This window comes from Prionailurus viverrinus, chromosome D1, assembly GCF_022837055.1.
Source record: "Prionailurus viverrinus isolate Anna chromosome D1, UM_Priviv_1.0, whole genome shotgun sequence".
In the NCBI taxonomy this organism is placed as follows: Eukaryota; Metazoa; Chordata; class Mammalia; order Carnivora; family Felidae; genus Prionailurus; species Prionailurus viverrinus.
The window spans coordinates 42,545,921-42,618,009 of record NC_062570.1 but is presented as its reverse complement, the minus strand read 5'-3'; the positions used below and the strand labels follow the sequence as shown (position 1 = coordinate 42,618,009).

General features: G+C 35.0%; 1 long non-coding RNA gene across 1 annotated transcript; it reads left to right on the top strand.

The window, feature by feature from the left end:
• Positions 1-20,290: 20,290 nt before the first annotated feature.
• On the top strand, positions 20,291-36,492 carry LOC125176915 (uncharacterized). The gene is made up of 2 exons (XR_007156426.1): positions 20,291-20,508; positions 34,305-36,492. It is a non-coding gene; the product is annotated as an uncharacterized LOC125176915 (long non-coding RNA).
• Positions 36,493-72,089: the final 35,597 nt, after the last annotated feature.

Sequence of the window (72,089 nt, the reverse complement as noted above, 5' to 3'; positions counted from 1 at the left end):
CGAGGGATGGATATTCTCATTTGTTTCTTGAGATCCATGTGACATACTGAGCCAAGCTTGCTCCATGGCCAAGGAGTACATTCAATGAATTTGATCCCTGCTGACTTCCTATCCAGTCTTCAGATGGGTTAAACCAATGTAAGTTAGAAGCCGGAGGTTTGAGGCTGCAAGGATAGTAAACATGGAATATTCTCCCCTTGAGTACATTTGTTGGGCTTCAAGTTAACGGTGACTGCATTCTGCTATAAAATACCACACTATTTCCCAGGTAGTCCTCCCTACCTCAGTTAAAAGTACAAACCTAGCAACTATGCCCTCCCTTGTCACTTCCAGTCTAGGAGAGGGAAAGGCTCTCACTGTATCAGGGTCTAGGGCATTTCCACATTCCTGTTTTCATTTCCTTTAACCCTACCCCAAACTTATTAACTCACCTTTGAATCTACCTTATGTCAGACTGAGATTCTGTGACCTCACACAGATTTTCTCTAAGATGAAATATGATCATGTGACTATGTGTGTACAAATAAACAATTTTTTTCACCTAATTGTCTTGTGCTTATCAGCCCTCACATAACCCAGGTTCTGTGCTAAAAGCCGACTCTAGAATGAGTGGTCGTTTTAATTTTAACAAAGACAGCGTTGATTATAGTAGACTAAAATTAAACACATTTCTGTCTTCTTGTAACTTATATAAAGGAAAAATGTGAAATTTTGGTCTTGTATTCCTGTGATAAGAGTCATACTAAAAGTCATATGGAATTAAGTATTTTAGAGACATTTATGTGCTTTGTGTTGTGTGTGCCTGTGTTTATTTGTAGAAATAAAGAGATATATACAAAAAACTAGGCACATCCAGATTTCATTATATAAAGAAATCACCTTAAGAACCTTAAATACCCACCTGGGTGGCTCAGTCATAATCTTGCAGTTTTTGAGTTTGATCCCTGCATCAGACTCTACGCGGACAGCATGGAGCCTCCTTCAGATTCTCTCTCGCCCACCCCCCCCCCCCCGTCCATTCCCAACTTGTGCTCTCTCAAAATAAACTTTTTTTAAGAACCATAAATATCCTCTGAAATTTAATTTCCTACATAGGTCTACAGTATATCTGGAAAAATGTGAAAGAGAAAGAAAAAGTGAAGATTTCACTCTTTTCTCAAAATCATTCTTCTTTCTGGTATGTAATAAAAAAGACTGTATGAAAATCATTCCTTCAAAAGCTTTCATGAATTATCAAATAGCTTAAAATTTAAACTATAGCTTTTTTAACTTTTTATCATATGCATTATTTCCAATTTGAGATAATAATATACAACCTGTTCTAAGGCCATTCCTGATTGTCCCATGTCAATTAAATGTTACAAATCACTAGCCTGCAAGTGTGTACAAAAGTTCTAGTTGATTAGGCAAGACAGATTAGTATGGAAAATACACAAGCAATTGAGACTTTAGGGTCTACAAACCTCATTCCACTACTGGTGAGAGATATTTTGCTTAACCATAATTCAGATTTTCCCACCCCATTTCTCAATGCAAATAAAAAGACACAATTATCCTGACATGTTTATAGTGGAAATTCTACAATATTTCTAATTTTGTCAATATCACTCTTTGGTCATCAGAGTGCATAAGGAGCTAGTTAGAATGTTGCATAAAACTTTTTGACATTGGATGACTCAAAATTTGATCAGAAGAGTAGTGGATAAATAATTAGACTTCTCCATGGGACTTTGCCAAATTACAGATGCTTATGTGCATTTTTATTGACTATTTTCACACATGCTTACGTTCTTCAGGCTCTAAATTTTCATTCACACTCACGTCTTATTAGGCAGTGCCAACTTATGGAAGCATTTAAGACAATATAAATTAAATTTTAGTCCACCAAATTTTTGATTTATTGGACCTAGGTAATGTTAATTGTATTTCACAGAAAGTTGATAATTGCAACCATTCATTTATTTAGTAAATATTTAATTGTAAGGCAACACAGTGGGTAATACAGAGGGCTACTGTGAGTAGGAACAAATTGCACCTTGATCTTGTAGAAAAGCAAGTGACCAAATGACCTCACATTGCACTATCTCAGTAAACCCAGGGAATGTTGTTTTCTTAGCAAATGCACATGATACTTTATGTGTATTTGAAAATTGGCTCTTGGGTGCCTGGGTAGCTCAGTTGGTTAGGCATCTGATTTTGGCTCAGGTCATGATCTTGCTGTTAGTGGGTCTGAGTCACACATCGGGCTCTGTGCTGACAGATCAGAACCTTGAGCCTGCTTCTAATTCTCTCTCTCTCTCTCTCTCTCTCTCTCTCTCTCTCTCTCTCTCCCCCTCCCCTGCTTGCTCTCTTGCTCTCTCAAAAATAAACATTAAAACATTTTAAAAAGAAAAGAAAATGTGTCCTTATCTCTCTGAGCTACTGATTCAAATTGTGATCAGTGGATTTCAGCCTAAAAAAAAGCAAGTTTTTACCATACTTCTGGACAGACCCAGATACTCACAGATACATTTTAGAAATCAGTATTTATAGAAATGAGTCATTTGTCATTCAAGGAAGAGAGCACTTTTGATCCTTTGGAGTGACCTTATGTCACTCTATTTGTCTCCAATAAGGTCTGAGACTTCAGGAGCAACCAGAGCTTCCTTCATGTGTCCCTGGTCTCTTCAGTCTACAATATTCAACTCCACCCTATGCCTGCCCCCCTCCCTCCATCTCCCACACCATTTTATCTCCTACCTCAAACAGAAAATGCAACTAAATTCACTTCCCTTTACTAATGCTCTTATACCCAAGCTTCTGTGCAAACACCCTTTCTTGCTTTCTTCCTTCTAGTCCTATGACTAAGGGACCTCTATTCTTTTTTAAGACTCAGGTAGGGAATTGTTGAATTAATCTCAATATCCTCGGACATGTGACATTTAAATTTTTTTTTTATGTGTACTATTTTTGAGAGAGAGAAAGATAGAGCATGAGTGGGAGAAGGGCAGAGAAAGGGAAACACAGAACCCCAGAATCTGAAGCAGGCTCCAGGCTCTGAGCTATCAGCACCAGAGCCCTACAGGGGGCTGGAACTCACGAACTGTGAGATTATGACCTGAGCTGAAGTCAGATGCTTAACCAGCCACCCAGGTGCGCCAGGCATGTGACATTTTAAATCGTTTCCTTCCCTGCGGGATTCTCTTCTTGTTTCTCAACACTATTCCCACATAGTTTTACTCCCAGTCCTCTGATTGCTCTTTCTAATGAGGAAAGGGGGATCTTTACAGGCATGCCATTCTCCATTTAGATACTGTTTTAACTAAGCGTTCTCAGCTAGGTTCTTTTCAAGTCCCTGTCTGCTAAAATCAGATGCTGCCACACTTTTAATTCCTTTCAGTCCTTTTTGTTTTGAAACTCATATAATCAGCACCCTGTGCATTCAACAAGCAGGATACTAAAACCATCTATCTCTGTGTCTCGATTCCTTTACTAGCTTGCTAAATTAAGTTAAATCAAGTGTACCTCAATAAACGTAAGTATACAAATAAGAAACTTGGAAGTCAGTCCCCATAGCCAAAGGCTTAAGGCCTATCAAATCTGTATTTCTCATTTCTACATTTCTTTTTAATACTCCTCTATCTTCACCTTTCAACCATCCATTTGCAGGGCAGTATATATTCAAAAACTGTGCAAGACACAGTATTGCATTTTTCTGCTATCCTAGACCTGGTTGTCATTATGTCTCATTATTTCTGGCTTCCTATATCATAATCGCTATAAAAATGTCACTCCTGTAATTAATCCTTTGATAAATCTTTGCGCCTACAAGTTAAAGTTCTAGCTCAAGTGCAAGATCCTTCTTGATTCATCTCCTCTTTATCGCTGTTGAATCCTCACTAGATTTTCTCCACATGTGCTCTGTTCTCTCAGGCCTTTCTAGCTGCCCATTCTGCTTCCTCTCTTTACAATTATTCCATCCCTCATTTATACCTCATTAAATTCTGTAACAGTTTCAAGGTTAGTCACTTCTCCCTTAGTCTTGGAAAAACTTTCCACATGCATCTGCCAACAACACATTAAACACTTGACTTTTATTAGAGCACTTAGCATACAGTCTTGTATTACTTAGTCTATCCTTTTTCACTGGACTGTGAATTCCCTCAAAAAAGGGAATGTGTCTGTCATCTCTGTGTCTCCAGTATCTAATTTCTCCATGCATGCTCTCCCGTATGTTTTTCAGTGTAGAAATGAGAAAAGGTGATTGAAAATATTTCTTATAGGAAACTTAGCTTAAAGCCACTTTAATTTCCCTACTTAGAACTGATTTTTATGAGTTATTCATTTTGGGGGTCCTCTACCAAATTTATCTATCTATGACCACTCAGGCTTTTATAGAAAATACTATGGTAGGGGAAGATTTTTTCATTGGTAGAGCACTGAGTACTACCCAATTTAGCAAACGTATGCAACAAAGGAAACACTTAGTTGTAACACCAGCAATCAAAACAAACAAAACAAAAAAACATATCCCTGGTGGTTTGGCTCCAATATTACATAGGATATTCTTAATATATATATAATATATATAACACATATAATATATATATAACATATATATAATATATATAACATATATAATATATATATAACATATATAATATATATAACATATATATATATTATATGTATATGTTATACATATATACATATACATATATGTTATACATATATGTATATGTATATATATAATATATATAATATATATATATACACAATTATGTGTTGTGTTGATTTTTGTGTTGATCACAACAAAGTTTAGTAAATCCAAGTAATAAAAAAGAACTGTGGAAACTAGCAGAATTCTCTTTTTTCCATCTAAAGAGTATTTTTTTTTTGTTTTTTCTTCACAATTGGCTGCTGTTTGGTGGCGGAGAGGGGTTAATATTATGCTATTTTAACAAATTAAATAAAATATTAGAAAATAAGTAATTTTAAAGGGGCTTTCACGACCTGAAGAAATTGAAAGAAAAAACCTCTAATTCAATCTAATATTTCCAATTTTTGCTATCTTGTTTCTATGGGATCACTAGCTTTAAGATAGTGATTACCTGCACTCAGGTTTATTATTTATAACATTATTTGGCTATCATCCTCTGTCAATTCCCATAAAGTTAAAAATACTCTAAAATGTCACATTTGAATTACTTCAATATATATTTATTGAGGATGTATTATGCACCAGACTCTTCTAGTTTCTGAGAGCTAAAAAACATGTAATAAAAAAAGTCTATGCTCTTTTAAGACTTTTGGTCTTAAGGTGCTCTTGGATGCAAATCTGGGGGAAGGGAGCGGTTGGCCAAGAACCAGTAAGGAGAATACAGTGGAATTTCTATCATTATGGAACTAGCATAGGATTTTATCAGAGCCAAGATGGAGGAGCTAGTGAGATAAAGAAAGGAAATACAATTATCGAGGTAATTTAGGCTCTTAAACCACACTTTCAATTACAATGAACTGAAGCACTCCATAATTGGTTCATTCTCTATTGTGTGTTGCATACATAGCCCTAATTTTGAAGCATCCTTATCCTTTCTTTTGGAGGCCAACTATGCAGATGCTAGTGTAAGCCCCAGACCTGTGACACTCCTTAGACCCCCACCCCCACCCTAGGGCACTGCACAAAGCCCGGACGCACAGAAGGGTGGCAGCACTGCTTTTCTTTCCCTTAGCCCAGATATTACGGCACATCAGCAAAGTGTGTGCGAAATCGGCATCCAGGTGTTGAGAAAAAAAGAGAAACAAAATTACACTGAATGGGCAGGCTCAGCTGAAATTGTGCTGTCCAGAAACCATTCTTGTTCCACCTGCCCTTGAGACTGTCTGGAAGGATCACAACAGAGCAGGGGCAAAGTACAAAGGAAAGTTAAAATAATGCTTTTTAAAAAGAAAAGATTTTTAAAATGCTAGCTCAATTAGCTAACTTGGATATAAAGGGAATATGGAGGGTCTTTTAATTAGTATTATAAAAATACGATAACATTTTATAACACTGGAAAGATGGTGATATATATCATAACCATAGTATAATTTTTTTAAAAAATTACAATTTTTGTCCTCCTATTGTCTCCATACATTATATTCATCATGTAATTCCTGGATTGGTTATTTTTCCCTATAGTATTTGCCTGCTTCCCTTTCCTTCTTTTCTTCCTACCATAGTCTCTCCTCCCTCCCATCCTCACCCTCCTTCTTCCTCCCTCCATTCTTTTTTCTCTCTAGTCACCCCCTCTGTTTTCACTCTTAACTTCTTTTTTTTTAATTTTTTTTGTAATGTTTATTTATTTTTGAGAGAGAGACAGACAGAGTTCGAGTTGGGGAGGGGCAGAGAGAGAGGGAGACACAGAATCCGAAGCAGGCTCCAGGCTCTGAGCTGTCAGCACAGAACTCAACGTGGGGCTCAAACCCACAACTGTGAGATTATGACCTGAGCCCAAGTCGGATGTCAACTGACTGAGCCACCCAGGCTCCCCGACTCCTAGCTTGTTTTTAAGCCTACACAATCTGATATGCCTAGAAGTAACAGTTGCAATCAAAGTATAAGTACCATAGACTACTATCATTAAAGCTGCTTAACTTCTGGAGCCTCAATTTCCTCATCTGCAAAATGGGTACAGCTTGCTTCCTCAGCTAGCTCTTATGCTAATTACAGGAGATCATATCCTTAATATATTTGACATATAATAGATTCAGTCATTTAAACAACTGTCATTATATAGTTCTCAAGTTTTTCCTTTCTTTGAATGTTTTTCCTTGAGATAAATTATTATAACAAAGGTTTTAAAATGGGTTAGTGCATTTTTTTAAAGCTTGTTTATTTATTTTGAGACAGAAGCAGCGTGAAAGAGGGAGAGACAGAGAGAGGGAGAGAAAGAATCCCAAGCAGGCTCCATGCTGTCAGTGAAGAGCCTGACACAGGGTTCGAACTGACAAACCATGAAATCATGACCTGAGCCCAAACCTAGAGTTGAATGGTTAACAGACTGAGCTACCCAGGTGACCCTGTTTAGTGCATTTTTAAGTATTGTCAAACTGCATTATAAAAGATCCATGTAAATTTGGTTTAACATTTTGATAAAGAATAGAAAAAAAAAAACAGTCCTAGTTCATCCCTTACACTAAAATGCTAATTACACTATTTAAAGAGTAAATGAAATCAAAATGTCTTACAAGAAAACAAAGGCAGTAATTTGCATAGCTTTTAGTATAAAAGAAGCTTCTAAAACCACAGAAATACAGAAAGGAGAAAGCTTGTGATTTCACTGATTTTGCTACAATTAAAACAGCACCAACATCAAAAGAGAAGTCACTCTATATGGAAAACCCAAAAGATCCATCAAAAAACTGCTGGAATTGATCCATGAATTCAGCAAAGTCGCAGGATATAAAATCAATGCACAGAAATCAGTGGCATTCCTATACACCAACAATGAAGCAACAAAAAGAGAAATCAAGGAATCAATCCCATTTACAATAGCACCAAAACCCATAAAATACCTAGGAATAAATCTAACCAAAGAGGTGAAAATTCTATACACTGAAAACTATAGAAAGCTTATGAAAGAAGTCAAAGGAGATGCCAAAAAATGGAAAAATATTTCATGCTCACAGATACGAAGAAGAAATATTATTAAAACGGCAATACCGGGGCGCCTGGGTGGCGCAGTCGGTTGGGCGTCCGACTTCAGCCAGGTCACGATCTCGCGGTCCAGGAGTTCGAGCCCCGCGTCAGGCTCTGGGCTGATGGCTCAGAGCCTGGAGCCTGTTTCAGATTCTGTGTCTCCCTATCTCTCTGCCCCTCCCCCGTTCATGCTCTGTTTCTCTCTGTCCCAAAAATAAATAAACGTTGGAAAAAAAAATTTTTTTTTAAATGTCAATACTACCCAAGGCAATCTACATATTCAATGCAATCCCTATCAAAGTAACACAAGCATTTTTCACAGAGCTAGAGCAAACAATCCTAAAATGCGTATGGAACTAGAAAAGACCCTGAAGAGCCAAAGCAATGTTGAAAAAGAAAACCAAAGTAGGAGGCATCACAATCCCAGACTTCAAGCTACATTACAAAGCTGTAATTATCAAGACAGTATGGTACTAGCACAAAACCAGACACTTAGATCAATTGAACAGAATAGAGAACCCAGAAATGGACCCACAAACATATGACCAACTAACCTCTGACAAAGCAGGAAAGACTATCCAATAGAATAACGACAGTCTTTTCAGCAAGTGGTGCTGGAAAAACTGGACAGCGACATGCATAAAAATGAACCTGGACCAGTTTCTTACATCATACACAACAGTAAACTCAACATGGATGAAAGACCTAAATGTAAGACAGGAAGCCATCAAAATCCTTGAGGAGAAAGCAGACAAAAACCTCTTTGATCTTGGCTGCAACAACTTCTTACTCAACACATCTCAACAGAGGCAAGGGAAACAAAAAGCAAAAATGAACAATTGGGACCTCATCAACATAAAAAGCTTCTGCACAGTGAAGGAAACATTCAGCCAAGCTAAAAGGCCACCAATGGAATGGGAGAAGATATTTGCAAATGATATATAAGATAAAGGGTTAGTATCCAAAATCTATAAAGAACTTACCAAATTCAACACCCCCGCCCCCCCAAAAAAAACAAAAAGAAAAAAAAAACCCAAATAATCCAGCAGAGAAATGGGCAAAAGTCATGAATACACACTTCTTCAAAGACGGCATCCAGATGGCTAACAGACACATGAAAAAATGCTCAGCATCACTCATCGTCAGGGAAATACAAATCAAAACCACAATGAGCTATCACCTCACCCTGTCAGAATGGCTAACATTGACAACTCAGGGAACAACATGTTGGCGACGATGCAGAGACAGAGGATCTCTTTTGCACTGCTGGTGGGAATGCAAACTGGTGCAGCCCCTCTCGAAAACAGTATGGAGGTTCTTCAAAAAATTAAAAACAGTAATAACCTACGACCCAGCAATTGCACTCCTAGGTATTTATCCAAGGAATACAGGTATGCTGTTTTGAAGGGGCACATGCACCCCAATGTTTATAGCAGCACCATCAACAATAGCCAAAGTATGGAAAGAGCCCACATGTCCATCAATGGACGAATGGATAAAGATGATGTGGTATGTATATATGTATGTATGCGCACACACACACACAATGGAGTATTACTTGGCAATCAAAAAGAATGAAATCTTGCCATTTGTAACTACATGGGTGGAACTAGAGAGTATTATGCTAAGCAGAATTAGAGAAAGACAAAAATCATATGACTTCACTCATATGAGGACTTTAAGATATAAAACAGATGAACATAAGGGAAGGGAAGCAAAAATAATATAAAAACATGGAGGGGGGCAAAACGTAAGTGACTCTTAAATATGGAGAACAAACAGAGGGTTGCTGGAGGGGTTGTGGGAGGGGGGATGGGCTAAATGGATAAGGGACATTAAGGAATCTACTCCTGAAATCATTGTTGCACTATATGCTAATTTGGATATAAAATTAAAAAATAAATTAAATTAAAAACCAAAAGGAGAAGTCACAAATCAAAATTTAAAAAAACCTAACAAATCTGGGATAACACTGGCAAATATTTTATTGGAAAAGAAAATTCTTGCCCTAATATACAGACTTCTTACAAATCAACAATTATGGATAGAAAAACATAAAAGGGACATGAAAAAGACATCCACAAATGCAGCACCATTGCTAATAATCATTTTTAAGCATACTTAATCTTACTAGCTATAAAATAATTACAACTTAAATATTATATCATTTTCTACATCATATGGCAATTATGTGAATTCTATGTATCCTTATGATAGAATAGTATAAAATCATTCAATTGATTTGGCAGACTAATATTTAATCACAGAGACAAAATACATGAGAATATTGTTAAATACAAAAAAATGTTATACTATATCCAAAATTTAAATATATAATATGCATAACCATATGTATATATATGCCCACATCATTAATATTAGTCCTATATGTATATGTTGTTTATATACATACATAAATCTACATATAAATGTGTATGTATGTATATATACTGTATGTACATAGATGTATGTAACACACATATATTTCTTTATATATAAATCTATGTATTTACATATAAACATGCATATTTGTTTGGGGGGAAGTGTCAGAAATGGTATTTATCCCTGAAATTAATTGATGATATTTGGATATTTGTAATATGGCTTAAATTTTATGTTTTTGGTTTCTTCATATATTCTCGATTGCCATCAACAGACAAACTTTTATATTAAGAAAACTAATACAACTATCTTTAAAATAAATGTTTCATTGAAATTAACAATGAATGAATGTTTTATTGTGGTTGCACTAATATGATGTGCCTATTAAAGAAGTATTTTCTCATATTGGTAAAATTAGATAAAAGAAATAATTTATAATGCATTTATTTGATTATTAATGTGATAGAACTTTTTTACATGTGGTTAATTGCATTTCTTTTCTGTAACTTGAGTGTTAAACTCTTTTTTTCCTTACAGGTACTTCACATTAAAAAATATTGCAAATATGATAGTTACTAATCTTTATCCTATTGGTTACTTGCAGTTTTCTAGCTTTTTGTAATGTTTAACTCTATAATTTTTTTAAAATTTATATATTTTTTTAGCTGTGGTATTATCAAACGTGAAATCATTTTTAGCTCTATACTTTAAGACCTGAATTACTCATTAATATTATCTGGTAAAGCATATAGATTTCATAACACAATACCTTCAGTACATTTGTGGTGATTTTATGCAGCAACCTATCAATTTATCCAGGATCAACAACAAAGCAAAGAAAGCTGGAATCCCACTGAAATGTAGCCTTTTGTACACGTAGGCCATGGAATGAGCTATGCAGATCTCCTGTTCCTGTTCAGATGTCATTTCATCTTTTTTTTTCTTTATTTTATTCCAAAATCTCAGACAATCTCTAGAAAAATCATTATGATGTTAAAAAAAATGACTACAAGGTCTAAAACTCTATTTGGATCATATAACAATGTGCTGACAAGTTGAAAACTGAGGTAAGTAATTACAGATATACAAATGCCAACCACTGAGTTTGGTTTTCTTCTTTTCACTATTTTGACCTGTTATTGGAATCTCAAAAAAAAAAATCAAGTTGTGTTCTATAGAAACAAACGTTTATGCATCACAATTTGTAGAAGAGAGCAGTGAGAAGTTTTCTGTTGCTAGAGTGAAGAAAGGGGTGTCAAGAGGTCAAGGTAAGTGGTAAAATTAAGCTGGGTGCTGAGGATCCTTTCAGAACAGTTAAAAGAGTTGTAGCTTTATCCTAGAGGTAACATGTGCAAGAGTTTCAGGCAAAGGTGTTACAAAGTAAGTTCTTTTATTTAGAACCTTCTAAATGGCAGACATGGCAATGGGTACTGGAGATGCACAGACTAAATAAATTCAACCTGCCTTCACTAACAAGAAACACAAATAATGATGGGGAAAAATGGGTTTTGGATCACAAATGTGGCACTCTAACTAGCTTACACAAGGAGATGAACATCACTGGGCTAGTCACTAAGTATAAACGATAGGTAATTAATCAATGAAAGCCTTTTTTTTTTAACACACATAATTTTTGTTGTTGTTGTAAAGTAAATTCTACACCCAACATGGGCTTCGAACTCACAATCCTGAGATCAAGAGTCACATGCTCTACCAACTGAGCCAGAGAGGGGCCCCAAAAGCCTTTTTAAACAAGGATACTTCTTATAAAGACAGGTCCTTTTCTCATTGAATACAAGTATGTATTGTTCAAGTTAAATATGGTAACACATGTAAAATAGCCTAGAACACTAGCATAGGTCTCAAAAAATTGAAATCTTTGTACTTATAAGTATTGGACCCAAATGTCATTCCCAGTTTGTTCTTTCTTAAATATTAACCAGTCTTGATTAGAATCAGGCCTCATAATCTGAACAGTACACAGGAGAAACACTTTCCTCAGTGGACACTGAAAGCTAGTATTTTCCTTTATTTCCTTCTCAAATTTCACTATTTAAATGTATCTCTCACATTACTGAAAATCCCCACATCTGACACCAAAAGCACCCAGATGGAGGTGCATCCCCAATCAAAACTGAATATATTCTTGTTTTCTGCACACGGTCTTTCATTAACTTATTCAGTTAGAGGCATACATTGTATTTTATCGATGTGACCTAAAAGCAAAATGCACCTTAAATCAAAGAAGAGAGTCCTTTTCAAAAGACAAGTTCTTTTTCTTGTCTAAAATGTTAAGATTTTGTGGTCACAGTCAGACTTGAAGGGAAGTCTCTGAAACTACTCCGTATAGAAGTCAATAATAGAGAAGTTTATGGGACTCCTGGGTGGCTCACTTGGTTGAGTGCCCAACTTTGGCTCAGGTCATGATCCTACAGATCACGAGTTCAAGCCCTGCATCAGGCTCTGTGCTGACAGCTCGGAACCTGGAGCCTGCTTCGGATTCTGTGTCTCTGTCTCTCTCTGCTCTCCCCTGCTCGTGCTCTCTCTCAAAAATAAAGACATTTTTAAAAAGTAATTAAAAAAGAGAAGTTTGATTTATAGAAAAAAAGAGGGTCCGTTTCAAATGATTACATTGTAACAATCCTAATGACATGGACTGGAAACTGCTCTTCTAAAATATGTATTTTACATTTGATGTAGAAGGTCATAATTTACCAAGTTTACATATATTTACATCAATTTAACATTACAGTATCCTATGGGTTATGTTAGACAAGTATTAACATTGTTTTGTAAATCACTGAACTAACATCAGTAATCAGCACCATCAGGTACCAGAGAGGCTGTTCAGCAGTTATAACCTTGGGCACTGGAGTGCAACAGACCCAGGTTTAAATTCTGACAGCATTGCTGGATGTGTGAGTACTGACTAACTGTAAATGGAATACTGGATAGAGTTTCTTGGGCTATTCTGAGGAGCATTCTGGAGTGTAATACTCTGTGAGATTCTCTGAATACTCTTTCTCCTTGCTTGTTCATTGGATAGTTTAGACAGAGGACTTAGAGAAGGTCCTAGGGCATGACAAGGAACACTAGAGAGAGGCAGCCTGCACCCTTCAGTCACTGCTTGGAAGGAGACCTGCCTCACAGCTTCTTGGCCTGTGATAGAAGAGAGAAAGGAACTTCTTTTGTGCTAAACTCCTAATAGTTTAGGATTCTATTCTATAATTGCTCATGTTAATTATCCTCTTCACATACAGATACCTACTTATATGGTTTCTTTTGTCTAGTTTCCTCTTCCTTTATGGATCCCTGATATTGAGCCTCAGTTTCTAACAATGGCGAAGTAATCAAATTTTCCCCTCTTTCTTCATTGCACCCATTTGATCTCACTGACGTTTTCTCACTTACTTTATACTGCATCTGGTTGTCTGTAAATTTCATTCTTTATGTCAGTAATAATGGTTCCATTTTGGTGTTCAGCTTAATATACTTTTATTCTTCTAACCCATAGCCAGATATACTCCAACTGCTCTGAGTTTTATCAGATGGTGAAAATCATCATTGTGAGTGTTCAGAGCAATTAAAGCCATTAACATCCAGAGGAGGACAGATAAACTCCCCTGGTCTTAAAGCTCTTTCATTCCATAGCACTGTACTTTAGAAACAAAAAATGCCCCAAGCTCTCAGGAATTTGAATTATCTATGACTGTTGATATTCTCAAAACACATAAATTTCCCTATCTGGGATTGTTTATTGTCCTCAATAAGTTCATCACTTGTTTGGGGGGATTACCTTTGTGGCACTTTCTAGGTAGAAAACCTCATTACTGTAGTGCATTACACTATAGAATAGTACTAAATAAGGACATCAACTTTGGGGCCATTAACACCTGAATTCTAATCCTATCAGGTACTTAATACATCTGAGAAAACTCCTCAGTTATGATCTTGTTTTCTTCTTCTTTAGGGAGATCACTGTTGGGAAGATTTCTTAAATATACACAGCATGCCATTGATTCTGCCCAGCAAAGGCTTCTGAACCTTCACCCTGACCTCAGGTACTTCTGATTGCATTCTAAATATGAATTGAAGAAATGTGACAGCCTAGGAAATCTATACAGACTCAGATATAACTATCTCCACAGAAAACTATCCTAGAGTCCCACTGTGACCTAGGATTTACTTGAGACATTCAGATACAATTTGTATTATTCTTCAAATAGGTAAATCTGAGATGCCTGTAGTGCACTCTCTCTCTATATATATATTTTGCCTCAGTTACCATATTCTAGTTGGATAACAGCATCTTCTAAAGAGTTGACATATAACCCACAAGTCAGATCTGAAAGGACTTAGAATCTCTTGTCTCATGGCAAGCCTACCATGGACTAACTCTGATTTATTGTAGATATTTGGATATGATCTGGATGGCTGAATGAGAAAAGGATAGCTGTCAACAAATTACAGTTGGGTGCATATGAAATTCCTGCCTTCTATCCAGAAGAGGGTAATGTTGTGATAGATGTGATGATGAGACAATTTTGAATAAGATGGAGAAAATGATGCTTATACAGAGGGAGGAAATGGATGATTACTGTTAAATTGTATTGATGCCCTATAGGGGGAAAATGATAACCAAATGCTGATAATGGCTAAGTAATAACTAGAGAGTTATGTGGTAAATTATAAAGAAGCCCTCATCAACTATAGTGGAGGATGGATTCAGCTGAGTGGTAGACTGAAAACCTAACTGCCAGGAGTCACAAAGCAGCAAAACCATTTGAATGTTCAGTCAAGGCAGGTCTATTATGCAAAGATGAGGGCCCTGGTAGGAAAAGCTATGATCCTCAAAACTCAGAAAAGGACATATGGATGGATGCCTCTACAACCATATATAGATGTTACAACCATCTACCCTCATCTAGACCTGCTGTGCTTGTGGTAGTAGCCAACACTTCTCTTGGAAGGGTCAGACAATTTGTTGAACTGGAATATATTTCAGAATCATTTTTTTCATAAGGTAGTATGTGGCCTATTTAGGGCCATGTCCCTTCACCTTTTCTAGCTTCCAGACTAAAAATTAGGGTTAAATCCTAGTATAACTCAGTTCTGCCTGCACTGATTCCGATAATTGAGGAAAAAGGCTAGATATGTAAATAATTTTAAGAAATTATTGCATTGTACCTAAAAGAACTAGAGAAAGAAGAACAAAACCAAAAGTTAGAAGGAAGGAAGGAAATAATAGAGATCAAAAGGAAAAAAAGATGAAATACAGACTAAAAATAATCATAGAAAAGACCAATGAAACTAAGAGCTGGTACTTTGAAAATATAAAATTGATAAACCTTTAGCCAGACTTATCAAGAAAAAAAGAGAGCACTCAAAATCAGAAATGAAAGAAAAGTTACAACCAACACCACAAAAATATAAAGTATTTTGAGACTACTTAAAAAATTATATGCCAACAAATTAGACAATCTATAACAAATGGATAAATTTCTAGGATCATACAGTCTTCCAAAACTAAATCAGGGAGAAATAGAAAGTCTGAACAGACCAATTACTTGTAATGAAATTGATAATCAAAACTCCCAATAAACAAAAGCCCAGGACTAGATGTTATCACAGAAGAATTCTACTAAACATTTAAAGAAGGGTTAATACCAGTCTTTCTTAAACTATTACTGAAAACAGAATAGAAATAAATGCTTCCAAATTCATTCTATGAGCCAGCATTATCTTGATACCTACACCAGACAAAAACACTGAAAAAAAATACAGACCAATATCCCTGATGCATATGCAAAAATCCTCAAAAAAATATTAGTAAACCACATTCAACAATACATTAAAAATATCATTCACCATGATTAGGTGGGATTTAGTTTAAGAATGCAAGGATGGTTCAACATCCACAAATCAGTCAATATGATAGACTACACTAAAAAAATGAAGGATAAAAACCCTTTGATCATATCAATAGATGCAGAAAAAGCATTTGACAAAGTTCAACCTCCAGTCATGATAAAACTTCTCAACAAAGCATGTATAGAGGGGAAAATACCTTAACATAAAAGGCCACATGTGAAAAACCATGGTGAAAACCTCAAAGTTTTTCCTCTAGGATCAGGAACAAGAGAAGAATGTTTACTCTCACCACTTTTATTCATCATCATACTGGAAGTTATAGCCACAGTAATCAGACAAGCAAAAGAAATAAAAAGCATCCAAACTAAGGAAGAAGTAAAATTTTCACTATTTGTGGACTACATGAGACTATATATAGAAAACTCCAAAGACTCCATCAAAAAACTATGGGAATTAATCATCTCAGTAAAGTTGCAAGATACAAAATATACACAAATATGTTGTATTTCTATATGCTAATAACAAAATAGAAAAGAAAACAATCCCATTTATAATTACATCAAAAAGAATAAAATACATAGGAACAAACTAAACCAAAGAAATGTAGGAGCTATACTCTCAAAGTCATTAAGGCATTGACGGAAGAAATTGAAGACAACACAAATCAATGGAAATACATACCATGCTTGTGGATTTGAAGAAATGAAAATGTTAAAATGTCCCAACTGTCCAAAGCAATCTAGAGATTCAACGTAATCCCTATCAAACTGCCAATAGTATTTTTTCATAGAACTAGAGTAATCGTAAAATTTGTATGGAACCACAAGAGACCCCACATAGCCAAAGCAATCTTGAGAAAGAAGAACAAAGCTGAAGGTATCAAATCCCAAATTGTAAACTATACCACAAAACTATAGCAATCAAAACAGTATGATACTGACACAAAAATAGACACATAGATCAATGGAACTCAACAGAGGGTCCAGAAATAAACCCACACTTGTGACCAATTAATATATGGCAACAGATGTTAAGAATATACAAAGGTAAAAGGACCATTTTTTCAATAAATGATGAGAAAGCTGGAGAGTTACACGCAAAAGAATAAAACTGGACTTTCTTACACACAAAAATTAACTGAAAATGAATTAAAGACTTGAATGTAAGACTTGAAACCATAAAACTCCTACAACACAAGCAGTATTATTGATACTGTCTTTGCAATATTTTCCCAGAACTGTCTCCCTGAGCAAGTGAAACAAACAAACAAACAAACAAACAAAAAACCAACTGGGATTACATTAAACTAAAAAGCTTTGGCACAGTGAAGGAAATCATCAACAAAAAGGCAGTCATCCAAATAGGAGAGGAGACATCTCCAAATGATATATCTATAAAGGAGTTAATATGGTTAATATCCAAAATATATAAAGAACTCATACAACTAAGCCTCAAAAATAATAATAATCCAATTGAAAATTGTTAGAGGATCTGAACAGACATTTATCCAAAGAAGACATACACATGAAAAGATGCTCAATATCACTAATCATCAGAGAAAAGCAAATCAAAACCACAATGAAATATCACCTCACACCAATCAAAATGGTATTTCTCTGTATTTATGAGAATAAACTGGAAGTTACCAGAGGGAGGTGAGTGTTGGGATAGCAAAATAAACTAAGGGAATTAAGAGGTACAAACTTTAATTGATACAATAAAGAAGTCATGGGGATGAGAAGGACAGTTAGGAAATACAATCAATATTGTAATATTTTTGCACGGTAAGAGATGGTAACTTGGTGAGCATTTTGTAACCTTTAAAAAAAAAGGCTAGTTTGCATGTACCAGTTGGAGCTAGGGGGAATATTTGTAGCATTGGATTTTTAGGATTCTGATCAACAGGACTAGAGTTTAAGACCGGATACTAAAAACTTTATTGTGCAAGTGATACTTTCCTGAGGTATGGGACTTAACACACTAGCAATGACCTGAAATGACAGGGAAAATTCACGGTGTGTATAGCTCTCATAAGCCTGGGGAAAAAAAACAAAAAACAAAACACAAAACAAACAAAAACACCCTATACTCAATATAGTAGAAATATCTAAGTTGTCCTGACACATGGTAGAGGAAGAAATAAAGAGGCTAAGGGAAGTAAACATGTTGGGAGATATATATGCTGTAAAGCTAGAAGATCTGCTGGTGAGTTATCTTCCTTAAGAAGGCTCAGGATACCTATCACTGATCAAGGACATTAGGAATGCACTGGAGAAATAATGCCAATATTACTAAAAAATTCTGTGATGATTCTGCTCTGCAAATCAGAGCTGGCTGTGGAAGGCAGTCACATAGCCTTATCATAAACATACATGGAGATGATGAGGTCCTAAGATAATGGGCCAATTGGTCCCACTTTAACCACTAGATACCAGGAATCTTCATTGTCATAACAACTTACAAAAGATTGGGAAGGACATTTTATCTGTGGGCAGTTGAAATGGTTAATGTAGTATGTGTCCATAAAGGTAAAATAGAGAACAAGAATGCCATTCAATACCTGTTACTAAACAAAAAATCAAGAACAAAAGAAAGGATGCAGGAAGACATTTGTTTCCAGGGGGAAAGAAGGTTATTATCCCTTGCACAGTTGTAAGACCTGAACTGATTTGCAGATCCAGAATCCACTGATTAAAAAGAGTACTGAGTCCCTTGGAAGAAAACCCTGCAGTACCAAAGGGAAAATACACTGTGAAGATTTCCCAGTCTTTCCCCATGGATACCTATGGCCAATCACTCAAGTGACTGTATCTGAGAAAATGGGGAATGACAAGACATTCTGATAACTGTCGAATATAGGAACTGAATTGAAACCCACAGCTGGAGACCCAAAGGATCATGATGGCCCCATTATAACTGGAGTGTACCAGATTCTGATAATTTTCAAATGGAATCTTGTTAAAATTTAGTTAACAGTAAGTACACTTTGTCCACAAACCCATCCAGTATGCCAGAGTGTGTATGTGTGTGTGTTTTTTCTTCCCGGAGACTCTGAGTGCATTGTTGGAATTCATTCATTTGATGGTTGGAGTAACTCTAATTTCATGTTTTCAGATGTCGGGTTTATGGATTAAGAACTATCATTATAAGGAATGACAAATGAAAAACTCTATATGTCTTTACTCAACATGCACAGACATCCACATAGGCCAGAATGGCAGAGATTAATGCTACCATTAAAAGACCTAAAGAAATCATATTTGCTGGAGCCTGTAGTAAATCCATTTAACATGCCATCCTGGCTCTTGGAAACCAGATGGATCCTGGAGAAGGATCATAGACTATCACTGACTTAACCAAGTAGAAGCCCTGATCACAACTGTTTTGTTGTGTGTACTGTAATTTTTAGAGCAGACACCGCAGCCCAGGGTATGTGGCTATTAATTTAGTCAATATGCTATTTTCTGTTACAATCAAAAAGATGTTCAGAAATGGTTTGCATTCACACGGAATGGAAAATATTCATTTATAGTTTTGTCTCAGGGCTATGTTTGTACCTCTACCCTGTTATTATATAATCTGAAGAGATCTGGATCTTTTCAATCTACTGTGTATGGGATCAAAGAAACCACACTTGGGGCGCCTGGGTGGCGCAGTCGGTTAAGCATCCGACTTCAGCCAGGTCACGATCTCGCGGTCCGTGAGTTCGAGCCCCGCGTCGGGCTCTGGGCTGATGGCTCGGAGCCTGGAGCCTGTTTCCGATTCTGTGTCTCCCTCTCTCTCTGCCCCTCCCCCGTTCATGCTCTGTCTCTCTCTGTCCCAAAAATAAATAAACGTTGAAAAAAAAATTTTTTTTAAAAAAAAAGAAACCACACTTATCTATTACATTGACAACAGTGTGCAGATTTGAAAGAGAAATCAAGGTGGCTAGAACAATGGAAGACTTAGTAAGACTTATAGAGTGGGAGAGAAATCCTATCAAGATTCATGAACTGGCCCTCAATTTTTATGGGTGCAGTGGTCACAATACCCTCTTCAAAGTAAAGACCAATTACTATATCTTGCATTCCTCATTAGGGAGAAATAACATGTTGTATGGTAGCTTCCTTTGTATTCTGGAGGCAATGCAATCCTAGGAATATTGGCACAGAAGGCTTCCAGCTTTGAGTGGAGCTTGGAGAAAGGCACTATAGTAGGTATGGCCACAATGCAATCAGCCCTTCTGGAGATATTATTCACAGAACCTAGAATGTTAGAAAGGTCAGTGGTAGATAGGGATGAAATATGGAACTCACAGAAAGTTCTAGAGGGTGGTGTAGTCACAATGTAGAATCCTGGGACTTTAGATAAGTCTATGCCCTCTGTAGCAGGGTGTTTTACAGTCTTCCATAAACAGATCTTGTGTTACCAGATCATAGCAAAGAAAGAACACTTGGCCATGGGACACCAGGGTGAGTAGGCACCAAGTGAGCTATCTATGAATAGCTCAATTTTGTCATACTTGTCAAGTGATAAAATCAGATGTTCTCAGCAGTCCACAGTAAAATGGAGATGGTACACCTGAGACAGATTTCAAGCAGGACCAGTGAGTTCAGGTAAGTTCTGTGTGCAGTAGCCAAGACACCTCAATTAACAGTTAGATTTTGATGCTGAAAGTTGCTAAATTTGTCTTCATCTTTGCTTCCCAGTGTCATTGTAAACTCAAAATATTGGTAACACCAGTATATTAAAATATTTTTCATAGATCAACATTTATAAAGTATCGTCTTTATTTCAATAATTTCCCTTCCAACCTTTTTCCTTTTGACCATTTTTAGGACTGCTTCTGTTAGTAACTCATTCCTTTATGTGCAAATTATGTATGAACAAAAATTGATAACAATGAATATAAATTCCCATGAAATTCTGTGTAAAATCATCATGGATAATTTTTACAAAATAAAGATCAATTTTTAAATCAAGTTTTAAAGAATTCAAGTAATGTTTACATCAGGATAAAGAAAAATAAGAGAGAGAAATAGGTGAATAATGTATAATGTATTTGTATAATTGACATCCATGGTGAAAGCAAAATTTTAAATCAAAGCACATCTAAACCAAATTCCATTTTTATCTAATTTTCAAATATATGACTAGGAAATTCAGTTGGCTGAACCCTCACATCTGGGTTAAATCACTGGAATCTTTAGGTGTCTTATACAATATCACTAATGCAGCTCAATTAAATAATAAAATTCAGAAACACAGCAGCACAATCTATGCCACATGGATGGAAAACACATGAAGACACATGCATTTTTCTGAGCATTATCAATTCAACACCCCTCATCCCTCATAGTCTGCATCCTGTATTTGCTAAGAAATAAAAGTAAACCCTGAATTAAACAACTGCTTTCAATTGTGGACTTTTATAACTTCTATAAGCTACTGTCAAGTATCTCAGTATCTCTTCTGGTCCAGACACTGAGTGTGCTTCAAAGGTATTATTTGCTATCTTCTTAGGTTTACAGAGAAAATGCTAAAAGCAGACAATGACATGTTTTGAAGATAAAACTCTCATGCAAATGAAGGTTCTGACTTCTTAGCTAAATAGGTAAAGGGAACATTAAAGGCTGGATTCTGAAGATGCAGCCTGCCTCTACAGAGTCTAATTAGCAGGAAACCTTCAGGAAGGTTGGACAAAAGTATGGGAGATTTTGCCTAGTGTACATTAATGGGATACATTAGATATACTCAGGAGTCCAATCATATGCCAAGTGGTTGCCATAATGGATTATGTTATTGATAGTCAGCCTTGGTTCATCTTTCTTTCAACAACTGAAGAAAACTGAAATTACTGGGAGAAAAATGTGCCAAAGGATCACAATTGTAGTGTTTTTCATTGACACAGTAGTCCTCTATTGCCTGGTGGATAATTGATTCACATTCAAATTTGGTGAGCCTCTGTGAACACTCTTGGCCACTGATGTTACTCATGATCATAAATGCAGGCAATTCCTCTTAAAATTTTGCCACACATTCTTTCGCAGTTACCTTATATATCAGACCACTTGTACTGCTTTTTTGTTCATTAAAAATTTACACTTTCCTAGGGATCTCTAGTTAATCTTAGTTCTTTTATTTTAAGAGATCACAGAATCAGGAATTACTATGTTCTCAGTATCATAGGTAACATTTCAAAAGATAAAATATTTATGTTATGAAATGTGGATGTAGTGATTTCTGGAAGCACCCATAATTTGATGTGTGTGTTTAGAGGTATGGGTAACTATGAAAAAAGAGGAGGATTATTTTTCATTAAGTATAGGTGCAGTTAATCATTGGACTTTAACTCTGGTTTTTGGCAATAAACTAGTATTTAAATAGAAGTCTCAGTGGACTATTTACTTTTATATTAATTTATGCCTAAATCAAAATGGTAGATGTAGTTTGCTAAACATAACATGTTTCCATCATAATACTTTATCACTTCATGGAGACATCTTTCTTGAGTTCTGATAATACAATTAACATTTCAAAAATAAATAAATAGAAGCAGTACCCAAAGATTTTTAACTGAGTTCTTAAAAATGAATATATTTTGTTCTATTATGTTCTTTCTACATAAAAGAACTTATATGGGTGTATCATAAAAATTTTAAGGCAAATTATGTTATTAAGGATAAGTCATTTCATAGTTAAAAACTGAAATTCAATAAATGGTATAATAATTCAAATGTTTATCTAATATCTTAGCATGTAAATACATCAAGCAAAAAACAGTCATATATAAAAATATGGTCAAATCCTTAACATATTTGGAGAGTTTAAAATCTGTTTCTCATTTCGAGGAGTTAGGAGGTGGGGTAATTTGGTAAACACTTTAAGAGTACAAACTTGGGGGTTGCCTGGGTGGCTCGGTCAGTTAAGCGTCCGACTTCAGCTCAGGTCATGATCTCACAGACCGTGAGTTCGAGCCCCGCGACGGGCTCTGGGCTGATGGCTCAGAGCCTGGAGCCTGCTTCTGGTTCTGTGTCTCCCTCTCTCTCTGCCCCTCCCCCGTTCATGCTGTCTCTCTCTGTCTCAAAAATAAACGTAAAAAAAAATTTTTTTTTTTAAATAAAAAAAAAGAGTACAAACTTGGAACTAGATATGGAAATATTGGAAATCTAATAGATAAAATAGAAATTATAGTCAATACTTTATTATAAACTTTAAAGTTCCTAAGACACTAGATATCAATAGAGGTGTGAGCTAACACTAAAGTGGTACTCCTACTGCAATATATAAATGTATCATATGAATAATTTATATACCTTAAACTTGCAAAAGGTGATATGTCAATTATGTCTCAAGTAAAAAAGAAAATGCAGACCAAATCTATAGGGAAATAGACAATATCAATAGTATTTAGTCATTAGATGATAGATGGTTAAAGAATAACTACAAAACTCTAAATTACACATTCTCTTAAAGTATAAATAGCACATTTTAAAAATGGACTATAACCTTGGTTTAAAGCAAATTTCAACAAATGTGAAATGATTGATATGGTCAGATTATTTTATCTGACCACAATACTACTAAAATACAAATCTACAACAAAACTATAGGTAGAAATACCTGATATTTTTACAACTTACCAAAAAAAAATTCTAATTCAAGGCTCAATTGTGCAACCACATGGAAATCATGAAATAGTTTGAAAAAAAGTTATTTACACAATAGAATTATATACAACAATTAAAAAAAAAAAACTGGAGAGACAACACATGAATAATCTCCCAGACATAATGTTGAATGAAATAAGCCTGGTTAAAAAAAATCTATATTATTTCACTTATATGAATTTCAAAATTCATCAAAACTAATCTATAAAGATGGAAATTTGATGGGCATCACTCACTTCTGAAGGGGCCCAAGAAAACCCATTGGTGTACTACATTTTCTTTTTCTTTTTTTTTTTTAATTTCAAAAAAAGCATTTGCTTTTTATCTTGATCAGGTGGTAATTATATGCACATGCACATAAATAAAAATTCATCATGTATACTTTTGTATACCTTATAAAATATAGAACTCAAAAAATAAGAAAATATTCACATATTTATGTCAACAAATTTGAAAATGTACATATTCCTAGCAAAACATAGCTCAAGAAAACTGATTCCAGAAGAAACTAACAACCCATTATCTATCTTGTAACCACTAAATAACTGCAATATCAAATACACCTCCCTCCCACCACACGTGCACCTGCACACATATGCACAGACACACAACCACAGCACCAAAACAAATGGTATTGGTAAGTTCTATTAGAACCCACAGTAAGGTAATTGGTAAAGAGCCAAATGATGACAAAAGGGAAATGGAGGAGCTAATAAAATTGAGACAGATTGAAAAATAAAATAAAGGACCACTAAAAATCACTGGTGTTGAACACCCCAAGTGGTATAATAAGAATTTGTCCCACTAACATCATTTGTTACATATTTGTCTCTAAAATCTTCCATAATGCATACTAGTTTATGAATATTTTCTTTAAATTATGCCATAAGGATATACTGTATACATAATGTTTAGAAGGAGATAAATTTGACCTCTAGTGTTAATATCCGCAATTCTAGGAAGTCAAGAGTGTAAGTCCTAAGAAATGTTCAGGGGGCTTTAAAGGTTCTTGTTTTCTGCCATTTATACTTCTGTGTGGGGGGTGGGGGGGGGTGGGGAGGGGAGCGTATAGATGAAGGGAGAAGCAGGAGGGCTCATTTACTTAAGATACACAGCGGCTAAGAACAACCAGATGACATCCGAGCACCACAATGATAGACATTCTTTCAGCTTCGTAATGCAGATGACAGTCTTGTGTAAATAAGCACATGTAAAAAGAGGTGAGGGTCCATCACAGATGGGAAAATAGACTAAAGAATTAATTATGTCATTATCTCCTTTTTATGTATCATAAGCAAGTCTACTAGGCTATGAGTTCCACATGGGTAGGGAATGTGTTGGTCACATTTGCATATGTTCATCCTTAGGGATCTATTATAATACAAACATTCCATTTTTGCATTGCATTTGGATGAGGCCATAGAAATTAGAAGTCTCCATTGAAACACATTTATGTTGTTGTCATGACTAAAAAATGTGCATGAAATTCAATGTGATGTGGTTATGTTACACTTATTTTTATATATTTTGAATTCAGAATAGGTAATGCTTAGTTCTGAAACCATATTTCCAGAAATTTTGTTGGGTATTTTTTAGCCATTAGAGTCTTAACAATCTCCTCTAGTGGGTCCTAGGAATCCTTCAGAGTTCTGACTCAGACTATTCTAAAGATATTAGCCATGTTTAAACAACTTTTGTTGTATTAATTTTATGAAATTATATCATGTTTGAATGGGTCTCTTGAAAGGAAGATTTTGTAATTATTTGTCGCTAAGCCTAGGACTACCCAGTGTGGTTAAGATCTGGAGATTGCTGTAGGTTTAGTAGTTAAGCCATGTAGCTGGGCTTTCTTTAAATCAGTGCATTTTAAGTATGAGGCATATGATCTTTAATTCCAAAACAGCCAATACAATAATAGGGTTTTAATCAAACTGGATGAGAGAAGGGAGAGCTGTTGATTAAGGCATAATTCAATTCTAGTGGCTCTGGGATATTGATTGTTTTTATGAGCTCTGCTTTTATAGTGATGCTGGACTAGATATGTGTATTTGTATTCTTATCACCCAAGCCTTTGGCTTCACACTTTATTCTTTCTTCCTTTTCAATTATATTTTCCTATTTTGCCTTGGCTATGAGTTCCATATAAGGTGCAATTTTCTTGACATATCTGAGTAAACTCCAACCCTCCCTTCTCTTCATTACATCACAGATCTTTTCATGTATCATTCCAGAGATCTACTCAGTGTATTATAGAGTAATTTGGGGTGGAAAGCTGATGATTATTTTAGGAAGCTGGGAAAAAACCAAAGGCTGTCATAAAGTAACAATTTCCAGAGCGGAGATATCAGAGTTCCTAAGGCATACTTAATTGAGAGAGGAATTTTCAGGTTTGTTCCTGAAATACCTGTCTTCCACTGCCTTTCCACCAAACTTTCAGGAAAGAAAGGGAAGAAATATATTAAAGACTAGTTTACATGGTTGTATTCTGGGTTGGGACCAGGTAATCCTGTCCTCAAAGGAAACAGGATCAATTCTCTCTTTCCAGAATTCTCCAGAGCCAGAAAGAAAGAACTTCTTATGCTCAAATGCTCTTTCTCCCAACTCATTTTTTCCTTCCCCTGACTCTAAACTCTCTGTATAAGACTTAAATGGAAAAATAGGTACCTTTAAATAGGTATTAGAAGACTGTATAATTTGAAATCTCTGGAATAGATCACTGAAATGCACTTTCTCAAATCAATAGCTTGGCCATGATTCCAAATTTTATTTTGGAATGTCAACAGCTAAGTATTATTTCTCTCTTTTCATTACTTCTGCAACAAAATTTAATCCACACTTCAGGAAGAGGCAGTATATATCAACTGAAACATAGGTCATATACTCAGGATGGATAAAAATAGAAGTGCTTATTATTAGCTTATTTAAAAATTGTCTCCATTTCACTAAGACTGGAAATGAAACAGCCCATGAAGCTTGTCTATTTTATAATCCACCAATATGTTCACACTACAGTGTAAGCCAAATATGCATATCTTTTGAAACATGCTGAATTTGTCCAATGAAAACATAGCCCAAGAAAGGTATCTTGAGACTCTTTTTTTTACTGCATATTCATGGATCGAAAACTTAAAACTGGATTCACGAAGCTGTACTTCATTGGCAGTCAGTGTAATGGACTTATATAGCTACATAAGTAACTACTTGTATATAGCTCCTGCATTTATAGTTAAAACAAACATCTCAAATATCTCTGAAATAACAGTGGCTTAGACTCAAATTTTTCAAGACTTTCCCTAGGGCTTTTATTGTATATTTGTCAATAAAGGCCTTTTGCTACTGGATATATAAAATTAATGTATATAAATTAGCAAGACTTTTCTATAAAAGTTCACAAAATACAAAAATATATTTGATATTTCTGAGTCAAGACTCAATAAAAACAGATTTGGAAACATCCTCATGTTTCTTCTTAATACTGAATCTATTATAAAAATGACTTTACATACATCTGCCTACATTTGCATTTTTCTTATAATCTACCCTTAATGTCAGACAAATGAGTAGTTATTCAAGTAAAGCAGGATGTGCAAATTTCATGCCTATGTACTATATTCAAGAATATATACATATATGTTGTATACGTAATCCACAGTGAGGAGGGTGCAACTTTTATTATTTTTGCCACACGTATCTGAATACTTTGGGAATTATAAATATGTCTTGTAAGTTACAGGAAATTTAAGAAATCTATGTAGGAGGCAAAGAGGAAGCAGATGAGGGAAGGAAAGAACAAGAAAAAGGATGTGATTTATACATTAAAAGAAGAGAGAAAAAGAAAAGGGATATAAGAAATATTCAGAGAAGATGTCACTCCTTTTGAGCATTGGCCTATATGGAAATTGAATCTATGCCTTGGGCTTAATTAGCTGAAGCAATTCAGCAAATGTTCCTCAAGCAATTCAGTAAATGTGCACTTACACTGTATGAATTAAACAGAAGGTGTACTTAGAGTGAGGTACTCTAGATGCTGAACTTGAGATGTTGAACCGTATGTATATAAATATGCATACCTAAAATATTTTTCTTGATTAAAAGTATTCTGTGAATTTTTAAAAGTTTCTTAGAGAAAATTCACATAGTTTCATAATTCATGAAAAAGAATTGATGAAAAAGCAATATGTCAAGCAAGATGGCTGAAGATGTCTTTCAAAATATCCCCTACTCAACAATGACAAGTAAATTTGGCATCCTTCCATGGACAAAAGTGCCTTTGTGGGAGCTGTGGGAACCAGCACCATACACCAAGGGACACAGAAAGCATCTTGCCCATCCATGCAACGAATAATAGACAGAGCTTGGTACCAGCTGCAGACTGTGAGGTGGCCTATGAACCTGCTCCATTCCTCCTGTCTATAGTCTGGAAGCCCCTTGAGAACAGGGATTTAGACAATCACTCATGTACAAGAGAACCTTTGTAGAAGTCCAGGATCTGGTGAAGTTCCCAGACACTATTGAAACAAAAAGATCTGAGATTGGATGCATTTGAGAGAGTAAGAGCAACAGTCTGATTTTAACTTTATCAACCCTCCCCAAATACAGCACAAGAGCAATAGGGAATGAAGGAGTGAGCATATGTAGGTCTGAGTGCTACGCTTTCCTACATGTTTGGCATGCTGCCAAAGAGGCCAGTTTCCCTCTCCCATCCAGAGTACTGAATTGTAAGTTACCTGAAGGTGGTGAAGGTTGAGGAGTGGAGATGTGAATGGTGGGGAGAATAGCAGTGCCCTGGAATGCATCAAAGGGATGCATATTTTACTAAGTGTATTGTAAACTCCATCAGGAGACCCACACACTAGCCACAAGGGTGCCCTGCAAACTGATTCCCCAAACTGGCCTCCATCCAGTGCTTGAGATGCCTAATCCACATACCTTTCTACCCCATGGCTGGCTCCTCGTGCAGACTCCTGACTGCAACGAGAGTGACCTTTGGCAGACAGTGAGCATGTTTAGAAAACCTGCTTGAATCTGTGGACCAGTAAGAACCACAAACTTAAACTTTAGCACAGCCCTTGGGAAAGCAAAGGGGAAGCTGTCAGCAAATGGGTCTGGAAGCAAAACATCAAAACCTATAGGATGCTGAATAAGCAGTTTTAAGGAGAAAGTGTATAGCAGTAAAAGCCTACGTTAAGAAAAAAACAAAAAAATGTTTATTATTTTTGAGAGAGAGAGAATATGAATGAATGAATGAATATTGGGGAGAAGCAGATGGAAAGGGAGACACAGAATCTGAAGCAGACTCCAGGCTCTGAGCTGTCAGCACAGAGTCCAACGGGCCAACCGCAGGATCATGACCTGAGACAAAGTTGGAGGCTTAACCAACTAAGCCACCCAGGTGCCCCAAAACAAAAATCTTAAGTAAACCACTAACTTTATATCTCAAAGAACTTTATACACACACACACACGCGCGCGCACACACACATACACACACACACACATATACATATATATATACACACATACATATATACACATGTATATACATACATATATGTACATATATATACAAATATATCTATATATCTATATATGTGTATATGTATCTATATATGTGTGTGTGTATATATATGTAAAAGCCCAATGTTAGCAGAAGGAAGGAAAAAACAATGACTGTAATGGAAATAAATGAAACAGAAAAGACAAAAGATCAGCTTTTGGTTTTTTTTGAAAAGATAAAATTGACAAATCTTTAATGAGACTAAGAAAAAGACTAAAATCAGAAATGAAAGGTTACCTTATAGCTGATGCCACAGAAATCAAAGATCATAGAAGACTAATATGAACAACTAAGTATCAACTAATCAAGAAATAAACTGTTAGAAATATATATCTTACCAACACTGAATCATGAAGAAAAAGAAAATCTGAAGAGACCAATAATAAGTAATGAGACAGAATCAGTAATCAAAAGCCTTCCAGCAAAGAAAAGCCCAGGATCAGATGATTTCACTGGTGAATCCTATCAAAGGAAAAAGTGATGCCAATTTTTAAACACTTCCAAAAAAAACTAAAGAGGAGTACTCCCGAACTCATTTTTAAGACCAGCATTACCTTGATACCAAAGCAAGATAGGGACACTACAGGCAAACTACAGGCCAATATCACTGATGAGCACAGATGGAAAAATTCTGACATTAGCAAAACAAATACAACAGCATATTAAAAGAATAATATATTAGCATCAAGAGCAATGTATCCCTGGGATGTGATGAAGGTTCAACATATGCAAATCAGTAAATGTGATACATCAAAGTAATAGAATGATAAAAATCATAGTTATTTTGATAAATGCAAAATATAATTTGACAGCATATAAATCCTTTCATGATAAAAAAAAACCTTTAATAAAGTGGGTAAATAATGTACCTGAATATAATAAAGGCCATATATGATAAGCTCTCAACTAACAACATAGTAAAAGCTAAAAAACTAAAAGTTTTTTTTTTCTCTAAAATTAGGAACAGATCAAGGATGTCCATTCTCACCATTCTTATTCAATGTAGTAATGGAAATCCTAGCCAGAGAAATCAGTCAAGAAAAATAAAGACTTCCAAAATAATTAACAAATTAAGTAAAGTTGAAGAATGCAGGTCAATATACACTAGTTTTGTTTCTATACACTAAAAATGGAGTATCTGAAAAAGAAATAAGAAAACAGTCCTATCTGCAATAGCATCAAAAAAAATAAAATGGTTTGGAATAAATCCAACCAGGAAGTGAAAGATCTATACACTGAAAACTCTAAAATGTTACTGAAATAAATGGAAGAATACACAAATAAATGGAAATCTTATATAGGCATCCTGAAAAATTATTATTATTAAAATGATTATACCCACAGCCATCTACAGATGCAACAAAACTCCTGTCAAAATTCCAAAGTCATTTTTTTCAAAGATACGGAAAACACAATCTTAAAATTCATATTGAACCACAAAAGATCTTAAATAGTCAATGAAGTGCTGAGAAAGAAAAACAAAGCCAGAGATATCACACTTTTTGATATTAAACTATGTTGCAAAGCTACAGTAATCAAAATAGTACAGTACTAGCTTTAAAAACAGGCATGTATACCAAAGGAACTGAATCTAGAGACCAGAAGTGAACTCCTATATACACCATCTAGTAATGTTTGACAGAGGAGTGAACAGTACTCAATGGGGAAATAAATTCTCTTCAATAATGGCGCTGGCAAAACCAGATACACATATACAAAAAATGAAATGTTACAACACTCATAAAAATTAAATTAAAATTAATTAAAGACTTAAACCTAATACTTGAAACCATAAAACAAGAAAAACAGAAGAAAAAGTCTTTTGGACATTAAACTTGGCCATGATTTTTTGGATATGACACCAAAGCTTAAGCAGCAAAAGCAAAAATTAACATGTAAGACTGTATCCAACTAAAAAGTATCTGCACAGCAAAGGAAACCATCAACAAACTGAAAGGGCAACCAAGAGAAGGGGAGAAAATATCTGCAAACTATGTGATATAGGGTTAACCTCCAATATGTAGAAACAAGTCCTAAACCTCAATACCAAACCAAACCAAATAAACACAATCAGTAATTAAATAATGGACAGAGGACCTGAATAGATATTTTTTTTCCAAAAGAAGGCATACAAATGGGTAACAGTTATATTAAAAGACGGTGAATATCACTAATCATCAGGAAAATGCAAATTAAAGCCACAATGTGATATTATCTCTCATCTGTTAGAATGGCTATTATAAAAAAAAATAAGAGCTAAAAAGTTTTGGCAAGAATGTAGAACAATAGGAACGCTTGCGCATTTTTGGTCGGAATGTAAATGGGTGTACATATAAAAGTGAAATCAGGTTCTCAACGAGATGGAAACATCCTAAATGTCCACCTATAAACAGATGAAAATATAGATGTAGATATATAGATATAGCAAATGAGAGAATCAGCCACAAGTAAAAAAGAAAATCCTGACATTTGTGACAAACAAGGACTGACCTTGAAGGTGTTATGTTAAATGAAGTTAAGTCAGAGGGAAAAAGACAAATACTGTAAGATCTTCTTTATATGTGGACTCTAACAGAGCTGAACTCCTAGAAACAGAGTAGAATGGTGGTTGCCAGGGGGAGAGTGTGGGGGAAATGGGGAGATGTTAGTTAGTCTGGGTATCTAATGCACAGCATGGTGACTATAGTTAACAATATCGTAGTATATACTTGAAAGTTACTAAGTGAGATCTTAAACGCCCTCACCACACACACAATGATAATTATATGAGATGATGGGTGTGCTAATTTTGCGATCTTTAAGTGTATCAAATCAACACGTTGTACACCTTATATTTACACAATGTTATATGTCAATTGTATCCCAATAATGCCGGGAGGGGAGCAATATATAGTTAAGACCTCAAACAGTTGAAGGAAAGAGAATGACCTTTCACACATATAAGATAAAACATATCCTCGACCTAAATTTGACCAAGTTCTTAAAAAGAAAGTTTTTGTCAAGGAATACACTCTTAAAACATGATTGGAAATCTAAGATATAACTTCCCCTTTAGTTCACTGAAAAAGATACTATTCTTCAGTGAGTCCAGAATTGAGACAGCTATTTTAACATCATTCACAATATAAAAACTACTGTCATTGTTAAATAATTTAGTCAGTGAACTGGATTTTTAGTTTTGCTTGTATTTAGTGCAGAGAGTCATGGTCAGTGGGCTGGAAAGCAAATTACGATTTATAGATTGTTAAGTACTCTTAACTCAAATAAAATGGGGGGTGGGAATGTTCCTGGAACAAAAAGGGAGTGCTCTGGTGAGACAGCAAGGCTTTAAATGAGATGAAGATTCATTGATTACACTGTTCTATTAGTTTGTATCTACAGTCAAATGTAGTGGAAGCAGAGTTCATTGAGTATCACCCCTGAGTATAATTATTCAGATAAGAGGCTGCCAGCCCCAGGCTAATCAAACAAGGGGTCCCTGCTTGTCGTCCTCCTTCCTCCCTTTGTTCAGCAGTTCCTTCATCCATCAGCGCTCACACTACATGATTGATTCTCTCCCTCCCAAGCCCCTTTACTTAATCCTCTATGATCTGCTACACAAAGAAATTATTGTAAAACCACCACATATCTGTTTCATCTGGATAACCCCAGGTTACCTAAAATTTTAGGACTAACTTCAGTGCACCATTTGGTTCATTCCTAAAAGCTCTGGAGATTGATCTGTCTTTTCCTTCCTCCTTAACTTTATAGACATATTTCTACTTCCAACAGTCTGTGTTCTCAAGATTGGTTACAGGTGTGAATATAAAAAATATATAATTATTCCAGAAATTTTTCAAAGTGTTTATTATTTATACTTTCATCCCTTTAATATAAATGGAATGCATTTTAAATATAATTCCAGGTATTGTAGCAGGTAATTCATACACACACAGGTACATACGTGTGTGTGTGTGTGTGTGTGTGTATATGTGTGTGTTTGTGTGTGTGTGTATGTGTGTGTATATATATATATATATATATAAATAATTTGTTTTAAAAATTAATTATCTCCAATCTTAATTAGTTGCTGCTCTGCTTAAATTGCATATAAAGAGAAAGTTCTAAAAATGGAAAAAGTCGAAGTGCATTGGGCTTCAGTAAAGGCAACTCATCTACTGGAAACATCTATAAAAGCTGAGATTGTATAGATATGTTTGAAGGCACTGAAAAATTATAGCACTGAGATAAAAGAGAGAAACATGTAGACGTGTTACTTTTGGGACATATTGTATCATATTGTCCCTAAGGTATGTGTGCACTCCAGGAAAGCACTTATGAACCAAAGAAGAGGAGAAATGTTAACTGTCTTCTATGTCTAACAGGACAAAAATTAGAGTTGAAGGTTATTCATTCAGACAATAGCATGGGAAATCACAAGCACTTTGGACAGAAGCATCAAATGGATACATTATACAATTAAGAAAGAGACACAAATAGAACTACCCTCAAGGATTGAAGGCAAAAATATACATTACCTTATTCTCTAATATTGTATGATCCAAATGGCTAGTATCTCTAGCCGTCTGCCAGAAGCAAATATAAATTTTCCCTGAAGGCAAATTACATTATACTTGGCCTCCAGGCTCCCTCCCACCAGTATAGTTAAAAAAATGCAATGTTTATTACTCAAACAACAATCACCAGGCACATAAGGGTAAGAAATGAGACCAAATCCAAGTAAATAGAAAATAAAAATCATTAAGATCTTGAGATAAAGAATTATTAGAGAGACTTTAAAATAACTGAACATGTTAATAGAAATAAAAGTGTCAAAATCTTTGTCAGAGGATGGGAAACGTGTTTTTTGAAAATGAAATTTCTAGAACAGAAAAAGTACAACAAAAAGGAAGAATTTAAGGGGTTTAATAGTTGTTAGACAAGGAAGGCATTGAAAGATGGGTCATAAGAAAATATTGGGAATGAAGCACAGAGAGACAAAATGGTTTAAAAAAAGTATGTGAAGGGAAGTGGAGATACTGGGGATACAGATTTTAAAAAGTCTGTCATACATATAACTGAAGTTCTAGAATATGACCTTGTATATGGAAAAGGGAGAGAAGGAGAAGAGGGAGAGAAAGGAAGAGAAAGAAAAAGAATAAAGCAGAGCAATACCTGATGTGATAATGGCTGATTTTTTTTTTCAGAAGGATGAAAGATATCAAGCTGCAGATTCAAGAAGTTTTATGAAGCACGTTACACAGAGTGCACTGGCAACTGGCAGATAAGAAGGGAAGAAGACTTATTACATAAGTTATTTATGGACTCTCTCAATCATATTACTTACAGGATAAGGATGATTCAGAAAGTAGTCTGGGAAATAGGATAGCCATAAACTTCAATAGGCTACTTACTGTATTATCTCATCTAACTCAACAGTAGTGTAGACATTATAGTATTTTTTCTTCTAAGTTCCAAATGAGAAAGAATGAGTAATGTTTATTTTCTCAAGTTCACACAGTTGCATGGACTCCAACTGCAATCCATGTTTGTTTGACATAACAGCCCAAACTCTAAACTATTCCATTCTGCAACATTTCAATCATGTGAACATATAAATTTATTTTTAGTCCCCCAAAATGATGGCTTTCAAGATCTATCATTTCACAAATATTATTATGTATCCACATAAGTACTATATATTTTTTAATTCATTCACATATCCATTAATTCAGCATACATTTAGTACCTTCAATGACCTATATACTTTCAGGCATTTGAGTTACATTAGTGGCAACAACCGTAAAGGGTCTTAGATTTTTCCCTACATGGAAGCTCATCAGTTAACCTGCCATGATTTCATAGAGAAGGTTAAGAAACAAATCCTGGACCAAAGATAAAGAAAGGTTTTATTGACAGCACAGCAGGCAATATCAATGTGTGTTGGCACCAGTTTCCCTTACCCCATCAGCCATACAGAGCGGGAATGACTTCAGAGGATTCTCTGCACACAGTGGATTTGCAACACTCCTGAAAAGCTGAATATCAGTAACGTCCAATATTTTATGATAGGATGCCAGCAAACATGGCCAGGCCAACTTATGACCTGCAGAGAGAGACTATATTTATTATTATACACAAAAACTTGCCCCTCTACTTTCAAGGGAGATACTGTGATTTCTTCCACGAGTGTTTGCCATACAAAAATCCTTGAAAAGATAATCCAGATTAAAAGGCCATAGTACCTGTGCCTAAAATAAGTGCAAAAAAGAAAATGACCTGTTGAGAACTCAATAATTAATGGACAAAAGTTCTTTCTTGTGAAGCTTACGCTCTAAGACAAAAAAGCAAATATAATAAGTTTTTCAATTAAATGTGAATGCCAGAGGGAAAAAAGAGTAGATAAAGGAGACTGGGAGATTTAGGGAGTGCAATGTAAATTTTGGCTGATCAGAGTAGGCCCAGATGAGAATGCATGATGGACAAAGAATTAAAGCCTTGAAGGAAAAATTTTTCATGAATACAGCATTTTCACTTGCTTTTATATTAATTTTGCTGTTCTTGGGAAAAATGAATTCACCTAAAATAAAACATGTTCATAATTTTGTTGATTGTAGGTCAAGACCTCACAGGAGAATGATTAAGAATATAGAAGAGGAGACCTCTCTTAACCAGCATTTTCATATATGAAGTTTACTAGAGATAGGATTATATACATATATTTGGGGTTTGATTAACAGTTACATTCAAGTCCCCCAAACATTTCTCTGGTAAAGCAATTTTGAATTCCCAAAGTACTTCGGCCTATTTTATAATCCTTTTGGTACCCATTTTCGTGTAAATGAGAAACCAATTTTCTCAAGAGAAGCAAACAAACAAAACCTCATCTCAAGTCCCCAGAGGTTCAAGTTGACTTTGCAGGCCAAGGCCCATGAGGTGAAAGTGTTTCTAATCTTGGCACTGTACATTTTCCTTGCCTGTGATATCCTCTTCTGGTCATTACCCATGGTGCTCTCTCAACTCACAGTTAATTCATCCAAACTGGCTTATCCTCTGGGACACAACGGGGAAGTTTGAGCCTACTTATGGCTGCAGGAAATGCTATTCTGTGTATTTAAAGGGAACAGGAAAATGATAGTTTGGATACTGTAAAATCCTGCAATCCCTTGAGGACAGTATACTTCACATAAGGCATGATGATAAAAAGATACAACAGATTTTTACACGGATCACCAAAGCCAATTCAGAGGCATAATATCATTATAGGAAATTTACACTACCATGTGATAGGACAGCATATATACAGCTTATATAAATATCTGAATTAGGTTTAAGGATTTGGTGAAAATTAATGTGCTTCATATAACTTACTAAAATAAATTTCCTGCTGACTCAGCACCTGGAAGATTACTTGCTTGACAGAGAGTGTAAGAAATATAGTTCTGGGTATAGAAATATCTTTTTATCACTTATTTTTCAAAATAAAGTTATATTTATAGCCAGGAGTTTTACAAACTCTATAGATTTTGTAGCTGCTCACTCCTAAAATGATAGCCTAAGAGAGCAATATTTCTGAAGTGTAAATTAGGCTTTTGGTTTCTGTCAAAAGATGCATCAGTATTTTCTTACACATATGGACAAACTGATGTGCATTCTCAGAAAAATGCACCCACCACTTATCACAGAGAAACATGGAAACCTAGTTTCATCTTCAAGTCATGAGAATGACATAATGGTGGATGTTGTTGAATAAAGGCATATAAAGTTAATTTGCATTCCAGCTTGCTTCACGGTTTTACCTTTTGTGGAACAGAATCTCGGCAATTGCATTATATTCTACTACAGTAGAATTTGGGCATTTAGGAATTAGTTTTGAAAAATCAAATAAACCTACTTTTTAAAGAACACAGTTTTCAAATTTTTGAATATGCTTGCAATTACATCATGTCTCAACAAACTGAAATAATCCACTGGAATACAGTTTGCATTCATAAACATGAGAAACTGGAAAAGGATGCAATATTAGAGAAGATTTAATATATCTGGGATATTAGAAGACAACTCTACTTCAAGAATGATAACTTTTAAAAAACTTTGCCTGACCCCTGAATTGGGGCCCTGAAACTTTTCAGATATTATAATCTGAGGAAAATATAGGAAAAAAGAACCCACCCAGGAATTGTACAGGGCAGCCCAAGGATGCAGTGCCTGAGAGAAGGGAAACTCATGAAGTAAAAGTCATGATCATTCTTGTCTTCTGTCTGCAGAATATTTCCAAATGGCTATTGCAAGCTAGAGTCCAAGTAGAGCATGGTATTCTGGCTGAGCTGAAGAATCAGAAATCAGAATTTGTAGGTACTAAAGGCGATGGAATTGGTAGAGCACAGAACTGGAGAGTGAATGAAAGTTCTCTCTTAGGTTTACATGCACAGAGTGAGACTACACAAGGCTTACCAGAAAACAGTTGCTATGGGGTTAAAAATTCAACAGAGGAGAGACCTGCCCCACTCAGGATGGAAGAATTCCTTAACACTTAGAAAAACTGAGACACAAAAAAGGCTTACCCTTAGGAATAAGAATGCTCAGGATCATGGGCTACTCTAGGCCCACCCTAATAAGTCTTCAAGGCAAACTCAGAGGACCTAAGGAAAGACCAAGTCTGGAGTTTGAGTCCTGACTGTTACAGTGAAAATTTATCCTGACAAAGGCTGGAACCAACATTACACAATGTAAGCTAATCAGCAAGTTATTGAACTGCCTAATACAACAAAACTCAGAAACCTTCAGAGGAAGACAATGGGTATAGTGTCTCTAAATCAGGTCATAATTAATGTCTGGTAAACATAAAATTAGACATGGAAAGAAACAGAAAAATCCAATCCATAGTGAAGGAGTTCACTAACATGAGGAAAAAAACACAACCCTTTAAAAAGTATAAATGAACTCTTATCAAAGAACAAAATACATTTATAATATATTTTCAATAAGCATATCCATCATCATTAGTTATAGAAGAAATACAAATTAAAGCCACAATTAATTACACTTTACACTAAAATAAAAATACAATAATGCTAAGATTGGCAAAGATGTAGTACAACAGGAAAACTCATGCTTTGCTGGGGATTATGTAAAATACTATAATGAGGTGCAAAATAGTTTGGTAGTTTCTTATACACTTACTGTATTATTCACCAATTTCACTCACTGAGAAGTTCTTTCCTTTAGGATAACCTATGTCCACAAAGAAGGCTGTGATAAAAGCAACAATCAGCGATCAGAAAACAGATCATCAGTATTTGGAGGACAGAGTCCTTTTTGCCCACCCTCGCTCCTTTAAAAGCTATGTTTTCAAGCAGCTCCAAGAACATGTGCACAGCTGCCTGCCCTGTGGCTGGTGGTAGGGTATTGGTAGCTGTTAACCATAATTTGCCTCTAAGTCTTTTCTATAAGTCATAAGCTTCAACAGACTACAGACTTCCAAAATTATTGTAACATATTCTGCCAGTGTAATTGTTGTCTAGGTGGGAAGATAGTTCCCTAGTGTTTCCCATTCTGCCATCTTCCCATAATCCTGTTCCCTACATTGGTTTGGGAATATTAAAAAAAATCCTTTTATTTCAGGAATAAACAATGTGGCTGGGATGTATTATCCTTTTTACTATACTCCTTCAATTTGATTTGTTAGTACTTAATTTAGAATTCATGAGATAATTTCCTTTCTTGTAATACCTTTATAAGTTTCCTGAAAGCTTCAATAAATGAGTTTTAAGGTGTTCTCTCTTTTTTCTATTTTCTTTTTTATTAAAAAAAATTTTTTAATGTTTTATTTATTTTTGAGACAGAGACAGAGCATGAGCGGGCGAAGGTCAGAGAGAGAGGGAGACACAGAATCTGAAGCAGGCTCCAGGCTCTGAGCTGTCAGCACAGAGCCCGACGTGGGGCTCGAACTCACGGACCGAGAGATCATGACCTGAGCCGAAGTCAGATGCTTAACCAACTGGGCCACCCAGGCGCCCCCCTTTTTTCTATTTTCTAAAATACTTTTGTAAGACTGATGTTACTCTTTAAAAGTTTGAAAGAATTTATTTATGAAGCCATCTAGGCTTGGAGATCTCTTTTGTGGTATGTTTACAAGTATAGATTCAATTGCTATAATAGATATTTAGATCTCTTAATTGTTCTTAACCTTTATTTTTTTTATTTAATATGAAATTTATTGTCAAATTGGTTTCCATACAATGCCCAGTGCTCATCCCAACAGGTGCCCTCCTCAGTGCCCATCACCCACCCTGCCTTCCCTCCCACCCCCCATCAACCCTCAGTTTATTCTCATTTTTTAAGAGCGTTCTTGACCATTTTTGACAGTCTGTGTTTTTCTAGCCATTCATCAATTTCATCCAAATTTAAATATTTGCCAAATTAAAGTTTTAAAGTATTACTCTACTTAACCTCTTCAAAGGCTTTGGAATCTCTAGTGAAGTCACCATTTTCTTCCCGTTATCCTCTTCTACTTTTTTATCTGTGAACAACCTGATGAGAGGTTACAAGTCTTTTTAAACAAATAACTTTTGTATTTGTTGACATTCTCTATTATAGGTTTGTTTTCTGTATCACTGGTTTCTTAATTCCCTTTCCTCATAAAGTTTAGGTGATTAAAGTGATTTTTTTCCCAGATTCTTGAGGTAATACACTTTCAGTCTTTTCTTTTATATGGCTACAGATTTCTCTTTAAACATGACTTCAGTTCAAACCCACAAGCTTTTAGATATTTTTTATTTTCATTCAGATCAAAATATAATTTCAATTAGAGTTTTTCTTTGACGCCTGTAGCATCTAGGTACATATTGTTCAATTTCAAAATATTTGAGGATTTTCTTGTTATGTTTGATTATTGGAGTATTGGATTGTATTTTACTCTATCAGAAAACAATCTATATATTTTACTCATTAAAAAATTGTTGAGATTGTTTTATGACACGGCTTGTCATCAATTTAATAATCACTCAAAGACCATTTAAAAATATTCTCAGTTGTTTGTAGTTCTTTTTAAAAATTTTTTTAAGTTTTTAAAGTTTTTAACTAAATTGTGAGAGAGAGGGAGAGAGGCAGAGGCAGAGGCAGAGAGAGAGACAGAGGCAGAGGCAGAGGCAGAGAGAGAGGGAGAAGGAGAATCCCAAGCAGGTTCCATGCTGTCAGCACAGAGCCCGATGCAGGACTTAAACCTACAAACTACAAGATCATGACCTGAGCTGAAATAAAAAGTCAGATGCTTAACTGAATGAACCACCCAGGTACCCCTAGAACTTTCTGTAAGTAAGTTAAATGTATTAATTCTCTTCAAATTTTCTGTAGGTCTTTGACTTTCCATCTGCTTGAGCTATCCAAAATTGAAATATATATGTTAAAATCTCCTACTCTGTAAGTTTTTCTAACTCCCCCCTTTTCTGTTAATTTTTCTTTTATATGATTAAATGTTATAAAGGCACATAATATTTAGAACTTTTTTTAACTGTCTATTGTATAGATCCTGAAATATTATGAAATGCAGCCTGCTTTATTTCTAGTAATATCTATTAACATATATTTCCACTTGTAGTATATTGCAATAGAGTTTTTTGGTTAATATTAGTGGTGTGTTGTGTGTGTGTGTGTGTGTGTATGTATATATACATACATATATATGTATATATGTATATATATGTATACATGTATATATATACACGTATATACACGTATATACACGTATATACACGTATATATACGTGTATATATATATATATATATGTGTGTGTGTGTGTGTATATATATATATCACCATCCTTTTGCTTCCAATCCTTGTATGTCCTTATACTTCAAATACGCAATATGGAGGCACCCGGGTGGCTCAGTCAGTTAAGCATCAGATTTCAGTTCAGGTCATGATCTCTGGGTCCCTGGGATAGAGACCCATGTCAGGCACTTCACTGAGAGGGTGGAGTCTGCTTGGGATTCTCAATCTCTCTCTCTCTCACTCTCTCTCACTCTCTCTCTGCCCCCCCCCCCAAATAAATAAATAAGCTTAAAAATAAAAAATAAATTATGCAATATGTAGTTTACATATAATATATGTGCAATAAATATATAGTTTAGGATTTTTATAATCCAACCTGACCATCTTACTCTGTTAAATGAATATAGCCCAATTAAATAATAACAGGTAATTACAATGTTAGGTTTTAATCCTTCTTCTTACTGTTTGCATTTTACTCCCCTTTTCTCCTTTTTTCTCTGTGCTTTATATACATACACAAGTATTTTTAATATAATTTTTATTTTGCTATCTTGCAAGTTATGCATTCATTAATAATCTTTTTTAAAGAATTTATTTATTTTTAAATTAATATCCAAGTTAATTAGCATATAGTGCAAGGATTTCAGGAGTAGATTCCCTAATGCCCCTTACCCACTTAGCCCATCCACCCTCCCACAACCCCACCAGCAACCCTGTTTGTTCTCCATATTTAAGAACCTCATATGTTTTGTTCTCCTCCCTGTTTTTATATTTTTGCTTCCCTTCCCTTATGTTCATCTGTTTTGTCTCTTAAAGTCCTCATATGGGTGAAGTCATATGATTTTTATCTTTCTCTGACTAATTTCACTTACCATAATACCCTCTAGTTCCATCCATGTAGTTGCAAATGACAAGATTTCATTCTTTTTGATTGCCGACTAATACTTCATTGTGTACATAAAACACATCTTCTTTATCCATTCGTCCATTGATGGATACTTGGGCTCTTTCCATATTTTGGCTATTGTTGACAGTGCTGCTATAAACATTGGGGTGCATGTGCCCCTTCAAAACAGCATATCTGTATCCCTTGGAAAAATAACTAGTAGTACAATTGCCAGGTCGTAACATAGTTCTATTTTTAGTATTTTGAGGAACCTCCATATTGTTTTCCAGAGTGGCTGCACCAGTTTGCATTCCCATCAGCATTGCAAAAGAGATCCTCTCTTTCTCTGCATCCTCGCCAACATCTGTTGTTGCCTGAGTTGTTAATGTTAGCCATTCTGACAGGTGCGAGGTAGTATCTCATTGTGTTTTGATTTATATTTCCCTGATGATGAGTGATGATGAGCATTTTTTTCATGCGTCTGTTAGCCATCTGGATATCTTTAGAGAGGTGTATATTCATGACTTTTGCCCATTTCTTCACTGGATTATTTGTTTTTTGGGGTGTTGAGTTTGATAAGTTCTCTATAGATTTTGGATACTACCCCTTCACCGGATATGTCATTTGCAAATATCTTCTCCCATTCTGTCGGTTGCCTTTTAGTTTTGCTGATTATTTCCTTTGCTGTGCAGAAGCTTTTTGCTTTGATAAGGTCCCAGTAGTTCATTTTTGCTTTTGTTTCCCTTGCCTCTGGAGACATGTTGAGTAAGAAGTTGCTGTGGCCAAGATCAAAGCAGTTTTTGCCTGCTTTCTCCTCGAGGATTTTGATGACTTCCTGTCTTATGTTTAGGTCTTTCATCCATTTTATTTTTGTGTACGGTGGAAGAAAGTGGTCCTTGTTCATTTTTCTGCAATGTGCTGTCCAATTTTCCCAGCACCACTTGCTGAAGAGACTGTCTTTATTTCATTGGATATTCTTTCTGCTTTGTCAAAGATTAGTTGGACATACGTTTATGGGTCAATTTCTGGGTTCTCTATACTGTTCCATTGATCTGAGTGTCTGTTTTTATGCCCAGAAACTCTCCAACTGTACAGGCAACATAATGGAAATAAATTCCTGTCAATGGATTCAATGGTCCAATCAAAAGACATAGGGTAACAGAATGGATAAAAAAACAAGATCCATCCATATGCTGTTTACAAGAGCCCCACTTTAGACCTAAAACACCTTCAGATTGAAAGTAAGGGGACGGAGAACCATCTACCATGCTAATGGTTGCCAAAAGAAAGCCAGAGTAGCCATACTTATATCAGACAATCTACACTTTAAAATAAAGACTGTAACAAGAGATGAAGAATGGCATTGTATATAATTAAGAGTTCTAACCACCAAGAAGTCCTAACAATTATAAACTTTTTGCTCCAATTGTGGAAGCACCAAATATAAATCAATCACAAACATAAAGAAACCCATTGATAATAATACCATAAAAGTAGGGGACTTCAACATCCCACTTACAGCAATCAATAGAAAATTAACATGGAAACAATGGCTTTGAATGACACACTGGCTCAGATGGACTTAACAGATATATACAGAACATTTCATCCTAAAGCAGAATACACATTCTTCTCCAGTACACATGGAATGTTCTTCAGAATAGATCACATACTGACTGGGACACAAATCAGCCCTCAACAAGTACAAAAAGATGGAGGTCATACTGTGCATATTTTCAGACCACAACACTATGAAACTTGAAATCAACCACAAGAAAAAATGTGGAAAGGTAACAAATACTTGGAGACTAAAGACCATCCTACTAAAGAATGAATGGGCTAACCAAGAAGTTAGAGAAAATTAAAAAGTACATGGAAGCCAATGAAAATGATAACACCACAGCCCAAAACCTCTGGGACGCAGCAAAGGCAGTCATAAGAGGGAAGTATATAGCAATTCAGGCCTTTCTAATGAAGGAAGAAAGGTCTCAGATATACAACCTAACCACACACCTTAAAGAGCTGGAAAAAGAACAGGAAATTAAAACCCAAAACCAGCAGAAGACAGGAAATAATAAAAATTAGAGCAGAAATCAATGCTATCGAAACCAAAAAAACAAAAAACAAAAAACTGTAGAACAGAGCAACAAAACAAGAAGCTTGTTCCTTGAAAGAATTAACAAAATTGATAAACCACTAGCCAGTTCATTCAAAAAGAAAAGACCCAAATACATAAAAAAAGAATGAAAGAGGAGAGATCACAACCAACACAGCAGAAATAAAAACAATCATGAGAATATTATCAGCAATTATACGCCAATAAAATGGGCAATCTGGAAGAAATGGACAAATCTTAGAAACATAAACTACGAAAACTGAAACAGGAAGAAATAGAAAATTTGAACAGACCCATAACCAGTAAATAAATCAAACTATTAATCAAAAATCTCCCAAAAACAAGAGTCCAGGGCCAGATGGCTTTCCAGGGGAATTCTACCAAACATTTAAAGAATATTCTTATAGTCATTACTCTAATGGGCCAATTTCTTAGCCGTTGTCTCCTAGTTCCAAAGTTATTAATTTATACTCAGTTCTCTTATGCTGGGGCTGGGATGATACAAGGTTGCACTTCTGTTTTCAGATGGCTCTCAAGTTTTTCCCTAGAGTGTGACTGAGAGGAAGAAGTAGGGGAGGACAGTTTTCCCCTACTACTTTTCTTGCTGTTACAGTGAACATTTCTCCAAAAATGGTATCAGCCTTTGGTTCCAGTCTCAAGATTCTTGCAATATTACCAAATCTAGCTTCAGCATGATGCTCATACAAACCATTACCAGACAAAGCCCACACATTAGAAATCAGAGTTCCTGCTACTTGAGGCCTCAATCTTAGTTGACTCATCTTCAAATACATTTATCATAATCTTAATGCATAGGTTTAAATAATTTAAGGATATAAAACACTTGGAATGGTACTATGAACATTTTAAGTTCTATATAATATGATTTGGTATTGATATATATAGCAATATACATCAATATCTAATATACATGATGTGTGTACATATGTATGTATGCATACCCATCCCTTGACCTTGAAAGATATATTCTTTAAAAATGGATAATTACATTTTTTTGGAAAAAGTCTAAATAAATTTAAAATAATCATATTATCAATAGACATGGTATAAGCAGACTCTATCATTTTTGGAATCCTCAAGAATTTGTCATTATTACGGGATCTGTAAAGTTATATACAAGAAATACACTATATATCTTTATAGGTTCACACATTAATAGGTAAAATAAATTAGATTTTCATTTAAAATTCATCAATTAGGAAGTAAAAATGTGGGTAGGTTTGAATACTACATATGGTTTTTCAAATGAATATTTAAAACAGTGCCTATTCCCATGCAGAGATCACTCATATTAAGCCTTGATTTCAAAGGCCAATTTGTATTCAAAGAAAACGTTATTCATAGCAAGCATTTTAAATTATACTGTGAAAAAATGTTGCTTCAGTTATAAAACAAATTATACTAGCTGTTGAGAGAATGGTAGAGATTTCAAGGAACATAATCTATAGAATTAGATAAATTATTTAAGGTTAGTTCCTAATTAGGTTTAATAACATCAATAATTAACAACTCCCCAAACTCAACAAAAGTGCTTTATTCTTTTCAAAGAGCTTTCTTTTTCTTTCCTTATTAGATGCTCACATCAATTCCCCAAGGTTACTTGGCAAAATGTTACCCTCATTTATTGGATAGGAAAATTGAATCTTGGAGATGTCTTCAGACAGCTTGTTTATCATAGGAGTACTATCATCTGTCATCACAGAATTACAATGAAATTAATGTTACATTGTTGTCTCAGTACCTACCTCATAATCTATGAAATACGCTAACATTTCACTTCACGCACAAATACGCTAACATTTCACTTCACGCACCTTACTTTTTTCTGGATCCATACACCCTGTAATAGTTTATGAAACCAAGTTTTAAATGTATCACAATATAAACAGATAAAACAAGAAAAGAATAACAAAAACATAACTATCATGTTACGTTCCCCACGTGGTGGAGAATCATAAGGGAGAAAATCTGTCAATCATTTTAAGAGAAACAGAAGCAAAGCATGCTCTGAATTGAAAATAAGCCATATCCCTGGCCCATAGAGAGGGGGAGAGAACAGGAAAGAAAGGAAATTACAGTTTTCCAGGAAGGGAAAGGAAATGAAGGTACTTTCCAGTGTGTGTGTGGGGGGGGGGGGTGGGGGGTGGGAGGGTGGATGAATATCCATTGCTCCCTTTGAAATCAGATACAGTGCGCATAAAACAGGTATTGGACAGCCAGGAAACTAGCCACGGCCAATATTTTAAAAAATTAAACACACACACACACACACACACACACACACACACCAAAACAACCACCTCAAAATGGGTAGAAAACTACCTGAAGGGATGAGCACAAAGGAAGTTTTAACAGAGAAATACTGCTTATCTTTCATCATCCCCATCTTCATCAACTTGGCTAACATTTTGAATGTTCTAGGTTTAATGTCAAGTGTTCTAAAAACACTGTGTACTTTGCTCCTCAATGCAGTTTCATGAGGTAATTTATTGTTTTGCATTCTATAGTTAAGAAAACTGATGATTTAAGAGGTTGAGTAATTTGCCTAAGGTTAAAGAGTTAAATGGAATACAGTTTGAGTACTCTTTAGCAAAAATTTTCTATTTCTACCTCCAAAACAAACTTCCTCTCATAACCTAGCTTTCAAACACTCAGAAATATGATGGCACACTTCACATAAGTTATCCCTGGAAAGCAGAATTTTTTGAAGATTTTATTTTTAAGTAATCTCTACACCCAATGTGGGCTCAAACTCACAGTCCCTGAGATCAAGAATTGCATGCCCTTCTGATTGAACCACCCAGGTGCTCCCAGATCATCTTTATATGAGACGTCCCGTGAATCACATTGGAATTTCCCTCAGAACAATGATATCCCAGTATGAGATAAGGATTGTAAATGCTACGTTAAATTTATTGAAGTCAATATTTGAATCGTATTTCTTGACTCTTAGTATGGACTGAAAATCCCTCCAAAATTCATACTTGAATTCTAACCCTCAAAGTGATAGTGATCACCACTTTTCAGAGGTGATTAGATTATAAAGATGGAGTATCCATGAATGAATTAGTGCCTCCTATAAAAAAAAAAAAAAAAGCCTCCAAAGAGCTTTTTCAACCCTTTTGCCCTATGAGTATATATGTGAGGAGAAAGACATCCATGAACCACAAAGTGAATTCTCACCTGACGCCAATCTACGAGTGTCTTGATCTTGGACTTCTCAGCCTTCAGAACCATGAGAAATTAATATTGGTCGTTTATATGCCACATAGTCTATGGTATTCTGATCTAGCATTCTAAATTGACTAAGTGAGGAATTTAGAACTTTTACTTGTCCACCCACTTCAGAATCTTTAAGAAACTTTGAAATCAGAAACACTCATTACTACCAGATTATTCCCACATTATATATCTTATAATTCCTGACTTTTTATTAAATCTGTAGCCTTATTAACAGTAACTATCCAGGATTAACCCTGTGTTTTGCTATTACTGACAATTCTATATACTCTTTGCCTATATTAAGATTGTGTATCTCTCAACTAATTAGAAGAAAATTCAAACATTTTCAGTATTTTAATATTTTTAATTTATATAATTTATACATAAAATTTATGTATAGATTATACTTGTTGAGCCTTCTCAATATTTGAGATGTGTTTTTTTTTTTGTTTTTTGTTTTTTTTTTTTAATTTTTTTTTTTCAACATTTATTTTTGGGACAGAGAGAGACAGAGCATGAATGGGGGAGGGGCAGAGAGAGAGGGAGACACAGAATCGGAAACAGGCTCCAGGCTCTGAGCCATCAGCCCAGAGCCCGACGCGGGGCTCCAACTCACGGACCGCGAGATCGTGACCTGGCTGAAGTCGGACGCTTAACCGACTGCGCCACCCAGGCGCCCCAAGATGTGTTTTAATTCCCTTAAAATTTTTCCAAATCTTACCTACCTCTGTTTCATTTTTGACTATAGTCTTTGTAGCTGTTATCTTTACATCTAAGTCTATGTACTATATGACCTTATTTCAGAGAAGTCACATTTTTTATATACTAATTAGGATGCCAAGCCATTTTATAACATCTTTGAAAAAAAATTTTTTTAATGTTAATTTATTTTTGAGAGAGAGAGAGAGAGAGAGAGCGCATGAGCAGGGGTGGGAGGGGCAGAGAGACTGGAAGACACACAATCTGCAGCAGACTCTAGACACTGAGCGTCAGTACAGAGCCCGAAATGGGGCTCCAACCCACAGACTGTGAGATAATGACCTGAGCTGAAGTCAGATGCTTAACCAACTGAGCCAGTCAGGCTCCCCTATAACATCTTTTTAAATAGAACTTTTGAGCATTTAATGTGCCAGGACCCATATAAGGTTCTAATGATAGAAGGGCAAACAAGACTTAAATCCTACTTTCAGGGAATAAGCAGTAAAAAAAAATAAAAACAAAAACAAAAAACTAGGGCACTCAATCCAGTCAGGTTGCTTGCCCTTGTTGTGTTATTTTTATTTTGCATTATCTTTTCACAGGCACTGTGATGGTGAATTTTATGTGGCAATTTGACTTGGACCATTGGGTGCCCAGATATGTGGTCAAATATTCTATGCTGACAACGAATATGTTTATACATGTGTTCTTGGATGAAATTAATATTTAAATTGGTAAGCTGAGTAAAGCAGGATGCTCAGTGTCAGGCTGATGGCATGCAAGTGCATTGCTGCATTGGTCCCATATACACATGGCAGTGGGGTCAGTGGGAGGGACTGAAGGTAGCATATTGTACCCATGCAGATGCAGAGGCCTGGGTGCTCATGGGGGGAAAGGGACACACAACAGGGAGGGATTCAGATGGCTGGTTTCAGCAAATGTGAATGCCCTTGGGACAAAAGTTGGTAAAATCTATAGGGGTTCCATGGAAGCTGCTGGCCATGGAAGTGGCAAAATTTGCCCAGCTGGCTGCAGAGCAGGTCACTGTGAAACTCCATAGCTCCCACTATATGACCACTATTGGTAGTCCCTGCTTTTCTCCCTCGGGCCTAGCCATCTCTACCATTCTCAGATTTTCCTAAACTAAACTGAACAGACCTTCGTGTGGTACCCTGAACGTCTGGGAAGCTGATCACTTACTTCAGTCTTCCTTTTCTAGTGAGGGGAGCTCTTTATAGCTGGGAAATTTCTGCTTAGCACTGTGCAGTGCCATCTTGGAGGATGGGATGATTGCAGGCCAATGAAATGGCCTTCCCTTTCTTCTTAGGAGTATCTTCTTACTAGTTTTTCTCAGATTTTTCTTGTTGCACTGTGTTGCTCAAGTTTAAATGGACTCTGGAGCTTTTCCATAGCTGTTTCTTCTGCTTTCTTCTTTCTCCTCTTTGTCCTCCTCCTTCTCCTCCTTCTCCTTCTTCTCCTTGGATAGTTGTCTGTTAATCTTTGTGGGAAGATGGAGGCAGGGGCCTCCTAAGTTGCCATTTTGGTGACATGACTCCATAAATCTCTTTCTTTCTGTTACATACACACACACACACACACACACACACACACACACACACACTTGATTCTGCAGTAATAAAGAACCCTAATACAGGTACAATGTTTTTGCTTTTGCCTTTTATACATTAGATAAGGGAGAAATCTGTCCAGCTCTTGGTTTTTCATAGATCGATTGTGGCTTGTCATTGGCAGCACTTATTACCTACTTTGGTGTGTCAGATCAAATACATTTTCTGGTCACATAAACATGATGTTTATATGGTACCTACAATAATTGTGTTTTATGGAAAGATAAGTTGACATTCAGAATATGACTTGACAGCTTATATAAGTCTACCTAGAGTGAAAAAAAATGGGCTGATCATGAGGGGTGCAAATGTTGTTGTTCCTATGACAGTTCTATTTCTCAGTGAATTAATCATTTGCCATTCTGAATTTGTAAGTGTCTTAAGAGCTTACTTAATGTGTTTCTACCTCCAAGATATTAATGGACTCTTAGTATGCTGATAAAATCAATGTGCTGAGCCAGCAAAACAAAGGGCTATATCTGAAGCTTAATAAATTCATCAAGATAATGAATTTAATCCCTGGAGTCTTCCTAGCAGTATTCTAGTGCACATTTACCAGCCGGAGATATAAAGGAATCAACATTCCTCTTTCTCTAAATATGGGAAATAAGCATTTGTTTTTCTTTTAAAATTTCTAGCAATGGATGTAGAATGCAAAAGAAAAAAAATCAAAGAAAATCAGTGTTTCAATAGTATTGATAACTTAATGTATAATTTGTTTAATTAAATGCAATTTAATGTAAAAATACCTCAATACTGATCTGTGTAATTATATAGTGTATAATTGCATAATTAGCACTAGAATATCAGATCTCCAAGGACAGTGATGGTAATTCAATTTTGTATCCCCAGAGCCTACCGTAGTATCTGCCACATAGTAGATGCTTAATAAATATTGTTGAAGGGATAAACATTTGAAGTGAACTATTAAAAGATGACTGATAAACACATTACTTAACTGATTAACTACTTTTATTTATGATCTGTCTTGGGCATTGTCCCTCGTTATTCTTCCCTTTTCCCCTGGTAATAAAGTATCTAGATTTTAGCTGGGTCCATGGTCATCAAGAATATAGATTCCATTTCATAGTTTCTCTTCTAAGCAGATGTCTCCAGTAACAATGTGATAACCAATGGCTTAAGACAGAAATGTTCTGTAATAAATTCAATAAATTATTACCATATTCTTTTTTGGCCTTTCTGTGCTTATATCCTTGAAATAGAAACAAGATGGGAGGAACTGTAGCTCCCATTTTGGCTTATGTAGATGAGAGCTACCTCTTGGGGTTGCAGAGAAATGAGCTGTAAAGGACATGGAGTCTCTGCCCCTCCCCTGCTCAAACTGTCTCTCTCTCTCTCAAAATAAATTTAGATTTATTAAATAAGTAAATAAAAATATATGAATAAAGTAAAAGAATAACAATGAATAGTCATTTTTATGAAATTCTTGACCTGGTTGGGGGATAAATGTTTTCACAAGTAACTTAAAATTGTATTACCCAAAATCCTATAATTAGTCATTAATTTCAATTGAAACATTATTTCAAATAAAATGTAGGAAATGGTAACTCTTGGTGAATATATTGACCTTTTCAGCCACATTTATTGTTTCGCTTTAGCACAGTATCTGGCATATAGCTGTGGCTCAATAAATGTAAATGAATTATTGATGTTTCTAATATTTCTTCTATATTTTCTATATTTTCTATATTTACTATAGATTTCATAAAACTTTGAATTTTTTTAGAAGCATGAACAATTAATATTGAAAACCATATCAGTAGAAATAAAATGCTAAAAAATCCCAAGAGAGATAAAATCTATACGGTTCTAGGAAGATTTCTTAGATGATATCAAGACTAATTCTACAGAGAGGACAGAGTAGGGCATTCCATTCTGGGCACCATGAGACAGAAGTGTGAGGTGTGAATAATACAGCTATTAAAAAGCTTACATGTATTTATTGGGATAGTGACAGGAGCAAAGTGTTTAAAATGACCTTTGATCAAGTTTTGCTTTATAATCCCACACACAAAAAATACTCCCTGACATCTAATTAATGCGTGTGTTCCTTCCTATTGAAAAAAAGAATGGATCTATTATCTGTCAAGTAAGATATTCTAGTATCCTAGGAAGTATCAAAATGTTTATATATACTGGGGGGCATCTGGGTGGTTCAGTTGGTTAAGCGTCTGACTTTCACTCAGGTCATGATCTCACGGTTCATGGGTTGGTGCCCCACATTGCGCTCTGTACTGACAGCTCAGAGACTGGAGCCTGCTTTGAATTCTGTGTCTCCCTCTCTCTCTGCCCCTCCACTACCCATGCTCTGTCTCTGTTTCCCAAAAATAAATAAACATTGAATTTTTTTAAAATGTTCATATTATATTGCCACATACAGAGTATGTAAGACTTACAAAGATACTGTAGATAATCTCTTTATCCAACGTTATGCTTCCTTACGAAATAATGTTTCAACCAACAAAATGAAAGAGAATCTACCTTCGAGTGAGGAATAGATTTGTAATTAGATATGTCCCTAAACAGAGAGGACTCCAACCCACAAAGCTTGGTGTTTGTCTGCCTTTTGTCTTTTTTTCCCCCAAGGAGAAGTGACTTATCTGCTTGTTGGAACTAGTTCATTCTCAGGGTTGACACATTTTCTCCTCTCATATTTTGTCTATCCTGGAATGCTCAAAAGAGGGTTGAGATGAATTTGCTCATTTCAATAAGAAATATTAGGAAGATAAACTCTGATATTAAGTCAAGCTGCAATCTTTCATTCAGCTTTATTAGCAATATTATATCTAACTCTCTGACTCGATTGGCTCAGAAATCAAAGGAAGAAGAATGGTCAAATCTGTTATCACTCAAAGCCTAACATATCAGCTCATCATTTTGCTATAGGGGAAATAGTTTTTAAAATGCGAAGCACCCCTCTCCAACCCCTGCCCTTCAAAAAGTTGCCTAGTCATACCCTTCCCCATCCCCCATCACTGAAATTCACAAAGACCATCCCCCGATAGTACTCACCCAACTTGAGGTCGTTCAGTACTACCAGTGCATTTAGGATTAAAAAAAATTCTCCAGGTGCCTGGGTGACTCAGTAGGTTAAGCATCTGACTTAGGCTCAGGCCAGGATCTCATGGTTGGTGAGTTTGAGCCCTGCAATGGGCTCTCTGCTATAGTGCAGAGCCTGCCTGGGATTTTCTATCTCCCTCTCTCTCTCTGTCCTTCCCTTGTGCGCTCGCTCTCTCTCTCTCTCTCTCTCTCTCTCTCTGTCTCAAAAACAAACATATTGAGAAAAAAAATCACATAAGGCCTAAAACTTTTATGGGTAATATCTGAATGTTTCAAAATATTATTTTATATAAAGAAAAATAAGCAGCAGTAAAATCCTTGGACTGATTTTAATGGTCTCCTGAAACTTGGGTCTAACTATTTAAAACAAAACAATAAAAAAATAATTCAAATGATGAATCACACTTATTTTGATCACGGTTGAAAACAATATGGTGATCATTTTTTAAACACCATTTTGATTTAAAGTATCATTTTAGCCCATTGGCTGAAAAACATGTTAAAAATTGTTTTTAAAGGAAACACTTTTTTTTTATTCTGCTTTCCTGGGCAGTTTTTACTTACATCTTGAAAAAAAAAGTGTCAAAATCATTTTTTAAAACTCATTCTAAACAAATTTTTATGGTTTCAGGTAGATATTTCTAACTGTTTGCTGTTCAAGATTATAATTTCTGAGAATTTAAAACCAGTGAATAATTTTTCAATTATATGTGAAAAATATAATCAGTTCAAATATATTTCAATATATTCAGTATCTTCAAATATATTTCAAATATATAATTTCAAATTGAAATTATAATTTCAATTATATTTCACTCATATTTCATGGACTAAGTTTGCACAAATCAGATTTCCAAGATTACTGAAATGTTTTAAAAATAACTATTAAGGGGCGGGTGGCTCAGTTGGTTAAGTGTCGGACTTTCGCTCAGGTCATGATCTCGCTGTTTGTCATTTCAAGCCCCTCATCAGGCTCTGGGCTGACAGCTCAGAGCCTGGAGCCTGCTTCAGATTCTGTGTCTCCCTCTCTCTCTCTGTTCCTCCCCTGCTCACGCTCTCTCTCAAAAATAACGGTGAAAAAAATTAAAAATAAAAATAACTATTAAAAATAAAAATAAAAACAAAAGTAATTATACCTATGAGTTGTTCATGGTTGACAACAATTACAAACCAGATTAAAATAATTTTGTGAGAATAAGTTTTATACTATTTTTACCACAAATTTAAAAAGTCTATTATGATTTAAAATATTTGGAGATTTTTGAAAAAGCTATAATGCAACAGTTGATTTCCTATTAAAATATAATAGCCAAAACTATTCCAAGAATAAAAACTAGAATAAACTAATAACTTTAGAAGATATTTGAAAGGGATTTTTTTTTGCTTTACAAATATTATTATAAAAGAAGGCACCAGGACCAGATAGTTTGACAAAGCAGTATATATAATGTCTAGGAAACACATTTTCTGTTAGATCTCTTGATCTCTCTCTCTGCCACTCAAATCTTTATTTTTTATACAGATTTTTGTTACTCTGTATTTCTGCCATTTTGTGTTTTGGGAGAATACTTTCACTCAATTTCTTCCAAGAGACTATTTCAGAAATAGCCACTTAAGTTTTCTTATGTCTTTAAAAATTTTTTTTCAAAAGTATGTATTTATTTGTTTTTATTCATGATTTCACTCTTTAGTTGCAATATTATTTTAGCAGGAACCATCTACTATGGACTAAGAGAAATCTTAAAAATTTACAAATCTTATGTCTAAAAATGGATGTTCAGAATACATAACATTTTTCAAAATTATATAAGATAAACCAGTTTTTAAAATAGGAAATTTGAATTGATACCTCACCAAATATTATATATTATTAGACACATAAAACTAATATTAAAACCACAGTGAGATACCACCAGTATATATCTATGAGAATGGCTAAAATTAAAAGCACTGTTCATATCACTAATTGCTGACAATAATGTGGAGGAACTGCCCCTTTAAGAACATCTGGTAGAAATGTAAAAGAGTACACCCACTTTGAAAAAGGATAGCATATTAAAAGAAATTTAAACATAAACAGCATAAGATAAGCCATCCTGTTCCTAGTTATTTAACCAAGAGGAATAAAGACGTTTATTCTTACAAAAACATACACAAATATTATAGCAGTATTTTTTTCTTTTTTTTTTTTTATGAAATTTATTGACAGATTGGTTTCCATACAACACCCAGTGCTCATCCCAAAAGGTGCCCTCCTCAATACCCATCCCCCACCCTCTCCTCCCTCCCACCCCCCATCAACCCTCAGTTTGTTCTAGTTTTTAACAGTCTCTTATGTTTTGGCTCTCTCCCATTCTAACCTCTTTTTTTTTTTTTTCCTTCCCCTCCCCCATGGGTTCCTGTTAAGTTTCTCAGGATCCACATAAGAGTGAAACCATATGGTATCTGTCTTTCTCTGTATGGCTTATTTCACTTAGCATCACACTCTCCAGTTCCATCCACGTTGCTACAGTATTATTTTCAATAACCAAAAGCTATAAACAAACCAAATGTCCATCAACAGGTGAAAGGATAAACTGTGGTAAATTAATATAATAGAATACTATTCAGCAATAAAAAAATGAAGTATTGATACATGATTTTTGAAAACCACTGACAAAATTAAAATATATTTAATAAATATTTAACACTAAAATATTTAACACTTTAAAATACTCAATAATAAAAAAATAAACATGAATATTAAACTTATGATTGAATGTAAAAGAAACTAAACAGGTGGATTAATCACTAAACATGGCATGAAAGTTAAAAGACAGAAATAGTAAAATCAACTAAATCTACAATAATTAGTTAAGTGATACACTAAATAAAAATATGTAAAGTATGATGTTAAAACCACAAAATGCATGTGTATGTGGGTAAAAATGTAGCATGTTTTTAGATTTATATGACCACCAATTTAAAATAGACTTTTATATACACAGGTTGTTATATATGAACTTCATAGCAACCAAAAACCTAGAATAGATACACAATCAATATAGAGAAAATAATTCTAACATAACACTAAAATTAATTATATCAAAAAGGAAAAGAGCAAGAGAAAAATAAATATAACTGTAAAAACAACCAGAAAACAATTGACAAAATGTCAATAAATACAAACCTATCTGTAATTACTTTAAATGTAAATGGACTAAATGTTCTAATCAAGACATAGAGTAGAATAGATTTAAAGAAAGACTGCCCTACATGCTGCCAAAAGAAACTCACTTCAGATCTAAAGACACATACACAGTGGAAATGGAAGAATGGAAAAAGAGATTCCATGTAAATAGGAATGAAAATAAAGATGAAGTAACAATATTTATATCAGATAAAACAGACTTTAAAACAAAGGTTGTAACAAGACACAAAGAAGGGCATTTTATAATAATAAGACAAATCCAACAAGAAGATAAAACACTTGTATTTATTCACTAAACATAAAGTACGTAAACACAGAAGACAAATATTAACACACGCAAAGAGAGAAAATGACAGCAATACAATAATGCTACAGGATTTTAACACCTCACTTACATCAATGGATAGATCATCTAGACAGAAAATCAGTAGGTAAACAGTGGCTCTGAACAAGATTTTAGACTATATAGACTTAGTTGATATATACAGAACATTCCACCCAGAAACAGCAGCATAAACATTATTCTCAAGTACACATGGAATATTTCCCAGAAGAGGTCACATGTTAGGCCACAAAACAAGCCAAGGTAAATTTAAAAAGGTTGAAATCATATCAAGCATCTTTTCCAATCATTATGGTAAGAAACTAGAAAACAACAAGAAAACCAGAAAAAATACAAACGTGGAGACTAAACAATAACCAATGGATCAATGAAGAAATCAAAGAGAAATAAAAATACCTTAGGACAAATGTAAATGAAAATAACTCCAAAATTAATGGGACACAGAAAAAAAGTTATAAAGTTTATAGTAATACAGGCCCATGTCAGCAAACATGAAAAATCACAAGCAATCTCACCTTACATCTAAAGGAGCAAGAAAAATAAGAACAAATCCCAGTTAGTAGAAGAAAATAATAAATTCAGAGTGAAAGTATGTACAATATAAACCAAAAAAAAGAAAAAAATGAAAAAAGAAAGGATTAATGAACTAGTTGTTGGTTCTTTGAAAGAATAATTGGAACAGATATACTTCTACTAAGATTCAAGGAAAAGGACAAAATAAATGAAATAAAGGATGAAAAAAAAAGAAGTTGCAACTGATTCTACAGAAATATAAAGGATATATACAAGAGGTTGCTAAGAACACTTAGATGCCAACAATTATACAACCTAGAAGAAATGGATAAATATCTAGAAACATACAATCTTCCAATCTCAATCAGGAAGAAATAAAAAATATGAACACAGCAATTACTAGTAATAAAATATAATCAGTAATCAAAAAACTCCCAACAAACAAAAATCCAGGACCAGACTTCACAGGTGAATTATACCTAATATTTAAAGAAGAGTAAATACTTATCCTTCTCAGACTATTTCAAAAAATTAAAGAAGAAAAAATGCTTCCAAGTTCATTCTACAAGGCCAGCATTACCCTGATACCTAAACCAAACATACTACACACACACACACACACACACACACACACACACACACACACACACCCCACAAACTATAGGCCAATATCCTTGGTGAAATTAGATGCAAAAATCCTCAAGAAAATATTAGTAAACCAAATTCAACATTACATTAACAAGATTATAGACCATGTCAAGTGGGATTTATTCCAGGGATTGCAAGGGTGGTTCAATGTTCACAAACCAATCAATGCAATATAGCACATTAACAAAATTAAGGATGAAAATCATACAATCATCTCAATAGATGGAGAAAAAGAATTTTAAAACTTCAACATCCATTCATGACAAAAACTCTCAAAAAGTGGGCTTAGAGGGAACATACCTCAACACAAAGTTTGTATGTGACAAACCCAAAGAAAGCTTTTTCTCTAAGATCAGAAACAAGACATGGATGCACACTCTCTCCACTTTTTTTTTTTGAACTTTATTTATTTTTGAGACAGAGAGAGACAGAGCATGAACGGGGGAGGGTCAGAGAGAGGGAGACACAGAATCTGAAACAGGCTCCAGGCTCCGAGCTGTCAGCACAGAGCCCGACGTGGGGCTCAAACTCACGGACCGTGAGATCATGACCTGAGCTGAAGTCGGCCGCTTAACCGACTGAGCCACCCAGGTGCCCCTCTCCACTTTTATTCAACATACTATTGAAAGTCCAGCCACAGTAATTAGACAAGGCAAAAACAAACAAAAAACCAAACCAAAAAAACAAAAAACAAAAAACAAAAAAACAAAAACTATCCCAATTGGAAAGTAAGAAGTAAAGCTATCACAATTTGCAGATGATATACTATGTACAGAAAACCTAAAGCCTCTACCAACAACTACTACAACTAATAAATGAATTAAGTAGCAAGATCTAAAATTCAATCTATAGAAATATGTTGTATTTCTATACACTAATAACCAATTATTAAAAATTTTCTTTTTCTAAATTCAAGTATAATGAACATGGTGTTATATTAGTTTCAGTCATACAATATGATTTAACAATTCTATACATTTCTCAGTGCTCATCAAAATAAGTGCAGTCTTAATCCACTTTATCTATTTCACTCATCCCCTCAACAGCTGCCCTTTGGCAACCACCTTTTTATTCTCTGTATTTAAGAGTTTAGTTTTTCGTTTCCTAATATCCAAATGAGTGAAATAATATAGTATTTGTCTTTTTCTGACAGACATTTAATTTAGCATTATACCCTCTAGGTCCATCCACGTTGTTGCAAATGGCAATGTTTCATTCCTTTTTATGCCCAAGTAATATTCCATTATGTATATATGTATACCAACATCATTTTTTTGTTGATTCATCTATGACAAAAGAGGAAAAAATATCCAATGGGTAAAGCCTGCAATGTCTACCTTCTAACTATTTATTGAATCTGTTTTAGTTGTTTCAAATTGAGTTCCTGTTAGAAAGTCTGCAATTTTAAAAATTCCACATATAACTTCACCAAAAAGAATAAAATACCCAGAGATACATTTAACCAAGGAGGTGAAAGACATACTTTGAAAACTGTAAAGCACTGTTGAAATAAATTGAAGATGACACCAACTAATGGCAAGATATACCATTGTCATGGATTTGAAAAATGATATTGTTAAAATGTCCACATTACCCAAAGAAATCTACAAGTTCAATGCAATCCTTATCAAACTATCAATAGCATTTTTCATGAAACTAGAACAATTAATCCTAAAATTTGTATGGAACCACAAAAGACCCTAAATAGCCAAAGCAAACTTGAGAAATAAAAGCAAACAAACTAGAGGTATCACGCTTCCAGATTTCAAACTATGCTACAAAGTAATTATAACAAAATAGAGAGCCCAGATATAAACCCATGTTTAGATGGTCATTTAATCTATGACAAAGGAAGAATATGCAATGGGAAAAAGACAGTTTCTTCAATAAATGGTGATGGGAAAACTGGACAGGCAAAATATTGAAACTGGACCACTTTCTTATACCATATACCAAACACAAAATGTATTAAAGACTTAAATAGAAGACTTGAAACTATAAACCTCCTTGAAGAAAACACAGGAAGTAAGCCTATGGACATTGGTCTCAGTAATGCTTTTTGTGGATCTGTCTCCTTAGGGAAGGGCAATAAATAACCAAAAGTAAAATAGGACTACATTAAACTAAACAGCTTTCTTTTCTGCACAGTGAAGAAAACCATCAACAAAATGAAAAGGCAACCAATTGAAAGTGAGAAGATATTCACAAATGATGTATTTGTTAAAGAGCTAACTTCTAAAATACATCAACTCCTACAACTCAATCTCAAAAAACAATATGATTAAAACTGGGCAGAAGCCTGTATAGGCATTTTTCCAAAGAAGGCATACAGATGGTCAACAGGCACGTGAAAAGATGCTCAACATCACTAATCATCAGATAAATGCAAATAAAAACCACAGGAAGAGTATGACTTCATACTGGTCAGAATGGCTATTTTCAAAAAAAAAACAACAAACAAAATAACAAGTGTTGGTGAGGATGAGGAATAAAGGAAACCCTTGTGCATTGTTATTGGGAATATGGGAATATAAACTGGTACAGCCACTATGGGACAACAATATGGAGGTTCCTCAAAAAATTAAAAATCAAACTCCTATATGATTCAGCAATTCCACCTGTAGGTATTCAACCAAAGAAAATGAAAACACTAATTCAAAATAAATATAGGCATCCCTATGTTCAATGAAGCATTATTTAAAATAACCAAGATATAAAAGCAACCTAAATGTCTATTAATAAATTAATAGATAAACTGGTGTGAGAATATATACAAAACAGTATCACAGACATGAAAAAGAATGAAATCTTGCCATTTGTGGAAACATCGACAGACCTACAGGGTCTTAAGCTAAGTGAAAAAAGTCAGACAGACAAAGAAAAATATTGCAGGACTTCACTTCCATGAGGAAATGAAAAAACAAAACAGAAACAGGCTCACAGACACAGACAATAAACTGATGGTTGCAAGAAAGGAGGGATGTAGGGGTGATAGACAAAATAGGTGAAGAAAATTAAGAGGTATAATCTTCAGTTATAAAATAATACATATGTAATGTGCAGCATAAAGAATATAGTCAATAATGTAACAACTTTGTATGATGGCAGAGGAAACTAGACTTTGGTGATCACTTCATAATTTATATAAATATCAAATTACTCTGTTGTACATGGGAAACAAAAAACTTGGCAACATATTTGCAACAAAATTTGTAGAAACCTTTCAGAACAGAAGAATGTAATTAAAATGGGGATATGAAGTTGAGATGTAATTATGAAAATTGCTCTGAGTAAAATATACTATTAAAAATAATACATAATATACACAAAAAGTACATAAATTATTCCATTTATATAAAATTGTGAAAAATTCAAACTATTTCCGGATTCAGAAAGCAGATCAGTATTGTGAGGAGGAGGAGATACAGGAGGAAAAGGATTAGAAAGGGGCATGAGGAAATGAATAAGTGATTGACATGTTCATTATCTCAACTGTAGTGATGTTTCTATGGTGGAAACATATCAAAAACTATGAACATTTTTTTATTTTTTTATTATCCTACATGGACACTCAAAGATACCCTCATATTTTCTTTAAAATTTTTTTCAATGTTTATTTATTTTTGAGAGAGACAGAGTATGAGTTGGGGAGAGGCAGAGAGAGAGGGAGAAACAGAATCTTAAGCAGGCTCCAGGCTCTGGGCTGTCAGCACAGAGCCCGATGTACGGCTCGAACCCACGAACTGTGAGATCATGACCTGAATTGAACTCCGACACTTAACCAAGTGAGCCCCCCAGGCACCCCTCCTCTTCTATTTTTGAGACAGACAGAGCTTGAGTGGGGGAGGGGCAGAGAGAGAGAGGGAGACACAAAATCCAAAGCAGGCTCCAGACTCTGAGCTCTCAGCACAGAGCCCAACACAGGGCTCCAACCCCCAAACTGTGAGATCATGACCTGAGCCAAAGTCGGACGCTTAACCTACTGAGCCACCCAACATGCGCCTCCATTTTCACAATTTTGCCTCTTCTAGATCTTTTATATTTTTTTTTCTAAATTTTAGTATCAGCTTGTCAGTTTTTAGAAAACAACCAGCTAGGATCCGAGTAGGAATTGAGATCAATCTACATACTAGTTTGGAATAACTGTCATCTTAATTTTGAAGGCTTGTGCCATGAACAGAACACATATATAAATTCATTTATTTTCTCTCAATGGTATTTTATTATTTTCAGCACGTACATCTAGTTTCTTAGATTAAGAATTTATCAAATTAATTTATTGTTCACTGGAAGTACAGAGAAATACAAAAGATTTTTATACATTCATCTTGAATCCTGTAACCTCATTAAATGCTCTTAGTACTACCTACAGTAGCTTTTGTGTAAATTCTTTGGATTTTATATAATCATGTCTCCTGGAAGTAAGGCAAAATTTATTTCTTCCTTTCCTATCAGCCTTTTTTTCTCTTTCTCATTGTACTGGCTCAGATCCCAAATACACTGCTGAGGAGAGGTGGGCAGAGTGCACATCCTTGTTTCTGATCTTAAGAGGAAAGTATGCAGTGTTTCTCCATTTAATATGGTAGTAGCTACAGTTTTTTATAGATGCTTCTAATTAGGTTGAGGAACTTTCCTTCTATTCCTAATTCTCTTAGTGTCTTTACTATAGATAAGTTTTTTCCTAGCTTATCAATAATTACAGGAAGTTCAGAAAAATACATGTGCTTATATATAAATATGTGCATGTTATGTTTGCACACATATCTGTGTGCACAGATATGTACACAGATAAACATATGCATATATGTTTACATAGATATTTAAATCACAGCACTGCTATGGAAACCCATCAATCAGGCAGCTAGAACAAGCTGGCTGTAGCAACAGTGAACCAATTCAGTTCATCTGAGGTAAAGCGTTTATAGTCTCCAAGCAGGAACCAGAATCTGAAAGTCAATACTGCTTTTCAATGTGAACATCAAAGCAAAATTTTCTGGCCACAAAGGCTCCTCCTCTCCTAGCCACACACACAACTGTGCAAAAGTGATATTCTAATATTAAAGGGATGGTGAAAGATAGTATAGATCCCCATTCCAAATTTTAAAAGGCACACATTGAAATTAAACAGCATAATCATGGACAAATTATCAGTCAGTAATGTGAGTAAAACCCATTTTGTAAGCATTAGTAGAAATAGGACACTGAAGAGATACATGTCTCTTATTACTTATGTGATATATTAATCCAAGGTCAGAACTCTTAAGAGCCACAAACTGAAGCAGACAGCAAATGATGAACATCAGTACTGGTTGCTGGAACAGAGCTCCAATTAGATCTCTGGGTAACATTCATTACATGCTCTAAAATGACTTTCAGAATACATCATTAAAACACAATGCCAGGCCAAATTTCTTTTTTAAGTAGAAAAAGGTTTTTTTTTTCCAGTTTATTTCAAAGATAGTTCATTTTATCAAATCCAGTTCCTTATTTACAAAACTAATTTTGAAGAGTTAATGTTTACGAGGGAAAAATACCATGTGTAAAGACATCCTTGGAAAGTTATCCTAACATTTCTTTTGATAAACCATCATAGTTTTAAATAATCTTTGTGCCTGGGATATCTACCTTGGTCTTTTACAAAAACCTGAGATCCCAAAGTTTTCGCCAGAATCTCTCTCTTCTATCCTTTCAGATAAAAAAAAATTAGTAAGTTCTACATAAAGACTCTTAATGTTCCCAAAACAAACAAACAAAAACAGTTTCTTTGTCCAATACATCCTTCTTTCATTTTCTTTGGACCATGGAAGATAAAAAGCACAAGGTTCACTGGGTGATCTCAACAACAATTTTAGCTTTGTCCTACAGTATCTATTTAATTCTCATTATTGTGGCTGGATCTCACTCTCAGGCCAGGCCCTTTCATTTATTTGAAAATAATAACTGCTAAGCTTTGAGGGCATTCCAGTGCCTCTGCTACTGCCATTTCCTTCTACCTGCCCCACTAAAGTGTACTTTAGCATTAAAGGCTCTTGGTGCAATGCAGTATGTGAAGAGAAATAGCATGTGTCACCAGACAGGACACTAATCTAGGGCAAAACCTTAATGAAACATGTTTCTCTGCTGCAACATGCGTGTGTATGTGTGTGCGTGTAATATGAATATCCTCACTATATATCCCTTTTATCGCTTTGCTTTTGGGGATATTCTTTTAATGCACATTCATCTTCCAGTTTTATGCTTAAAATGTTTTTAATCAAATCAAAAAATTTCAACACTATGACTTTTTTAAACCTTTGCTTTTGGATAGTTTGCCCCTAGCACTTTAATCCTATTTGAATCTTTCACAAATCATGAAGTAAGTCCTCAGCATACAAAAAAGAGCTACAAACCTACACAGCTCATTTTCATTTAGCAAATCATTGAGTAAGTTGCTAGCTTCTGGGGAAACACTGATGACAAAACATATGTAGCCCCCCAGTATACTTCATTTTATTCTTGTCTGGCTCTATAATCCCAAATACAGTTCCATCATATAATCACTGGACCTGCATTTGGACTCTCCTTCTCCAGAGTTTGAATACCAGATTTTCAAATACAAATTGACTCCGGTTGTCCCCATGGCATGTGATACTCTGGTAGTCTCTGGGAATAAGTCTACATTCTAGTTTTCCACTCCCCAGCCCCCAGCACCACGGCCAACCTTCTACCTTAATCAGATTTGATTCCTCCCAACATATATCCAATAATCCTTTTAAAATAGTCCCCTCTGTATATACATATACACCTATGCACACAAAGGGCTGATTTGGAAAGCCTGGATAATTTTCAAAAAAAAAAATTTTTAACATTTATTTATTTTTGAGACAGAGAGAGACAGAGCATGAACGGGGGAGGGTAAGAGAGAGAGGGAGACACAGAATCTGAAACAGGCTCCAGGCTCTGAGCAGTCAGCACAGAGCCCGACGTGGGGCTCGAACCCATGGACAGTGAGATCGTGACCTGAGCCGAAGTTGGACGCTTAACCGACTGAGCCACCCAGGTGCCCCAGCCTGGATAATTTTCAAGTCTACACATTTTAAGAACTGCTTTGCTCTCCTTATCCTACTAATCACCTTGTTTCTTTTCACTTACTTCCCTTTTTTGCTTTAATCCTAGACCCTAATAATTAACGCTTTTATATTATTAATCTGAAAATATCTTGGTTCCGTGAACTTCAAGACCTCAAACCTATATTTTTCTGTAATTTTCTTTCTTGACTTTCTTTTTGTTATTTAATGTTTAATGTCTTATAGTCACCTAGAGACCAAGGCAATGGGTGCATTTTTATAAAATTAAAAATTAAATGAATAAATTATACACAGATGTTTCATTTCCTGTATATCTGCTCAGAGACTGAGGAAATGACTACATTTTCAGAGCCAGAATATAAATAAACAAGCATTTCAAAATATGGGTAAAGAATGCCATTATGTGGGCTAAATTCTTTATTTCATTTCACATTTTAAAAATATCACTTTCCACATCCAACAGATAACAGCAGTGCGACATAAAAAAAAGATATAAAAATGGCCAGTGTCCTTTCATTACTCACACTTACTATAATCACTTCTGGGACGCCAATCTTTGGTCTCATTTTCTCTGTGAAGGAGGCACTGGAATTTTAATGTCTGATACCCAGCATGGAGAACGGTGTGAAAGCCTCCTAAAAGAACTATGACCTTAGTGTGCAAGCTCTCACTCAAGTGGTTGTAGCAGAGACTACTACATACATGGGATTCATCAAAAAAGCTTCTCCTAAAGGACAAAGCACAGTGGTCTCCTTTCCCCTAAACATTAGCAACTGCATGTTTTACTGTATGGGCGAAGATTCTAATGAGATGTGGCACAACCTAAATACATCCTTATAAGAATGATGGCAAGGAGAATTGAAAACATCATTATCTCTTGATGATGGCAACCCTATGGGTCTTCCCCAGAGCTCTTCCTGCCCCTACATAATAGTTACAGCTTTCTTTTCATTTTCCATTCATTGTTGCTCACCAAAGTGCGCACTGTAATTCTTATATTCCTCACCCTTCCCATTTTTACTGGAGTTCTATGTTCGTAGGTGACATCTTTCTGAGGTGGTGCTGAATAACAAGGCAAACAAAAATAATGATGAACATTGTACAGTATAAACCTTAATCATTCAGTTAAGACAAAAAAAAACGTTTAAAAATTGGTTTCTTTGTCTGTGTTATTTCACGTAATCCTGATGCTTTGGGGAGAGAAAAAAAAAAACACTCCCTGAGGTTTTTTGCTACATCTATCTTATAAATGATTCTCTTTGATCAAAATCTAGTGCAAGTTCTCTTTTTTTTTTTAGAGTCATAGAGGCAATGATTTCATATTACAGTATTTCAACTCTTGACAGCTCAGTGGGAGTGAGGAAAAGGAGGAGGGGAATTATCTAAAGGAGAAGAAGAGATGGGGAGAAAAATTCAAAGTCAGACCAAAGATGACAGGCAAGGCATGGGAGCAGCTGTACAAACTGTCACTTGATCTCTTCCAGAGATTGGTGCGCTGGGGTGAATGACAACTTCTAATTAAAATGGTGGCTGATTATCATGTAAGAAGTGACACAATTTGTCTAAGACCTGGAGTAGAAGATGAATCACTTTTATTTGTAGAAAATTCTAATTTAAAGATATGCATTTTTAGATGAACATCTGTGGTGTGTTTTTGATGGGAGACATGTGGTAATTAAATCCTTTTTATTTTGTGGCTGAAACGTTCATATTGTATTTTTGTCATGTATCAATTTTTATATTTCTATAAACAAGAATAAAGCAAGTCCTCAATGCTCACATGCAAAATTTAAAAAGTTTAGATAATGTAGAGTTTTTAAGTGCTGAAATTAGATCTCCAGATTACGATTGCAATTTCATATCTCCCCATGAAATCTACTGGAGTATTTTCAAAGCTAAATGACCTCTTTAATGGACTTCTATCTATTAAAGCTGATTCACAAGTTTCCTTCGGGGAAAATGGACAAGACTATCCTAGGAATACTTGCTGCCAGTTTTTAACTTTTTGGGAGCTTCAAAATACATAGCCTTAGTTTTGTTCTCTTTGGTGAATACTTTTTACAGTTAAGAGAAATATTTTCCAATCATATGTGTACAGAAACTGATTTTACTCTTCCATAGGAAAAACACACCTCTCTGATTTCAAATAGTTGTCTATGGTTTGCCAAAATTTGTGTGATTAAGAATGCTGAATGTGTGGGGGCCTAGGTGGCTCAGTCAGTTAAGTGTCCAACTTCTAGTTTCAGTTCAGGTCATAATCTCACCGTTTGTGAGTTCGAGCCCCACATTGGGCTTTGTGCTAATAGTGTGGAGTCTGCTTGGGATTCTGCCTCTCCCTCTTTCTCTGCCCCTCCCCCACTTGCCCTGTCTCTCTCTCAAAAACAAACTTAAAAAAAATTAAAAAAAAAAGAATGCCATATGTGGATGGGCAAATATCTGCAGAAGATAAATAATGCTAAATAAGCAAACATGAACATACATATATCAGATATAATACATAATATATTAATATATAATATGATGTATAATATATACATTCATACAAACACACACATACACATATATGTGTAATATACAAATATATACCATAGATACACTATGTAATTACATATACACATTATATACCTAGGTTATATCACATGTTCGTTCATATGCTATATGTATATATACATCTATCATAGATGCACAGGTATATCACATATTAGTATATATGTATATATTACATATATATGTATATATCCTGTATCTCTGATGTATATATAGATATATATATACATATACATATATACATATATATATATCCATGTACACAGTGTATAGAGGATACATACACACATATATATAGTAAGTTATGTGTATGTGTGTGTACACACACATACCATTTGTCATATAAATGATGCTGTGTGTGTGTGTGTGTGTGTGTGTGTGTGTGTCTGTGTGTGTGTGTGTACGCACACAGAAATTTTGAACTATGGCTTTAGGAACCAAGTAATTGTTCCATTTGCTTTTCCCATTGGCTTCCTCTAAATTTGGTTTTTGCCTATTGGCTGCTTTTGCTAGTTTAAGTATATATAGCAATATCAGGCATGACCAAAATTCAGTTGGCCTCATTTATCATAAGTGATGAATGCTCATGGATGAGGAATAGAAACCACATGTATTTAGATGAACAGTCTACTGAGAGCCAAGGCAACTGTATATGTTGTTCTCGTGAGATTTGGTTTCTCTATCACATTGTATTTTATGGGGTCAGTATGCACAGCGAAGAAAGGAAGAATACTTACTATATTTGTATTATCATTTTATAGTTTTATGTTAATAATCACTGGCAATCCATGGAATTATCCTTTGGAGGAAATACTGGCACACCGATTTCAGAGTGAGGGAGTAAATGCAAAAACAGTTTACACGTATTGGAAAACTGGTAAGACATGCAGCCTGAACTCAAACTCTGTTGCTCTGACTCCAAAGGTTCTTCATATTTTACCGTGCTCATTTTCTCAGTTTCAGATTCACGACTTGTGGAACTGTTCATCTGTCACTGCCCTTGCAGGGTTCAGAAGGAGACTGGTTGACAATAACTTATGAGCTCAAGTCTTTTTTGATGCTCCCTTTGCATTTGCTTAAAATACAAGTTAGTTTAGTCCCACAGAGGAAGAGGATTTATTGGGTGCAGCAGTTATAGAAGGATCATGATGGTAGATGTATGTTTTTTGATCTCTACTTCCTCCAGTGATGAGTGATTTTATATTATGTAAATAAAGCAAACAAGCTTCCATTTAATCTACAGGAAGATAGGGGCGCCTGGGTAGCTCAGTCAGTTGAGCGTCTAACTTCAGCTCAGGTCATGGTCTTGCAGTTCGTAAGTTTGAGCCCCGTATCGGGCTCTGTGCTAACAAACAGCTCAGAGCCTGGAGCCTGCTTTGGATTCTGTATCTCTCTCTCTCTCCCCGCCTCCCCTACTCATGCCCTGACTCTCTCTGTCTCTCAAAAATAAATAAAGTTAAAAAAAATTTAATCTACAGGAAGATAGCAAGTAGCATATGCATTTGAGAGAGGTAATTTCTCAACAAACATACTAATTATCAATGGTTATAAAGATGACTTTAACAAATGAACTTTATATGGGGTTCAAAAGAGACTCAAGTTAATTTGAAGTCACATCTGCAGTGAAGAAGTTCCATCTCCTTCTCCCAGTGTGTACCACAGTCACAGACCTAACTGCCCATATTGACTCAAATCAAAGAATGCCAGGGACAGTATAAAACCATCCTGTTTCAGGTAAGCTGATGGTAAAAGCAAAGCTGAATATGAGACCTAGAACTCAGTGATCCCATACACTTTCTTAAAATCACAGTATCCTCTGAGAGTTAAAAATAAAAGTAAAAAATAAGTAAGTTTCCACTCTCCATTCTATCTCCCTTAGAGATCCCTATCCCTTTCCAAAAAGGTTTATAAACCACAAAGTATTCCATATTCTCTAAGTTCTTGCAGCTAGGAAGCTTTTGATCTAACTTCCATCTCCTAACACATTGTCATTATCTTTTCACGGTTTCATAAGAAACCTAACCTCTTTTTAAATTATTTCCCTAGCAGTGTGAGTATGAGTATGTTTGAATATACGTTGGGTGATGGGGAAGGAGAGGTGATAAAGACAGAAAGACTTTTTAAAAGTTGTTTGGTTGATGTAATAACAAGAAAACACTAGATATTTCACACTGACCACTTTTCATCATAGATTTCAGCTCCCTGGCCAAGTAACAAACTATCTGAATGACTGATGTGTGCTCCCTTATGACTGAATTACTCAATGGTTACCTTTAAAGTCCCAGATCATTAAGGAATTGATGTCGAGAAAAGTGGCTTAAGGAAAACTGTTTTTCCAAATTTCTTAAAACCTTAGAGACAACTGAGAAATAAGATGAGGTAGAAAATGCTATTTCCAGTTATTTACCACTTAGATTGCAAAATCTCACTGATTAGCTGCCAGATCCAGGAGGGCAAGGGTCATGTCCGCAGTACTATGTATGATCAGTGCTTAACAGTCTGCAACAGATTCACATATATTTACTGGATGAAAAGAGAACTGTTTTTAGTTTAGCATTTTGTTTTATATTATCTTTCTGTGCCATTTTTGTGTTTCTGCCTCTAGTCTAATGTCGATATTTTTACTTCCCAAGAAGTTTGTGTCTTTCTGTTAATTGTACATACAGTTTAGCTTTACTATTCAATGATGACTACATTAAATGTGTCAGGACTGTGTGGAGGAAGTCAGTAAAGTTCACCCATTCAGGGAAGATGCTGGAGCAACAAATCAAACAGAAATTTAAGGCTAGTGGTTTGGGAAACACAGATTGCCCCCTCTCCCCCAAAAAAAGGGGGTGGGGTGGGTGGCTAGAAAATTAAAACTAATCATGTTTACATTTTCTTACAGGAATTGTACTAGATGTTTGATAGAAATTATCTGATTTAATCTTCAATGCAATAGTTTGACATATTCATTATCTTTTCTATTTTTTAGAGAAAATTTTAAGTGGAAAGAAATTATCTAATTTTTACAATGTCACACAAAAAAAGGGAAAATCTAACTCAAACTCAGATCACTTAGTTTTCAAAAACCTATATTCATTTCCATAAAGCACTGCCTTCAAAGTAATAAATAAAATAAAGGTTTTGACATATTTAAAACCTCTTCAACATTTATGTTTGCTCTAATAGTAATGCATCTTGTGACTCATTGGATTGGCAATGGTGAAGGATATAATAAGGTATACTTTTTAAAATATGTATTAAATAACTAAGAGTTGGATCCCTAACTCCCACTAAATACAATAATTAACTCAGAATTAATTAAAAATTTAAATGTAGGAGCTCAAACTATGAAACTCTAAAAAAAATGTAGAAATAATTCTTCCTGATGGATTCGGCAGTAGTTTCTGAGATACAGCACCAGAATTACATGTGATAAAGATAAAAATAGCTAAATTGGACTTTAATTTAAAAAAAAAACCTTTTGCATTTTAAAGGACCCTATCAAAAAGACATGAAAAGAAAGCCCACAGAATAAAAGAAAAATATTTGCAAATCATATATTCAAAAAGGACCTGGACAGCAAATATATAAAGAATTCTTACAACTCAATAATAAAAAGACAAATACCCCAACCAAAAATGATCTCTTCTGAAGAGATGTTTATCCGAAAAAAAAAATATAAATGTCCAAGAAGCCCATGAAAAATTCTCATCATTAGTCATCAAGGAAATGCAAATGGAAACTTCAGTGAGGTACATATACACCACTGGGATAACTATGACCAAAAGGTCAGATAATAACAAATGTTGATAAGGATACAGAGAAATCAGAATCCTCATATGCTGCTGGGGAGAATGTAAGAGATATAAAAACATGTCTATACAATACCTTGTACATAAATGTTCAAAGTAGCTTTATTCATGATAGACAAAAGGTAGAACCAACACAAATTCCCATCAACTAATGACTGGATAAAAATGGAATACATCCATACAATGGGGTATTATTCAGCCAAATATAGAAGTGAAGTATTAATAAATGCTGTAACATGGATGAATCTTCAAAACATCAGGCTAAGTGAAAGAAGCCAGTCACAGAAGACACATATATGATTCCATTTGTATGATATGTCTATATTAAGAAAAATATAGTGAAAGGAAGTCTATCAAAGATTGCCTAGAGCTGGGTTGACAGCTAAGGGGTATGGGGCTTCCACTTGGGGATGATTAAAATACTCACATATTGTGATGATGGTTACACTATACTTTCTCTTTGATGTGCATTTTCTTGTAATGAGTCGTTTGAGTTACATAAATAAAATGCAGGCTTTGAAATAATGTCAATAACAGACTCAATGTGATACAAATCTAACATTGTATAGCATAAAGGGAGCAGACTTACAAGTCAAATCTATTAGGGGTGATCTTAGAGTACACAAAGCAAATAATCTCTTGTATAACAAGTAGTAACAGGAAAGGAAAAATCTCTTGTATAACAAGTAGTAACAGGAAAGGAAAAAGAGGTGGGGATAATTTTCTGAAGTTAAGCTAACATTTAAAATCATAGCATCAAAACAATTTTTTAAGGAAAAAAATGAAGAACAACAATGAAACCAAACATGATACCCTTTTCTATGAATCTGCATCAAGTCTAAGAATCTTCAAAGAGAGCATTACAGAAAGCCAGATTCAGTTAATTAAGGATAGAGAATGAGATGCAACACTTTGCCTTTCAGACCTTGGGTAATTCAATATTTAAAATTCAGTTCATACTATGTGGCACAGAAGTAAAATGAGTGATAGGTTATCTTTCTTTGTCCTAAAGAATCTCAGAGTCTAGTTGTAAGTATATGCATGTATGCACACACACAATAATGTCAACACTGCCATACAGGCATATACACTAATGGCAATAGTGTGTTGCATATGGAAGTATATCCAATAGCTATAGCATGATTAACTTTAGCTTATGGATATGAGGTAGAGTGAGGTGGTCAGTATAGACAGAAACATGCCCTATAAATTTAGGATACTATTTGAACCAGATTTTGAAAGATGTGTAGGTATTTACCAGTGAGACAAGGTTTCAAGACAAAATTTTTAGCACAGTGAACCAAATTCATATATACAGTGGGATTTGGGGAAAATGACAAGGAAAGCTTAAACTGCGAGAAAAAAATCCAATAGAAAGTCCAAGAGTGAAAACAAAGTGAGATAAGGCCAAAGTAAGTAGACATCGGGTCATAACCGTGAAACAGGCTCTTTAGAACACAA